The sequence below is a fragment of the Balaenoptera acutorostrata genome, chromosome 9 (genome assembly GCF_949987535.1).
Source record: "Balaenoptera acutorostrata chromosome 9, mBalAcu1.1, whole genome shotgun sequence".
NCBI lineage: Eukaryota > Metazoa > Chordata > Mammalia > Artiodactyla > Balaenopteridae > Balaenoptera > Balaenoptera acutorostrata.
Genome location: NC_080072.1, coordinates 109151645 through 109223733, shown reverse-complemented (window position 1 = coordinate 109223733; position 72089 = coordinate 109151645).

Below are 72089 nucleotides of genomic sequence, written 5' to 3'. Positions count from 1 at the left end.
TCTCTCTCTGTCTCTCTCTCTCTCTCTGCCGCGTGAGGACACAGAGAGAAGGCAGCCATCTGCAAATTAGGAAGAGAGCTCTCACCAGACCCGACCATGTTGATCATGCTGATATCCAGATTTTGGACTTCCAGACTCCAGAACTGTGAGAAATAAATGTCTGTTAACTTAAACCACCCAGTCTAAGATATTTTGCTATGGCAGCCTGAGCTGACATATACATATGAAATATATATATATATATATATATATAGGGTATATACAAACATACACATATATAACTAAATAATAAAGATAATTTGGATCTGGTGTGAATTAATTTGCAAGCATGCCCACTTTAGTCTACAAAATCCTGAGGAACAAAAGATTATACCAACATCGGTCATATGAACTAGCTATGCCATTTAGGCTCTTCCTGTATATTTTTAGCAGTGTTTTGAGGAAAATAATCGCTTTAGTGTAAAACCAATCATGGTAGAACTAGCTATGTTGCAATTAAAATCAATTAGAAATATAATCCTAGACGTTTAGACGGGACCTTCAAGTTCATTCAGGTAAACCTACCAATCAGAGCCTGTTTTATAACATTCCCCAAATTTGGAGAGCTAATATCCAGCCTGGATCCTCATGAACCGCCCACATTTTCAGTATCCAATATATTATGGTCACTCAGTGTTGGTAAGAGTGCAGTGAAATGGGCTCTCTGATACATTTTATACAGGTTTGTAAATTGATACAAACTTTTTGGAAGAGGATTTTATTGTGTTGCTCAAGGGTGTTAAAAAGGATTAGGCCCCTCAGTCTATGTTTAAGTAATAACTCAACACACAGAGAAAGCTTTCTATATTATGATATTTATTGTGACAATATTTGTCACATGGAAAAATTAGAAACACCAAAATGTGCAATAGTAGGAAAACGGTTAAATGAACTCATGAACTATTATCCTCCAAAGCATAACTATGTACGTATGTAAAAAGAGACTAGAAAAACGGTATCTTTGTTGAGTTAACTGAATAACAACAACAATCTCCTGAATGTTCTATTATCTCCAGATATCATATTTTTACTTGGCAAAAAAGTGACCCAAATTCAGTTTGGGAAATATGGCCACTGGAGAGTCATGTGGTCATGAAATCTGGACGCTTCTACCAATAACTCATGCAATTGTTACCCAGCTCTAATGGTTAAAGACACCTGCCTTCTTATAACTTCCATCCATTCTTAGCAGGTCTGGCAAGTGAGGTAACCAGAACAAAACCTATATAAACCGTGACACATGTGTAAGATATTATGATCTTAACAGTTCTCAGTAATAAAAGGCAGCCGTCATATCCTGGTCACTGTCATTGTTAATATGTGAAGTTATTTTTGAAAATAATAATAATTCTTGGCACTTTAGGCAAGAGATTTCTGTTGCTCTTCTCCAAACCTGCCTTCCTCATCTGGAACATGGATTTGTGGTTTAGAACTTGAGACGCTGTCCATATTTCGCACTACTTGAGTCTAACATATCCTTCCTCATAGCTGAAGGCAAATGACTGTTTTCTCCCTTTTCTTGCTGAGTGTTTTCCTGAATTGTGAATTCAATTCGCTATTGACTGATATTTTTCCTTGAGATATGACAGGTGAAAGCCAAATGCACACATTGCCAAGTGAAGTGTGGTCAAGCTCAGCCAGGGGGGGAGGTAGGAAAGGCTTGTTCCTTGGGAGGACAATGATATCGTGGGACTATTACGAATTATTCACATACACTTAGTGTGGGAGCTGGAGCTGAAGGGAATCTGAAGGGATGGGGTGTGAGGCTGCTTGTCCAACCTGGGGGTCTGGGGACTTGATCTGTGTTTGACTTCTGCAATGCTTTTTTGGCATGACTCACTGAGGGTGTACATTATTGGTACCGAAGCTCTCAGGCTCTTAAGAGGCATCTACTTTCAAAGTTATATGTTTGCAAATTTCTGATTATTCCTCCTGGTGAGTGTCAAATGGAACCAATACAAAGACATACATTTAGGATGAAATGATCAAGTATGATGAAGAATTCATGGGTGAGTGACAGTTCATGTCTAGAAAAGCTAAAAGCTTTAGTTGGCCAAACTTTGAGGGAAATTTCTGGGATAAATGTACTCTTTTATATCTTGATAGTGTCTGGATTACACAAGGGTAAGACTTTGTCAAAACTCAACCAATGTACAATTAAGACTGAGAGTTCCTTTTTCATCAGAAGAAATACTGTGAACAAATATTAAACCCTGGTTAATATGCATGCTGAAGTATTTAGAGGGAATTCTATCTGATATTCACAGACAATAAGATGGATTGATGGTGGAAACGGGGCCGGATACACATGTGAAAAAACAAGGGTACTAAAATGTTAGCGTTAGAATCTAGGTGATGGTTCTACACAGTGGTGTCCTTGCACTCGCTCACGAGAGCAGATTTTGCCCAAATCTTCCCCAAGTTACATTGGTAGCTTGAAATTGGCCATGGTGGGAATGTCTACACCATAGAAATCAGCAAACCATACAAATCAGAGCTTTTTAAATTTTTCATCCAGAGAGCCAGATTACCAACAAACCACTAGGTATGTGGGTTGTTCACTGTAAACTTCTTTCAGCTTTGCTGTATGTTTGAAAATGTTCGTAATAAAATATTGGCAAAACAATGTGACTCACTGTGTTCTCACTGACAAAAAAAATAGATATAAAAAATAGTCAATTTTTAGACTTTTGCATCCGAGTAGGATTCAGTAGGTAGAGGCAAGGCATTCCTCCCACTGTAACAGCTCGGGGAAATAAAGACACATCACAGAATCATGTTTTTAAAAACAGTGTGGAGAACCACAGAGGCAAAGAGGACTATAAGAATGACACTCCCAGACGGAAAGAGCACATGCAAAGTGAGTTGAGGTTGCTGACAGTTTTCTTCCCCAGGCGGGGTGGGGCATTTACCACGGCCCAGTCTGAGGACCGGGCTTACCATGTGCAGAGAAAAGAGAGATCGGGGGGCTTGTCCAAGCTCTGCAGCCTGGTGCGAGGGCATGGATCCAGAGGAGTCCCAGACGCATGGCTGGCTTCCCCACAGGACAGTTACTGCACTGGGGGTGGGCAGGAGACTGGGGGCTGAGCCAGCAAGGAGAAGTGAAATCACCCAAAGCCTCAAAGCTCCTGGGAGATGGTCACACTAGTGGGAGGGGCTTGCCTCCATACCCAACAGGGCTCCCCATCAGAACTTTGGCAGATTTTGAACCTGCAGGATGTGGAGGCTAAATTTTTATGACAGAGGTGACAGAGACACAGCAAGATCTTAATCCAAAGCCCAGGGGAACTTCGCCCAGATAGGGGTTGGACCAAGAGTCGGACCTCCCTCAGCCTCACATTTCTTAGGAGACAAAGTCCCACTAGAGGAAGGGGCCTGGGACAAATACGCACCAGGTCTCACCCCGAGACATTTGAAGCCAGAGAGAACTGAGTCCAACTGCAACCCAGGCATGACCCAGTCTACGTTCTCATGGCGTCGAGGTGATGAGCCCCTTACACTGCCTGTCCCTCTGGGGAAAGGGCAAAGCCTTCCTGGGGGGAAGTAACCTTAACTTCACTCTCAATTTTTTTATACAAAACATCTGGCAAACAACCATAAATAATGAGATATGACAGGAAGTAGGAAAATGTGACCAATATTCACGAGAAAAAAAATAGACAATAAAGCAGATCCACAAAATATCCAAAGGTTAGACTTAGCAGAGAAGGACCTTGAAGATAACTACTATAAATATTTAAAAGAAAATAGAGAAAACGGTGTGCAAAAAAGATGGCCGAAAAGATGAAGAATTTCAACAGAGAACTGGAATCTATCAAAAAAAGAAGCAAGTGGACATTCTAGGATGGCAATACCTGAAAGTAAGAATTCATTGGATGTTTCTAACAGCAGAAGTCAAGCTGGTGAACCTGAAGACATGTGAATAGAAAAAAAAAAATACTGAAGGGCAGACCAAAGTGTGAGATATGCAGAATACAAAGACCCTAACATACATGAAATTGGCATCCCCGAAGGCAAGGAGGTAAAGAAAGGAGGAATAGTTTAAAGTCAAAGCCCTTATAGATACCAGTGGAAGATGTATCACACTTGGATGTTCATGTCCTGGTACTGACACTTGCTGATTACGTGCTACATCGGGCAAATCCCATACCTCCTCTGATCTTGCTTTCTCCTCATCTGTAAAATTGAATCAATAATACTAATTCCTCAGGACTTTCATAGTATCATCTATAAATGACAACTATATAAGGTAAGGTGAAAATTTCTTAAATTGTGATTGTCCTCATCATTATTGTTTCTTTGCTCAGCTATTCTAGTGGGCCAGTATGTAATCTCTAGCCCTAGCATACACCAGGAAAAAATTAGCAATTGGCTAATTGTATCTCCTCTCCATTCTAAAATAATTCCATCTTGGTTGCATGTATCGTCGCATTTTTCCCACTTATTTAACAAGCAGTATCTAGGGCCTCCCTGGTGGCGCAGTGGTTGGGAATCTGCCTGCCGATGCAGGGGACACGGGTTCGAGCCCTGGTCTGGGAGGATCCCACATGCCGCGGAGCAACTACGTCCGTGAGCCACAATTACTGAGCCTGCGCGTCTGGAGCCTGTGCTCCACAACAAGAGAGGCCGCTACAGTGAGAGGCCCGCACACCGTGATGAAGAGTGGCCCCCACTTGCCACAACTAGAGAAAGCCCTCGCACAGAAACGAAGACCCAACACAGCCATAAATGAATGAATAAATAAATAAATGAATAAACAAGCAGTATCTATTCCAGAGATCACTGAAATAGTCATGTTAAAGGCGCTGCAAAGGATTTCCCTTCTTAGACTATTTTCTGGGACTTGAAGATCTTGGGTGGAGGGAGGATACAGGAGATAGAATTAGGAAATATGCCCCTCACTTAAGTTGGGGCATAAATTAAATTCTTTAATCATTTAGTCTCCAGTCACATTAGAACTGAGTGAAAGCCCAGAATCATTATCAGGAATGGTGGACCCACAATACTCATCAAAGTGACATGTAATTGTGAGCAGATATATATATATTTATCGGCGTTTGCATACATATATATTAAAGCTCTAATGGCACACATGATTTCAGATGAAAGATTTGTTACCAGGGAAACCAAAACTTCCAGTCTGCTGATTCTGAGCTACCCAATAAAATTCGAAACCACAGTCTCTGAATTAGTTTATGCTCTTTTGTCAGGTTTGTTGTTGTTTTTATGAAGAAATAAAGAAAATAAAATAATGAAAGATAGAGATTGAGTAGGTGGGAATATAAGAGTCAGGAAAAGAAAAGGATGGAGAAAAAAAAATGAAAGCAGCAGTGTACTAGTCAGCTAGGGCTGCCATAACAAAATATCACAGACTGGACTGCTTAAACAATAAACATCTATTTCTCACAGTTCTGGAGGCTGGAAGCCCAAGATCCAGGTGTTGGCAGGGTTGGTTTCTCCTGTGGCCTCTCTCCTTGGCTTGCAGATGGCCATCTTCTTGCTCTGTCCTCTCATCTGTTTGTCCTTCTCTCTGGGGGGCATCCCTGGTGTCTCTTCCTCTTCTAATAAGGACACAGTCCTATGGGGATTAGGGCCACACCCTTATGATCTCATTTAACCTTAATTACCTTTTTAAAAGCCCCATCTCCAAATACAGTCACATTGGAGGTTAGGGTTTCAACATACGGATTTTTTAGGAGACACAATTCAGCTCATTACAAGCAAAGGGGGAAAATAAAGATCAAATGTTACTTAATGGCCTCATAATTAAAAGTGCTTTGCCATGTCCATACCAGGAACAATTGGCTGACCTGGTAGATCAAAAAGCTACAGCCCTTTGTTTCTTTACTGAAGGGCGGGGGTATGACAGTCTCCACTTGTTTTGTTAGCTTAGGTATGTGGGCTTGGCATCCTGAGTCGTTCCTATCACCATCCTTCTGACCATCTGATGATCTGCCCTCTGTTCTGTTCACTCCAGATATCCTACCTTTGAGAAAGAGGCTTCCAGCCATTGCAGGTATGTCTCCAAAATCAAGCTACCCAACGCTGGGTGACCCAGTTGCATGGGAGGAGCCACAGAGCAGCTAACTTGGGACATCAGGTTCCTGGAGGGATGGGATGCTATTGGTCTCTGGCCTGGTTCTCTACCCAAGACAAACCTCACCCTTTCCTGACAATGCACATGAAATAGGACATTGACCGAAGTCAACTCAGAAAATGCTTATTACATGGGAGGCCGTGGCTACTGGGACAACAACATCACCAACACCGGTCTCTGGGAGCTCACGGTCCAGTGGGGAAGACAAACAATTAACAAGGCAGAAGCAAACGCTTCTCAAGACTTCAGGGGCACAGTCAGCGAAAATTCAAAGGTGAGAGCCATTTATTCTGACTGAGAATCAGGGAACACTTCACGGAGGAGTAACATTCAGGCAGGACCTGGAATCACGAACAGGAACTTGACAGGTGGAAGAAGCATAGAGTGTGGGATGGTGTGAAGAAGGCAAATCCTTCCACTCGGATGAAAAAGTACAAGCAAGGGCACGGAGGCCCAAAAAGGATGGTAATTCTCAGAGATAAATGACAAACCAGACACAGCTAGAGCAGAGGTCCTCAAACTCCAGCGAGCATTAGGATCGCCCGGAGGACTGAGGAAAACACGGCGTGCTCCCCCGGCCCCCCTTCAGGAGTTTCTGGTTCGGTGGGTCTGGGGTGGTGCCCAAGGATCTGCATTTCTCTCAGGCTCCCAGATGATGTGACGCTGCGGATCCAGGGACCACACTCTGAGAATGCCCGGGCTGAAGACAGTGAAGGACGCAATGGTGGACCACACTCTGAGAATACCCGGGCTGAAGACAGTGAAGGACGCGATGGTGGACCACACTCTGAGAATACCCGGGCTGAAGACAGTGAAGGACGCGATGGTGGACCACACTCTGAGAATACCCGGGCTGAAGACAGTGAAGGACGTGATGGTGGACCACACTCTGAGAATACCCGGGCTGAAGACAGTGAAGGACGCGATGGTGGACCACACTCTGAGAACACCCGGGCTGAAGACAGTGAAGGACGCGATGGTGGATAAAGCCAGAGTGTGGGCTTTACTCTTTAGACAATGGAGGGCCATCACGGCACCCTGATGGCTGTTTCAACAAGAACTGTCAGGTTGGGGGAAAGTGTGACAGCCGCCTAGGGGTGGGAGCAGGTTCTGAGGCTGTTCCAATCGTCCGAATGAAAAATAACGAGGGCTGGGACTTCCCTGGTGGTCCAGTGGTTAAGAATCCGCCTTCCAATGTGGGGGATGCAGGTTCGATCCCTGGTCGGGGAACTAAGATCCCACATGCCTCGGGGCAACTAAGCCCGCACGCCACAACTACTGAGCCTGTACGCTCTGGAGCTCGCAAGCCACAGCTAGAGAAAAGCCTGCGCACCACAGTGAAAGATCCCGTGTGCCACAACTAAGACCTGACGCAGCCAAAAAGTAAATAAATAAATACATTTTTTTTTAAAAAAAAAAGAAAGAAAAATAGTGAGGGATGACCCTGGAATTTTCTCATCAGAATAGATAGGGAATTCAAGATGCCAGTGACATTCCATGAGCAGAGTTAAGTTCTCTTGGTGCCAAGTTGAACATGGAAGAAGAGAAGGAGAAGGTGAAGACCACTTTACAGGTTCTTTTCAGGAGACTGGACAGAATTTAGAACATTCCAGAGAAAAAGCACAGGAAGAGGAGCAAGAGGGAAAAAAGATCGCTCTAGTCCTCGAGATGGGTTCCTGGTGCCCAGAGAGCAGGTGTGTAGAAATGAGCATGGGACCCTTGGAAACTTTGGGTGGAGCTCTCTCCAGAGAGGGGGGCAGAAGATGAAATTTAGCCTGAAAAGAAAAGACAGGTAAAAACAGCCTGAGGAGTGTCTTTCAAGAAGCACGAAGAGGAAGGAGCCCCGTGGCTGTGGATGGAGGGGGGGGGCCCTTCAGAGGCGGGCAGAGCAGCAGCTTGGTAACTTAGGGTGACTTGGAGGCTCCTGTTTATTTATTCTTTGGTTGAACGTCAAAAATATGCTTCGTGCTGAATGCCGAGGGCACAGCGGTGAGCCAAACAAAAGAGTGCCTGCCACCGTGGGGCTCGCGGGTGCTGTCACAGCCGAGGTGCTTTACAAGTAAAAACGCACTGGAGCTGGTCGTCACAATCGCAAAGAAAAAGGGTGCCATGGAGGGAATGACAGGTGAGGTCACGCCGTGGAAATGACACTGAAGCTCAGGCTGGACACACAAGCCCGGAAAAAAGAGTCCTAGATGACCATGTGGGCGAAGGTCTCGGGCAGGTGACACGTGTCGGCCCCAAGGAACCGAAAGGAAGCCAGGTGACGGGGACAGAGGGTGAGCAGGAGGCAGTTTCAGATGACGCTGGCGAGCAGGCCAGGACCCAACATACAGGCGTCTGCTCAAACCTCGTTAAAATTCCTCTCGCGTAGATGCGTCTTCAGAGCCCATCAGAAGAGCTGCTTTATCCCAACACCAGCTTGTTTGGAAACAAAACTGAAGATTTGACATTGGCCCTTCACCTCCTTCACCAAATCTGGCTCAGAACAGGCTTTGGATTTCTAGAACATTTAAAGCTAGCCTCCAAGGACTCAGGCTTGCCATGATTGAGGATATATATAAAAATATATTTATGTGCCTGAGGCTCAGAAAGCAATTTCCAAAGAGAATTTCTAAAGCTGTTTTGAGCATTATATAGTCTCTTGAGAGGATGGATTTTTTCCAAACCCGTAACAGAACTCTATCCCTCCTAATGAAAGTTCACAGCAGTAATATCGCTTTTGTCCTCTCCGTGCACGCCTAGCACTTCTGGAGTCTGAGGGCACATAAAGCAGTGTAAGGCCTGAGCTTTTGCTCTCATTAAGCTCACGGACGCACCGAAAATTCAATCCTGTCAGAGGGAAGAACTTGGCAGTTACTGCATCCCCTTATAAATCTTTTTTCACAACCCAGTTCGCAATCTAACCTGAAGGGGCGAGTATAACATAGTAATAAGGTGCTGGGGAGCCAAACAGACCAGGGTTCGAGTCCTATCTCTGCCCCTTGCCTGCTGTGTGACTGTAGGCAAATTGCTCAACCTCTCTGAGCTCAGTGATCTCTTCTGTGATAATAATACTTATTCCATAAGGCAGCTGTGAAGATTGAGTGACGTACGTGAAGCACTTCATACTTCACCTGGAACAAAGAATGAGCTGTCATTGCCATCCTGACAGAGTACATGGAAGCGGAGGCAAAATGCACCAGATGGGACACAGATGAGGGTGACGGGGTTATGCCCTGCCTGCTCTCTTCCCCCTCCCCACCCCCATCTCCACCCATGGCTCCTGCACCCTCCACTCTGCGCTGCTTGTGGCTTTGCCAGATGTGGGAGGACTCCTGGCCCCCAGCCATCTGCCACTTCCACAGACACGGCTTCTCCACGCCGTTTTACAAGGCAATTATGCAGTCATAGGCTGCCCAAGGTCAGTCAGTGCTAACATGGAATTACTCTCTTGCTCCTTTCCTGACAAGCCGCAGACTGTTCCTGCTTCACCTCAACCTGCCCCTCAGCCCTTTGCACACCCTAGGAGCGTCAGGATTTAAGGCCAGCTCCTGGGGCTTCAAGAGCCACCTTTGTTTTCCCTCCACCCCACCTGGCAACTTTGCGAGGTCTGATGAGGAAACCCCTGTGGAGGTAAAGTCCAGGTTCCCATGGGCACACGAAAAGGGGGGAGACAGTGCCAGGTAGGTGGGGTGACGGCAGCCCTGTCGGGGGTAGGATGGAGCCTGACTTTGCTGTACAGGGTTTCCATTCAGAATGAGTCACTGGTTCCCGAGCTGGCAACCCCGGACCCTGGAACAACTTGGCAAATGGAAACCTAAACAGATTGGTCACCATGTGTGTTTGTATCCTCAGTGCCGTGTTTAAACACCACCTCCCTCCACACACGGTGAACAGACAGGCACGCTGCCGCACCCACCAGCTTGCCTAGGAGGGGGCAGGGAGCGGAGGGGGTACCGGGTGAGGGCAGGAGACGATACAGCTTCAGAAGAAGAGATGACACAAAGGCCATTTTCAAAGAGGTGACAAGACGGCTCTCGGGCAATATAAAATGAAGACGTGGCACAGAGTTTATACAATCCATTAAGCAATGAGGGGAGCAGTAAGACTTTCAAACTGCTGCAGATGACAATTTGAAAAGTTTGATTTTTTTTTATAGGCAGTGGAATAAAGAAAAGTTAGGATAAGATCACTAGGTTAAAACCTAAACTGGCTAATGTCTCACATGGTCACAAACCGTAATAACCTTTGTGGTTGTCTTTGCCTCCAACAGCAATTATTTGCATCTCTACCAAACAACAATCTATCAGCTAACCCCTGCCCCATCAGAGCTGAGAAACAGCCAAGGCGGTGGCGCACCAGTCAAGGGAGTGCGCTGAGCGCAGCCCTGGGGGGACGGCCAGCATCTCTTTTCCCCACCGCCTAGTTTCGAGTCATTTTTCTCCAGGATGCACCAACCTTCCCTTGGTTCAAGTCCTCTCCTGCCCCTTTCTCCAGCCCAGATCTCTGCTCTATCCAGACAGCTGGAGACCCACTTGAGCCCTTTGCTCTTCCTAGAAACCTTCAGTCCCAACTGGATTAATAGCTAACTCAGCAACTCCTTCCCGTCTTCATTCATGGGATGCCCTCGGCCGGAGCGTGGAGATGCTGGGACACCAGCTGTGGTCACGATGCCCTCTTCATGATCAGTGACCGGAGGGGCTCCAACGGCTCCACACCAGAAGCCCCATCCACCAAGACTCTAGAGGTCACATTTTAGTCTGGTCATGGGCAGAGAAGAGAAGCAGCTTGAAACACGAGCCAGAACTTGGTAACACGGCCACAGAAGACCAGAGTGAAACTCATCAAGGAGAACACGTTAAGATACAAGTACTTCATTTTATGCTAATTTTTCTGGGTTAATTTAATCTCACTTTTAAAAAGGAAACGTCCATATTGATCACCATTCCTCTCACTTCCTCATTCAGGAAGTGTTTGCCATGCATCTACTTGTGAGCCTGTCCTGGACACAGTGGTGCACACAATAGACACGGTACCCGCCCTTCTGAAGCTCACAAAGTGACTCTAGAAAATTCTAATCTTCCCTTACATATTTCGTGCTTTTCAAAGGGTTCTCACGCAAGAAGCCCTCAAGCCTCAAATCTTTCCAGCTGTTCCCCCAAAACACATCCTGCCTGATGCCAGCTCTCCACCTCCACTCCTGCCTCTGTCATCTCCTGCCCGCGCGACTGCAGTGCCTCCCAACAGACTTCCCTCCTTCCTCCTCACCTCACCACCTCCTTTCTCTTCAGTACAACTAGAGGACCGCTTAACAATGTGAATCAGATCACGTCCCTGTAGCTTAAACCCCAACCTCCACCAGCAAGGCCCCCTGAGGTCCGTGTGGTCCAGCCCCTGCCTCTCCCCTTCTCTCTGCTCCGGCCTTTGCATGTGCTGTTCTCTGTCCTACTTCTGCACGGGCTCCTTTTCTCATTCAAATCTCCGTTCCGATGCAACCCCTTTTGTCACCCCCTCCTCCCAGTCACTCCCTGTCCTATCACCCAAGCACTCACCACCATAATTATCCTGCTCTTTATCTACTGATTTCCCATCTCTCTACACCTGACTGCAAGCTCCTTGCGAGAAGGAGAGAGGGACCGTGTCTGCCTTGTACACACTCGAATCCCCAGCACCTGAAACAGCACTTGGCCCACTGGGAGCACTGAAGGCCTGACACTGCAGTCCTGCCTGTGAAAATCCCCAGAATGAGAAAATGAGTGAATTATTCCTTCTCAAAAATCCAAGCATCAAAACGTTCTCCCAAGGCAGGCACTGGACAGTTAAAAATACAGAAACTGAACTAAGGAAGTTTAGAATTAGCGTGTAAGCTCGGTGAAAGTAGCTCCCATCTTTCCTGTTCATGGCATATCCCAGGGCCTAGAGTAGAGCTCAGCACGTAACTGGCACTTACTGTTTACGGAATAAACCGTACCGCATGCAGGTTAGGGGCTGGAGCGTGTCTGGGTGAAGAGTCTCCTCCGGCAGGCTGGAGCCCGGCGAGTCGTCCTCTCTGAGCCGACAGGAAAGCCTGGGAAGCACAGGTTTCCGAATCCCTGCCTGGCAGCCATCTCCCCTTTAAAAGGCTTCTCAGGAAACTAGAGGTCATCTCTCCCCAGGCAACGGCTGGATTTGGGGCGAACGATTTTGTTCCTAGTTGATTGCTCTCCTCCTAAGTCCCTCTCTCCATGAAACTCCTTGAATGGGGATTCAGGGATATATCATCATAGCATTTTCTGTCTGTTTCCAACCTATAATTTCTCATTTATAATAATGGGGGCTCTGGAAGAGATCTCTAAATTCCCTTCAGAGCCAACATTTGATGGTTTTAAGTGAAAATGCATTCCACCTGGAACCAGGGGACATTCAGGTCAAGCCTTTAAAGAAAGCAATTGGTGCCTAACGGGAAGGACATGTAGAGCTGGTTACAGACGCTCCCTCGCAGCAGGCGTCCCAGGTAACGAGGCCCTGGATGCCGGACCTGAGGCTGCATGGGATGCTTAGGGAGCCCACAGCCTGTCCCCTCTGGGGCTTGGCACTAGGTTCCTGGAACCTCTCCGCTCTAAGCAGAGACACTACGAAAGACTGTTTTAAGTGGAGGAATGAGAAACACTCTCCGTGTGAGTTTGTGAAGTCCACGTGTGAGTCTGGTGGTTCTGAAGCTCAGAGTCACTGGGGCGCTTGTTAGCAGTGCCATCCCGGCCCCTTCCAGGCTCTGACTCAGTGGATCTGCATTTGCAGAGCTCCAGATGCTGCTGCTGCAGATCTGTGGTGGGAAAGGACGCAGCCTCGGGTGACCTGCTGCGAAGGAACCTGGCCTCTGTGGGGAACAGACTCAGGCAGGTGGGGCCGTGAGAGATGCAGGGGGGCCGAGCAGCCTCTTTCTGGGTCAGCCTCGGGCCACCGGGTTCAAATCCCATCAGCCCCCGGGAGGCCTGTCTGCACGAGCCCGGACAGCCGGACACTTGGGGAGGACAAGGCCGCTCGTGCCCAGACGTGCAGGGGATGTACCCCGGCCTCTGCTCCAGGCGAGCTGTCTTTACATCACTGAACATGAGCAGATTCTCTAAAGGCGCTCCATACTCTAGAAAATAAATGGGATTTTTCTGGCTCTCCTGGTAAGTTGGTTGAAGGGACCTGACTAGCAAGCTTGATTCTGCACAAACGAGTAGTTTCCTCGGCTCTTGTGAAAATGCTCTGTTGCTCTGTGCCCACTTTCTAGAGCTGATGGCAACAACATCGAAGCTCGTTTACCAAGTCCCTAGTCCACCGCCACTCACAAACCTACAAACTAACATTCATGGAGCATGTGTCCCCAGAGTTGGAGAATTTGGTAAACAGAGTCCTCAGTCACCTTTCCAAAGGGTAGCCGCACCTCCTTCTCACTGTTCACAGAGCCAATAGCTACGGCCCTCCTGAAACCCCCTACCCCGAGGGCGGAAGCTGTGGGGAAGAGGCCAGAACTCAGGCAGGGTTATTCACGAAGGATCAGAGAAGCCCATCCACCCACAGAAACAGCCAACTGGTCCCTCCCAGACCTCAGGCCCTGGGAGGTCCTCGCACCCGGGCCAGCGCCTCCCCAGGACTCACGCACTTTATGGGAGTTGCATAGGCCTCAGCGCTCACGGAATTTCCATGAACTTGTGGGTCCACAGAAGAGGCCATGAAGAAAAGAATCAAAGGCTCAGGGCTTTTATCTTCATTCCGTGCCTCCTCTCTGCCATGTAGCTCCACCTCCGGCCCGTAAAACATTAAAAGCTGGGAGATTAAGAGAAAGAGCAAACCAGAAGCCTCCTTCCCATCATGGCCCTTCCCACACGGGCACCAGGAGTACTTCCGGGCCACGGCCAGGAGCAGAGTCTAGCGCTGCCATTAACTCCAGGAGCAAAGTTCACAGGCACTGGGTCCAGGCAGCTCTGGAGACGCTAAAAAAAAGCAAGAGTCCAACGAGAGCATAGGATGCTCATATATCACCCAGATGTCAGCACCAGGGCAAGAGACGCACGTACCCAAACTGCAAGGCCGAGGTCAGAGCACTTTAGACTCTGGGGAGAGACAAGGAAGACAGGCTACTGGGATGACCAGTGGTCAGTGATGGATGAGGGAGGCTTTCTAGAGCCAGACGGTTCTGGCCCCGAGGTACTCCTGACAGCAATAAAGGCGGCCGCTCTGTTGGATGGCAAAGAAGAGGCCCCCAGAGTTCTTTCATTTAAGCAGTAGGTGTGTCATTGGCAAGGTACCCCTTAACTTGCTGAGTTCCAGAAGCCCCTATTACACATCAGTGAGCCAAAGTAACTAGAATTCTAGAGTCAGAAGGGACCCTACAGGGGTGGGGACCCAAGGGCACGTGCCCACAGGGAGGAGATAATGCAAACGAGAGGACGGGGCTGACGGCGGTGAGATGGAGGCGTTGACCCCATGGAAAGTTGCCAGCCCCCGCTCAGTCCCGCCACTAGGCGACTGTTCCCATGCAGGAAATTGGTGCCAGGTTTGTCAGAGCTAATGATTTTTCAACATAAGCCCCAAATTCCGATTGTTAGGTGAAATTTCCCAATTTTAAGATGTTGGCAACTACGTCAATGTTATTTAAAATACTGCACGGGCCAAACAAAACCCATCTGGGTCTGGGGAAAGGGTAGATATAGCCTGTGGGCCTCCAGCTCGTAACTTCTGACATGTATCAATAACTGAGTAACCAGTCATGGTAATCGCTAGTATAAATTGGGTGCTTCACACGCATTATTACATTTAGTCCTCACGGTTGAGGAAATTAAGTGTATAGAGAACAGGTAGCTTCTCCAAGTTTGCATAGCTATGGAAGTGACGGAGCCAGGATTCAAATCCTGGTCTGTCTGACGTCAAGGGCTGAACCCTTAGCCATGAAGTGATATTGCAATTCCACAGTTGCCCCTAAACTCATTCATTCCAAGGAGTGGCACACTGACACTGACAACTGGTGTTTGAATTGTGGGTTTTTGCTTAGTGTTTGTGGGAGGACAAGACCAGGAAAGGTGGGCTCACAAAAGAAAAACTACCACCCTGCCAGCGGACAATGGCAGGAAAGTCATATTGAGAATATCCTTCCATTCTTCACCGTGCAAAACTCCCTTCCTGTCCCCACGGGATGAGTATTGTAGCCTTTGCTACCCAAAGGGCAGCCAACGGACCAGCCGCATGGGCATCACCTTGGAGCTTGTCAGAAAGGCCGAACCTCAGCACGCCCACAGTGACTGAATGGGTCCCTTAACAAGAGGACCAGCTGCTTCTTAGGCACCTTGAAGCTTGAGAAGCCTGTGCCTTGCCCATCTCTGACTTGTCCTCCAGTCTGGTGTGGCCCTCCAGGTCCTCCCATACTCCCCATCAGACCACCATCTCCCTAAAGACAGACGCTTCCTCTTCCATTTCTCTTTTGCCTCTTCCTGGACATGGCATACAGTCATTTGAGCCCCATCAACCCAGCTGCAGATAAAGGGGAGGGGGTCTCCAAGCACACAACAGAAGAAGGGATCCCTCCCTAAAACCATAAGCATGCAAATTAGCTCAGCCTCCCAGACTGGTGGCAGGCCCTTGAGAATGTGAGAAAAATCAGCACAGCGCTGCAAGCCCCCCAATCTTACCCTGTGTTGTAGGGATATAAGTGGCGCCTGCATCCAAAAGGCACATATATTCCATAGGCAGAAAAAAGACGGAGTAGGCTCATTGATTCTAAAACATGTCTGCCAGCCCATAAGGGAAAACTGAGATTCTGGGTGGGGTAGGGACCTCCGTGCTCCCGTGCAGCTGCTCTCGATAGAAGCCCTCACAAAATGCTGCGGGCACAGGCAGGAACCCAGAACCGGGGCACAAGTGTCCATCTGCCTGCGGCTGGAGAAGCACGCAGCCCGGATCGCTAACCTCCTGTGCTTAACGCTCACTGCAGACCCTCTTTGCGCCAAGGCACTGGGGTCCTTTCCAGGAAACAGGGCAAACTCCTGTCCTGACTCTTCTGCCATTGCTGATAAATTTTCAACCATCCGCAGGGGCTGGGATACCCCGGGAGGAGAAACATCCTGGGGGTGCAGAGGCCGGCAGGCCAGCTGCTCACACCCTGCTCACGCCAGCACGCCTTTCTCTGTTTGCTCCAGACGCAGGGTCTCCCCAGAGGTCATGCCTTGCAGGAAAATTCTCACTGTCCCCAAGGCAACCCAAATTCTTTAAGCACATATGTCACCTCCAGCCCTTCCACAGCCCTCACCTGCCTCAGAGACCATAATCACTCGAGGAAAAATAAAGTAAAAGTTCCCAACACCCCACTCCTCCCCGCGGACCTGCCTGGTGTACACGTGCAGCTGGAGAGCCGCTCCTGGCTCTAAAGCACGAGGCTTTCCATTCCAGTTAAACTGTGATGTTGCCATGGAAACACCCAGTGAGGTGTTCCTCTGGCCGGCCGGCCCAGGCTGGGGACCTGAGGCCCACGTTGCAGACGTCTCCTCGCTGGCCTCCAGGGCCTTGTGCCACCCACCAACCCAGAGCGGCCCCCATGCCTCCACATACACCCGTGGGTGTGTGGGCCTCGGGGCGCACGTTTGTTTTGTTTTCTCTTCAGCCCAGCCCCTCCAGCACACAAAAAGCACATTCTTGAAAAAAAAAAAAAAAAAAAAGAAAAGAAAAGAAAAAGAAAAATGTATTTTTTTTTTTCCTGCATTCCAGATGCCTGAGCTAAGCGGAGGAATGAATGGTTTGGGAAAAATCTCACACAGGAATAAATTTACAAGGGACAGCTGAGCGGATAAATTCAGTCCCCGAAGAGGGGCATTACGAGGCCTTCTGGCAGGAGACTTGCCCCTTGTGCAAAGCTGTCTAAAAAGAAAAACAGAGCAAGAGGGGGGAGCTTTCAAACCCACCCCAAAATAAACCCAAAAGAAATCTTTTTAACTCCCTCTAGCTGTCAGCTATATGAAGACGGGGAGGCCTGTTCACAAAGCCCCATCAGTCCTTTCCAGGTGGACCTCGCGGGTGTCCCAGAGCCGGGCTGGGATGACGCCCTTGCAGATGCTTCAAGGTTACCCAAGCTTTCTGGCTTGACCTGCTGTCCACATACTGGACAAGAATGGAGTTTGCCCTAGTGGGGAGCTAATCATGGCTCCTGAGGGGTCCCCTCAGCTGAAGAGCGGACCAAACACAATACAGGCTGGTGGACCGGATGGCTGGGGGGTGGACCTGGACCCGAGCTTCCTGGGATGAGGGAGGCACCACAGGGAGAGGATGGCAAGTGTGACTGGGGGAGAGCTGCTGACCAGGCTGGAAAATGCTGGTCCGAACATGCAATGTTCCTTTGAGTGCCCCTAGCTTTTCCTACAAAGATTGAGAGTAAATTAGGCCAGAATGATTTTTGGACACTTCCCCCCCAAAAGGGTGTTCAACACTGGCCTCTCCCCTGCTTCCTGACCGCACACTTGACTCACCAGTTAGTGGCTGGTTACAAGAACTAGGAAAGTCCCCTTGGATGCACTGAGATCTGAAAACTCAGTTAGCCCATTTTCTCTCCCTGTTCTTTGGAAACCAAATCCTAGAACTTTTACAGCTGGCAATGACCTTATTGTTCCTTCTCGTGGCTGTTCCCAGGCTCTCTCACCCCCAGGAGAGCCTGAGACTCTAACCCAGCAGTCTGGGCTCCTCTGGGAAAGGCGAGCGTCCACTGTCACCAAACATGTCCACATTGCATGCCTTGAGCTAGCACTGAACTCAAGTGACATTGTTCCTTCTCCGCTGATGGTCCTACTTCTGAAGCCACTGTCGGTCAGCGACCGTGAAGCATTTACGGGCTGGTCCTGCATTGTACACTTGGAGACGAAAAAATACATATATATGCAATGGTCCATCCCTGCCCCCGGTGAGCTCAAAACTCTGTTGCTTAGACAATAATTACCAGTAACTGCGTACTTGCTATGTTCCAGGCCCTCAGCTCTTTACTAAGTATTTCACTGTGATAAGTACTTTATTTGCATTTAATATAGTAGTTACATGCTCATTGGAATCTAACTAGAGGCAAATCCTGGGTCTATCGCTAATCAGCTGTGCATCCTCGGGCATTAACCTCAAAGCCTCATTTTCCTCATTTGTAAAACAGATCATAACGTTGACTTCACAAGGATGTTGTGAGAATTTAATGAGACAGCGTTTGTAAAGCTCTTACCCCAGTGATGCGCACCTAGTGCTCCAAACGGCATTGACCAAACAGTGATCACATGGCATCACTGAGTTTCCAGAAACACCCCCTCTACCCTCGGTGCTGGAAATCAGCTAACCTTCACGCGGGAACCCTGCACAGTTCTCCGCCAAAGCAGCAACATTCCATGTTCGTTGCTGAATCTTTGCCCGTTAAACATGAAGCAGAACACATCCTCCTGCAAGAGAAAAGGCACTGGAGAGCAATGGATGGTCCGGCACCTCTTCCAAGGAAGACTGCTTGGCTGGAATGTGGCTCTTGCCTATGCTTTGTATCATATATAAATTGGAACCGGGAAAGACCTAGATCCACGTTAAGTCTGATTTAACAATTAAACATTCTGTGCTATCTTAATGAGGAAAAAAATAAGAATATCTTCTTTTCAATAGATAAGTATCTGCGAAAAACACACTTATATACATACACACACATATTTGCAAAAATAATTGGAAGAAGAGTCCAGACACGAGTGAAAGTGGTTCCCGGAAGAAAACTGACTGCAGAAGTTATGCATGAGAGTGAAATCTTCTGAGCGTATGTTTTTCAATATTTTGTACTTCAAATAAGTAAATGTTGGATATATGTATATGCATAACTGAATCACTTAGCTGTACCCCTGAAACTAACACAACATTGTAAATCAACTATACTGCAATATAAAACAAAAATGAAATTTAAAAAATAAGTAAGCGCTTTAGATATAAAAACAATACCATTAAAACAAACAGGAAAAGAAAACAAGCCATAAAATTGAACATCAAAAACACAAAATAGCCCAACTGCACAGCACATCTAAATGATAACAGAAATATTAAATGCTACTCAGTAGTTTTTATGTTACTAGTAATATTGATAATGCATTTTGAAACTGTTTTATAAAAATTATAGGAAAAAGCATATGTATCGATGTTTAAGAAGTATGAATCTCACCATAAGAGAAACAACTGGAGAATGAAAGAGGCCAAGGAAACTGTAACATGAAACAGGGAAAAAAAATGGCATTGTTAATAATAATCAGGTGTCCTGCCAGCTCCTCCTGATGTGACCACCTGCCAGTGGTGCTGATCTTCAGCTGTCCTGTCTGAAGACAGCATCTCTCTCTCTCCAGCCTTCCTAGCCAGTAACCGTCAGAGACAGCTGCCCTCCTCCTCACCCCAGCTCGAAAGGAGCCTGGGAGACAGCAAAAGAATGAGTGGCTCCTGGGCTGTTTAGAACATGCAGAATCTTTCTGCAGGGACTCTTCAGCTGTGGTTCTAAAATCTTTCCTTCCAGGTAGAGCTTGTATGGCCCCAGTCTGTCCTTTTCTTCTTTCTTCTACTTTGCTCCCTTAAGAGGTAAGAAAGTATCGTGGAATCAGGAAAATCATTTGAGCCCCAAGTTTGCCTCTTTTGAGAATTGCCTCCTTTGAGCTTGCATCCTTGTTAAGCCATCTCTACTCTCTGAGCCTCAGTTTACTAATCTGTGAAACTGGTATAAAATAATGCCCATCATGCTGGATGGTAAAATTTAGAGATAATGTATATGAAATACTTAGAATACATATTCAATAAATGGTTGGTATTGTCCTTGTTATTTATACTGACATAGGAAAATGTTCTATGAATTGCAAAACTCTGCCTAAATGTCAAGTATCATTCAATTATCCTTCAGTTTGATCAGAACTCACACCTGACACTGCCGGTCCTGTGCAAAGGAAACATACAGAGCCCAGCCCTGCCTCAGTCCAGCTGCAGGCACAGCACCTGGGCCAGGTGCACAGCCCGCAAGAGAGAGCCATCCAGCAGATATCCAAGTTCACCATACGCCTTGTATTTTCGGGGCACGGGCTGGGGTATGCTCATCAAGGGGACAGAGGTGGAAGGAGTAGCCTTTGGCGTGTTCTTTTCCTGCAATGAATAGCAATGAACAAAAGTCTTTTTGGAGGCGTACAAACATTGACCACTGGGTAGTGGGGGGAGGAGAAGATGGAAACTGAGGCACACCACAAGCCACAGATACATTTTAATAAGCACTTATTAAATACTTGCTTTATTAAGCCTAAATTAAATGCATGTCTGAGGGAATGAAGCACTCTTCAAGAGGGAATTCACTCATGTTTTCTTCTTGTAAGCTATGCCTTTTGAAACGTCAGGGCTCCATTCTGTCCAGGAGATCTTGGCTTCCAGAGGAGCTCAAAATCCAAGCAAGAGATGGATCTATCTGAAGAGAAAATGATGGTCTTTCTGAAGGGTGTGGGTCACGGTCACAGGAAGGATGACAGCCAGCTACAAATCTCATTTCCAGTTGGGCCAAAGGAAAAGGACATCCCTGGGGAGTATCCCCATCCAAAACACACAGGGTCATCATTAACATTTATCGTAAGCTCCAACTGCTTGCCAGGAAGGATACCAGGCAATTAACAAACATCACCGCGATTAATTCCGGTGATAATTCTCGGAAGTGGTTGTTATTAGTGTGACTTACAGAAGAGACGACTGATGTTCAGTGAGATGCAGAAATGCGCCAGCGTTGCGCGGCTAGCATCTGTAGAATGAAGATTCCAGGCAGGTCTGGCTGCCCGGCTCCAGAGCCGACGCCCGAGGCTGACCGTGACTGTTCTTATGACATCACTCTACCGGGGCCGTTCTTGTTTTCAGGCTGTTCTCACCTTCTTCCTCGGTAATAGAACCCCACAAAAGTTAGGCCAGCATGTGGCCATTCAGAATAAAGCCACATCTCCCAGCCTTTCTGCAGCTGCATGAGGCCATGTGACTAAGTACTGGCCGGCGGGATATAAGTCGAAGCAACGTGTTCAATGTCTGCGAGGTGCCGTTAAAGAGAAGGCACGTGCCCTCCCCCCTCTCTTCTTCCCTCTTTCCTTTCCCAGCTGCCTAGAATGCATGTGTGCAAGCAGCCTGGACCACAGGTGGGAAAGTGCGTGCTGAAGGTGGCAGGAGAGGGACATAGAAGGAGTCTGGTCCTGAGCATTGTGGAGCTACAACACACTACAATCTGCCTCCTAACATTCATACGTGGGACAAATAGACCTTCACCCTGCTTAAATCACTGTTAACTTGGGGTTTTCTGTCACTCCACAGGATAGAATCCTATCTGTTACACTGGGATACCTCCATTCTTCACCCCCCATCTCTTCCCACTTAAAGTCTGTCCTTTTCTGCATTCCTTTCTTTTCCTCCCACATATTTCATCCAAATGGATTCAGAGTCCACATGTACCAGATTATTGGCAGATCACCAAAGGGGCAGAAGGACAGCCGGGACCTCTGAAGAAGGCAAGTGTGAGTTGGAGCCAAGGTCCACGGTCTTAGAGATGATGCTCTCGGGCTTGGCCAGCAGCAAGGGAGTGGTTCAAACCCCACGCCTCCTGCTCCGTTAGCCTGTCTGCCCATGTATGAGGCAAAGCAGGAGTTCTGCCAACAAAATCTTCTTTCCAAGAAAATAAATTCAGGTCATCCTGCTTCTCTGGTTCCTCTCCTGCCATCATTCCCAGTAAGATGTTCATGGTGCGGCTGCCATGACACATCTGTCTCTAGTCCCACCCACAAGTACCAGGTTCCAGGCAGGACCAAGCCAGAGCGGCCGGGACTTTCCCCTCCCCTGTGTGTCATTCCTGCATATCTTCCAGGACAATCCAACTAACTGAGCATGGCTGCAAAGAGAAATGATCCTTACCCCTCCCATGGAAGTGTTTCAAAGAGTTCCAGAACGCATGAGTCCTCAAAGCTCCCTGAATCACTGAATCTTAAAGCTGGAGAGACTACAGAGGTCATCTGGTCCAAGAAAAGATGATACTCTTACAGTTCGAGGAAACACCCCAGCCAAGGTCAAATCGTTATTATTAATCGTTATCTAATAATTGTTTGTTGTTAGAGAATTGGGACCACTGATAATAAAGCACAACAACAGCAACATTTAACCAGTTCTATGTGCCAAACCCTGAGCTGAGCACTTAGCATGGATTATATCATTTAATTCTCACAACAACCCAATGACATAGGTACCCAACCTGGAGGCTTGGAGAAGTTAAATAACTTGTCTGATTTTACAAGATAATAGGCTGGTGGACTGGGATTCAGACCCAAGTTTATTTGTTGCTTGAGCCTGAACTCTGCTCTTTTCACAGCATCATGCTACCAATTCATTACTTGTCAAAGTGAAGCAATGACACAATCTCCCTCCTCATAATGGAACCAAGCTGGACACCCTGTAGGCTCACGGGGTTGCCACCAAGCTTATGCACATACAATGCTGTCCTCGGGGATGCCCAAAGACCTTAATACAGACAGTCCCCCCTGTGAAGTCTACAATCCACATCTGGAGGAAAGACAGGCTTCAGTTCTATCCAGAGGCACCAACCCGAACAACCACTTTGAGGTTCAGGCAAAAGCCGGGTGCCAGGGTCTTCCCATCCCCTCATCCCCTCACTGGTTTATTCAGTGCTTCAAGAAGTATTTACTGAGTAAAAAAACTCTGCTCAGCATTAGGGATGAACAGTTGAACAAAAGAGACACGTGTCTGGCTTTAAGGGGCATTTCGGTGGGAGGAACAGACAACAAACAAATAATTTCACAGATATTTAGTGCCAATTGTGATAAGAGCCACGAAGGAAAAGTCCATGTCACCACACAAGCATATAAAAGGGGCACAACTGACGAGGGAGTGGATGTGAGAAGGCTCTGAGATGGATAGAAACATGGTAAATTCAAGAACCCAAAAGAAAGCCAGAGGGCCGAAGACATGACCAGGAGTGGGATCATTCAAGACCTAAGAGGTCATGTTAAGAATACTGGAATATTTGGGAATTCTCTGGCGGTGCAGTGGTTAGGACTCTGCGCTTTCACTGCCGAGGGCTCGGGTTTGATCCCTGGTTGGGGAACTAAGATCCCGCAAGCCATGCAGCACAGACAAAAATTTTTTTAAATTAAAAAATTTTTAAAAAGAATATTGGAATATTCTAGGAATAATGATGAGCCACTGAAGAGTGTCCCACAGGCAAACGATAGAGTCTGGTTTGCATTTATAAATAATCACTTTAGCGGCTGAGTGCAAAGGACATGGGAGTGGAGGCGGAGAGTCCTCTCAGAGCTGTCACAGTCATCCACCTGAGGACAGTGAGTGTGGACACAGGATGGGGTGGAGGAGAGGGAGATGTGCATGGACTTGGGTAGCAGGTAGAATGGACCCGAGCTGCCTGTGTGAGCGCAGAGCTCAGCAGAGCGGTCTTACCTACAGACATAAGTTTGGGAGTAGTCTCCCTATGGATGGTATTTGAATCCATGGATGTGGGTGAGATCTCCCAGAGGGAAGTAAATGAGAAGACAAGGTGGTCTCAGATCAAGACCTGAGAAATTCTAAGATTAAAGGCTGGGCAGAAGGAGAAGATCCATCAAAGGAGACAGAGACTAAATGGCCAGAGAAGCAGGAAGCCAACCAGCGCGTGTGGTGTCACAGAAGGCAACAGGGTGTCCCAGGAGGGAGCGGTCAGTGGTGTGAAAGCCCCATGTGGACAAGGAAGGGGAAATGAGTGGTGTGGAGCCTCCAGGCTGGGGAATGTGGACATGCTGGGGGGGGGGGGGTGGAAACTCCTCCCCACCTTGCCCTATGCATCTCTTCCATTTCATTCGGCTGTTCCCACGTTGTATCCTTTATAATAAACTGGTAAACCCAGCACTGATCTAGATGCTTCTACTCAAAGTGGAAGCTCAGCATCATCGAGAGATATGTCTCTAGCAGACGCCTTTAAGGCTAGAACACAGCTGCCTTCCTGGAATGTTACTCGGAGGTGACCGAGGAGGAGGACCACATGTGGAAGAAGACATTTTTCCTACAAAGGTGGTCGAGCTCATCATCCAGGTAACTCTTGCCCCAGAACCAAACAGCTAAAGGGGTCGATTCTGAATCAGATGACAACATTGATAATGATCCTTCTGAGAACATTAGTTCTTTTTAAGAAGCAGCAGAAGGTAATATATTTAATGGCACTTAGGAATGTTCAAGATTCAGGAAAAAATCAAAACATTGCAAGCTAAGAGTTTACAGTGAAAGAGTTTTAAGTATTGCTGTCAACTGAAGAATTTGAAAAGAGGCTTACTTAGAGAAATTTTGTATAAGAATTTATATTTTTGAGGATTATTTCCTGAATGTGACCCCATTACTTGAGAAATTTCCCAGCAAAAGGACATATATAATAGCATTGGTTCTGCTTATTTTTCAGTCTGGTTAACATTACCTGGGAATGTGAAAATTCAGAATGCTATCTTCCTAACATATATGATTGTATATCTCACAGAGAGCTTTGCATAAATATCATTCTTGAGTAAGGTTTAAAGCAAGTCTATACACTATACAGTTCTCCTTCAGGATCAAAGACAATGTCAGTATTTTAATGTGGGTACATTTAGCCGAAATTGAGGGGAAACACTTATAAAAATCAACCTCTTCATAATGTTAATAATTTCTAGAGATTCTGGATTTCCTGAAGGTAAAATAGTCTATGTAAAACTGTGCCTAAGCTCACATTTGTTACAAAGTATGCATTCTCTTTCTAATGCTTGTGATAATCTCAGCCACTGGAACTTTGAATAATTAGACATACCTTATATTCTGAATAGATATAAGTTTGTATTAAAATATACAACAGGCCAAAAAACTTAACGATGCCCATTAGGTAGAGCACATATTCCTGACTTTAGCAAAAGCCATTTCAATATAGTGGTGAGGGTAAAGCCAAACTGGAGTGAAATTCAGAGTGAATTGGAAGTATGAATGGGGAGATGATCACTTCTACAGACCCCTTTTCATTTCAGATTCATCCTGGATTAGCTCTGGCTCACAATCCACTCAGGGTCACCCTAATTCCTACCTCAGGTCTGCAGGAGGAAAATGTTACAAGATCAGAACCAGAAACCCTGGCTCTAGCCCAGTCCCAAGACTCAAATTATGACTGAAGAAGTAAAAGCACTGAGTCTAAGCATATATGAATTGGGTTAATAATTTTTAAAACCTTGCCAATATTAAGTTATCTTATAAATGTTATATGTCGGCTTGGGGCTTGAGAATTTTCTAACAAGCTAGGAGTTGGTCACAGGGTCAGAACAATGACGGGTGGGTGGGGGGCAGGGATGGTGACGTAAAGGACCTGCCAAAAGACAGGAAGTGATCAAGTGAGAGTCAAACAGTCAAGGCCAGAGACTGAGGGACAGGAGAGCTGATGACATTCTACCAGATAAAGGCACCGAGGTGAGCGGCTGTGGATCTGGAAGTAGGAAAGCTCACACAAATGCTAGGTCTTCAGAGTGGGAAAAGTTACCAGGGCTCCGGGGTCTGGGCTTTGAACCACGCTCACATCCTCAATATCTCCCACACCCACCCTACGAGGCTTCACGAGTCTCACTGTCCTTAGGAGGACTTGGGCCAAATAGCCAGTAAGGGGCAGACCCAGGACTCATTACCCGCCAAACTGCCCCAGGGCCCACTACACTAACCTGCAGTATGAAAGCCCAGCCAACCTCACTCTCCTCCTGGTGGGACGAGTGATCACCTACAGGTGGAGACTTCATCTCTCCAGGCCTTGTTTTCTAGGCTTTTAACCATGCCACCTTCCACGGATGGGGGGTAGGGGGGCAAAGCAATCCTTACGGGGTCACTGCATCACTCACTCTGCCCTACTCCTGCCTCTGACCTAGCAATCTGGCAGAAAATTCTTCAGCATAGCTATCCTGCTGATAAATCTCTCATTACCCTAAAATCATCCCTCTACAGGAACGGAGTCCCTGAAGCACCTCCACAAGCAAACCAGGACTACCCGTGGCTGCAGACATGAATTAGTTCCTGAGCACCCGCCACCTCCCCACGTGGTATGGCTGACAGCAGGCTTCTGTCTTTCAGACAGAAGTGTGTGTGTTGGAGAAAGACAAGGAAGGGAAGCAGGCATCCATCACACAGGGTTGCATAACATCTCTGACCTGAGTGACTTGTGTCCTCATTCACTGATCCAAACACGCAGGATGCTTGATGGCCTCTGACATGCAACCAGCTCCCCTGACTCAGTGCTGACGGACGGAACAGGAAGTCAGCGCCAAGTGCGTGAGCGTGTGCATTTCTACATCGCTGTGTGTGTGTATGTGTGAATCTCTGTGCGCAGGGTTTACAGATTTTCCAGCCCTGATTGCTCATCCCTCCTATCTGACCCTTGCAGGGACGTGTTGGAGCTTGAAAAGGTGGTAAAGCAGGATGCAAATATCATCATTCCCCTGAGACACAGGCGCCTGAAGCGTGATGTCTGGGGACCAGTTTGGTTTGTTTGTATCTTTATTTCAACTGAAGCTCTTCCATTCCCACGTGCCCCGGGGATGAGGTTCTGGAGCCCCCGTGGGGCCCACGGGAGCTATTTTCCCAGTTGCTAGGCAACGCCAATCCCACTTCACGCCCGGTGAGCTCATGCATGTGGTTGATCCAGGATTAGCTTTACAGCCCCCAGAAAGAGCAGGGGAGAGAGATGTGTGTGCAAAGAGCACACACGAGCAGTGACAAAGTGATGAAGGATGACTTGATGGGACACCTAGAACCATGAGAAGCAGTGAAAACAACAGGTGTCATTTTAAGCCTCTACTCTACACCAGGTATTAAGCCAGGCACTGGCACAGTTGAGCTCACTGAAACAGGGATGACACAAACCAAGGGCAGGAAGCCACGTGAGAGCAGGTGCCTGTCATCCTGGTCACTGTTGTGTGTGCCTTCCAGAGTGCCTGGCTATGGTGTGAATTGAGAAATTAATACTCAAGCCCTAGTTATCGTCTAACCCGACTCCCATCTACTAGACCATAATCTGGAGAAACTCCCCCAGATAAGCCCTCTCTCTATCCCTCAGACACATCTGACTCACATTTTCAAAGGTCTGACCCTCCGCTCTTCGCTGCGGAGGGCCCAGACGACCACTGGAGACCAAGAGGAGAAGGTGGGGATCATGCCCGGCTGCAAAGGTTCACCAGGGCCTCTCATTCCCACGCCTACCAATCCCCTAGCCCGAACCCTGACGCCTTGGGCTTGGTGGCTTCAGCAGGGTCCTGGCCGTTCTCCCTGTCTCCTTCTTCCTGCTCTTTCTCTGCCACGCCACTCTGATAACACAGCGGCAATGCTTCCTCTTCCTGGCACGTGCCGGCCTGGTCTCTCCCAGCCACCACCAGGCAGCCCTCCTGCTGACTCACCCCCCGCCCCCCGCCCCACGTTTATCCAGCCTCATCGCCCAGCGAGCCACGACCTGCCTCCTGCTCCTGCCAGACCAGGCCGCTCTGCACCCTCCACACGTATCTTAACCAGATCCTACTGGGGTTCTTCCAGTTTTATTGAGATATCATTGACATACAGCACTGTATAAGTTTAGAATAATGATTTGACTCACAAATATCATGCAATGATGACCACAATAAGTTTACTTGACATCCATCATCTCATACAGATACAAAAAAATTTCTTTTCCTGGGATGAGAACTCTTAGCATCTACCCTCTTAACAACTTTCCTGCACACCATACAGCGGTGTTAACTATACTCTTCATGTTGTACATTACATCCCTAGTGCTTAGTTCTCTGATAACTGGAAGCTTGTTCCTCTTGACCACTTTCATTCAACTCCCCCTCCTCCCACTCCCTTCTCCAGTCAACCACAAATGGGATCTCTTCTTTTATGAGTTTGGTTGCTTTTGTTGTTTTAGATTGCACATATAAGTGAGAGCATAAGTATATGTCTTTCTCTCTCTGACTTATTTCACTTAGCATAATGCTCTCAAGGTCCATCCATGTTGTCACAAATATATATATATATATCTTACAACTTCTTTATGCACTGGTCTGTTGATGTCTTGGCTATTGTAAATAATGCTGCTATGAACATGGGGATGCAGGTAGCTCTTTGACATAGTGTTTTAGTTTTCTTCAGATACATTCCCAGAAGTGGAATTGCTGGATCATACGGCAGCTCTTTTTTCAATTTTTTGAGGAACCTCCATACTGTTTTCTATAGTGGCTGCACCAATTTACATTCCCACCAACAGTGAAAGAGGGTTCCCTTTTCTCCGCATCAGCTTTTGTTAGCTTTGTCTTTTGGATGATAGCCATTCTGACAAGAATGAGACGATATCTCATTGTGGTTTTGACTTGAATTTCCCTAATTATTACTGGTGTTGAGCATCTTTTCATGTACAGTACCTGTTGGCCACTCATACATCTTCTCTGGAAAAGTAATCAGATCCTTTGCCCATTTTTTAATTGGGTTATTTGGGTTTTTTGCTGTTGAGTTGTATGACTTCCCTGTTTATTTTGGATATTAACTCCTATCAGACATATGGTTTGCAAACATTTTTTTCCCATAACCAGACCCAACTCTGAGCCTTTGACAAGTGCTCTTCAGTCTTCCCCTGTCAATCTGCAGTCACTACTTCTGTGAAGACCCTGCTCCTCCAAGAAGCCATCCTTCTCCATTCTCTCCCAGGCTGCTCTTTTTTTTCATCTGGATTCCCTGGGAATTTTTTAAAATTGTGGTAAAATATAATATAAAATCATTTTAACCATTTTAAGTGTACAGTTCAATGGGATTAAATACATTCACATTGTTGTGCAAACATCACCACCATCCATCTCCAGAACCCTTTCATCTTCCTGACACTGAAACTCCATACCCGTTAAACAATAACTTCCCATCCTCCACCCATCTAGCCCCTGGCAACCACCATTTCTGTCTCTATCAATTTGACTACTCTGGGTACTTCATATAAGTGGAATCATACAATATTTGTCCTTTCGTGTCTGGCTTATTTCACTTAGCTTAATATCTTTAAGGTTCATTCATGCTGTATCATGTTTCATAATTATCATTCCTTTGAAAGGCTAAATAATATTCCATTGTATTTTGTTTGTTTACTAATCTGTCAAAGGACATTTGGGTTGTTTCCACCTTTTGCTATTGTGAATAATGCTGCTGTGAACATTAGTGTACATGTATCTGTTTGAATTCCTGATTTCAATTATTTTGGGTATATACCCAGGAGTGGAATTGCTGGTAATTCAATGTTTAGTTTTTTGAGGAACTGCCATACTGTTTTCCACAGTGGCTGTACCCTTTTATATTCTCACCAGCAATGCACAAGGGTTCCAATTTCTCCACTACCTTACTAGGCTTGTTATTTTCTGTTTTCATTTTGTTTTTATAACAGTTGTTCTAATGGGTAAGAAGTGGCGTGTCATTGTGGTTTTAATTTGGATTTCCCTAATGGCTACTGATGTTGAGCATGTTTTGTGTTTATTGGCCATCTGTATATCTTCTTCGGAGAAATGTCTATTCAAGTCCTTTCACCATTTTTTAATTGCGTTGTTTTTGTTGTTGTTGTTGAGTTGTAGGAATTCTTTATATATTCTAGATGTTAATCCCTTATCAGATATATGATTTGCAAATATTTACCCCATTCTGTGGCTTGCCTTTTCACTCTTTTGACCGTGTCCTTTGATGCATACAGTTTTAAATTTTGATGAAGTCCAATTTATCTATTTTTTTTCTTTTGTTACTTGTGCTTTTGGAGTCATATCCACAAAAATCATTGCCAAATCCAGTATCATGAGCTTTCTCTCTGTGTTTTCTTCTAAGAGTTTTATAGTTTTAGCCCTTACATTTAGATTTTGTTACCCACTTCGAGTTAATCTGTGTGTATGGCATAAGGTAAGTGTCTAATTTTATTTTTTTGTGGTGAATATCCAGTTTTCCCAGCACCATTTGTTGAAAAACAAACAAACAAACAAACTGTCCTTTCCTCTTTGAATGGTCTTGGAACTTCTGTTTAAAATCATCTGACTATATATGCAGGGGTTTATTTCCGGGCTCTCTATTCTATTGGTCTATATGTCTGTCTTTATGCCCGTACCATGTTATGTTGATTACTACAGCTTTGTAGTAAGTTTTGAAATGAGGAAGGGTGAGACTTTTAACTTTGTTCTTTGTCAAGATTTTGTTGGCTATTTGTGGTCCCTTGAGACTTCATTTGAATGTGGGGATAAATTTTTCTATTTCTGCAAGGTACTGGGCTGGCCAAAAAGTTTGTTTGGGTTTTTCCATAAGATGTTACAGAAAACCTGAATGAACTTTTTGGCCAATCCAATATTTTGATAAGAATTGCATTGAATCTATAGATTGCATTGGGTAGTACCTGGAAAGTTCTGAAAATCTTTTCCTGAGGTTCTTTATTTATTGTTTTCAGGTATGAATATCTTCTTTAGCTAACTAAATGATAGATTTCTGATCATAGGAATCATGTCTTCTGTCTTCTCCGGATCTCATTGTGTCCAGAACAATACTGAAGCCACAGACAAAAAGGTGAATGATTATTTCTCTAACTTGAAAAAATTTAATGGGTAAAACTAGGAACAATCAACTATTACCCTCAAATGTCTTCTAACTCTGGAGTTTTCTACTGAACGACTTAGAGCTGAGAAAGAAAACAAGAAGGACCACCAATCCCTGTCACATCTGGAAAGCACACACCTCCTTCCTGATCACCAATTAAAGCTGATACCCTGACTGCTGACCACACCAGAGAAGCCAACACCTCTTCCTTCCCTGATAATTGCCATCAGCGTTACCATTTGGATATGACTGTTCATAAGAAACCCAAAATACAAGGTGATTTCTAGACTTGGGAAGCCTCTGTTTTGGGAGTGATTGTAAGTATTGTTTTTAATCCACCATTTATTCAGAGGTTGCAATATGTCAAGTACCAAACAAGTGTGTTTTACATGTGTTATCTCATGTTGGGGGATAATCAGAGCCAAGGGTCACTACAGGCAGGAAATAGGTTTGGTATCCAATTCTCAAGTGAGTAGGGGACCTTAGGAAAAGAAACCCAGGTGCAGAGAACCCAGTGCAGTTTTTTACATACCGTGAGTCTCATGCCAGTTATACATAAAATCTAAGTATTTACACATTAGAAGGGTCTGGTCAGCTTACATGTGCTTTGAGTTTGGGTTCTCTCTGTAATAGGAACATAGTACTGCAGAACTCTGCAGAACTGAAAGTACACAGACAAGCAGCAAACTCTCCCAACAGAAGTGCCAGGCTTGGTTCCAAGAGCCAGGGCAAGAAAACCTTCCCACACCATGGCTCACACCCTGAACTAAGCCATCCAGAACCGGTGGAAATTTCTGGCCACCAGTGGAGGGTGATGACAAGTTAATTACCGAACCTACACAGCCCGTGGTGACTGCGGAATTGCCCACAAGAATTGCTTGGTGCCAGATGTTGCTGTTGCGCTGAGTGACGGGTCAGATGTGTCAGACACTAGGGCAGTGCTGGTTTGCTGCCATGGCAACTGACAACTGAGATTAAACAGTAGTTTCCCTTGAAATCAGCTGGCATCCTATAGACCAAACGATTGATGGACTGAGTACATTTTTCACTTTTCCATGAGGTTTTGGTTCTTGGATGACCTAGGTGTTGAGATTCTAATGGAGCGAGGATGAACAGCCTAGGCAGTGAGCCGCGGCAGCCTGTGACACCTGAGCTTCTTAAAACTGCTCTTTGTGTTTTCTGCCATCTCTCCATTCAGTGAGTCAACTGTCCCTTCCTTGGAGCTCCCCCTTCCTCACCAGTATTTCCCTATTAACACAGTCTGCCAGATCTCCATTGTGTATCCTCCCTTCAGCCCTGAGAACACTACGTATTCTATTCATCTGGTCCGACTGCCATATAAACCAGGTCACTTGGCCCACAGACAAGCTCTCATCTGGTTACAGACCATAATCCTAAGTCCAACAGCCAAGGGGCCGCATATATGCAAAGAGCTCCAGAGTGGACACCGGAGGAGTTCACACAATCCAATCCACTACTGCAAAGTAACTCTTAGTGAATGCACTACTAATAGGGGTCTCTAGTGTCATTTTCAATAACTGGGGCAAATATTTACATTTTTCAGGCCTTCTTAGGACTGCTGATTTGTCTCTGTGGTATGCGTCATAAGCTTTCAAAGGCTTCTTCCTGCCAAGAGTATGAAGTGCAAACTCCTTACTTCAGCAGTCAAGGGCCTCCAAAGCACTCCCTGGCCCATACTCTCCCATCCAGCCAATCACACCTCCACATTTCTGCCTTTACATCTTTGCTCACCACATTTTCCCCCAGTATCATGCCCCCCATGCCTCACCACCACCAAGTCCCTGCCAACTGCCAAGTCCTGGGTCAAGTCCCACGTGATCTAAGAAGGTTTCACTGATCACCCTGGATACCAGTGATCTATCTCCATCTCCTCTGCCTTCTCTAGATTATTTTTTCCTTTACCACTGTTATGGGTTAGATTGCACACAGCCACTCCCACCACCAAATTCATATGCTGAAGTCCTACATAACTCAGAATGTGATCTCATTTGGAAAAAGGGTTGTTACAGATGTGATTAGTTAAGATGAGGCCATACTTGGAGTAGGGTGGGCCCCTAATCCAATATGATTGGTGTCCTTGTAAAAAGTACACGCAGACATGCAGACAGGAAGAACACCATGTGAACATGAGGGTAGAGATTTGGGTGATGTGTCTACCAGCCAAGGAACACCGAAGATGGCTAGAAAACCACAAGAGGCTGAGAGAAAAACATGGAGCATGTCTTCCTCACAGCCCTCAGAAGAAACCAACACTGCCAACACCTTGACCTTGGACTTCTGGCCTCCAGAGCAGTGAGAGGATACATTTCTATTGTTTAAGCCACCCAGTCTGTACACCTTGTTACAGCAGCCCTAGCAAACTAGTACAACCACTTATTACATTTAGATCCAACAACCATTAAGGTCTGAATACATGCCTAAGGCCAACCTAGGTGTTTTACATGTTTTTCCTCATTTAATACTTAGTAGCTGTATGAGGTAATGGCAGTATTCCCACTTTAAAAGTAAGGAAAATGTGGCTCAGGTAGTTAGCTAAAACCACAGGATGAATAAAAGATTTGAAACCAAGCATGACTATATTAGGATAAATATTTCATGTTGCCTCTCCCATATGCTGTCATATAGGACTAGCTTTTTATGTGTACATCTTCTTTCTCCAGTTAGGCTCATGTTTCTAGGAGCCAGAGATAATATCTGAAAAATCTTTGAGCCTACAAAATGGTTGGAATCATATCTTTTCTACAGTAAATACTTGATAACTATTTCTGTGATTATTTTAAGGTGTATTACACTGTTTTCTTCATCATAAATGTCCATTTTTATATCTATCTTATCTTCACATATTCCTAGTAGAGCATCGATGTAGGTAACTAGACAGCTAACAAATCACTGGAGCCCATCTCCACCCTAGTGGCTTCCTTACATTCCCTTACCAGCTTGACGTTCTATGGCATACACTGCCTAAACTGTTGTGGCTTTTTCTAATATTTATTCCCTGGGCTTTGAGGAGTTTAGAAATCCATGAACACTGCTTACCGACGTTTGCAAAGACCAGCAGCACCCAGAGGACCTAGGCTTTCTGTTCTTGGAAATGCCTTGGAGTGACTTGAGCCCCTGAGACATCACAGCTGCTTCCGTAGGCTGCTTCTTTCCCTGGCCATGTCTGCTGTTAAAAAGCACCATATTGCAGAACCACCTGCCCTTGTCAGCACTCTTAGAGTTGGGCAATTTCTGGAGCTGATAACAATTGTGGTGCCCTGCACATGTAGTGTGGCCTTCTGCCCTTCCTCAGAAATGGGCTACTAAAGTCAGAGAGGGACTTTCCACCAGTGGTGGTCCCTTCACCTCAGTTCTGAGGCTGAGAAAATAGCTGGGAACAGATTTTGTCCTGGAAAGAGATCTCTGTAAGGGAAGAAAGACAAGATTCCTGGGCAATTAGCTCCCACTGAGTAGAGTCTAATTTGGTCAAAGAGGCATGTCAGATCTCATTATCCTTCCACACACCCACCCCCCAAGGCCAAAAGCACAAGAGTTCCTTCAGGTCAACTCCCTCATCCGAACTGATCTTTCCAGTCTAACATGGTGGAAAGCACTTGGTATTTAGAAATGGAAGGTACACACTTGGGTCTGTTTCTCACAATTCTAGCTGAGTGACTTTAGAGAAGCAACATCAACCAGTGAGTATATGCATGGGTCTCTGGACCCAGTCAGTCTGACTCCACCACTTACCAGCTGTGTGACCTTGGCCACATTACTTAGATTCTCTATGCCTGCTTCTCAGCTTGTTGTGTAGACCAAATCTACATGGATAAATCAGAGTTTCTGTCTATATCCATGTAATTTCCTGTTATTGCATCACACAGAATGGAGTAATTCAGTTGTCACCAAATGAAGAGGTAATGTTTGATAATACGCTTTCTGGTAGACAAGAAATCGATTTGGAAAGAAGAGAGGAGGGTCTTGGGGGAACTTCAAAGGAATAGGCAATTCCTCTCCCAAGTGGTTGAAATGGAGACCCCAAAAACAGTAGAAAACAACAAAAGAGAGCATCCCAGGAGCTGTGAGATAATAGCAAATGGTCTAACATATGTGCAATTGGAGTTCCAGAAGTAAAAGGGAGAGAACAGGACAGAAGAAATATTTGAAGAACTAATGGCTAAGAATTTTCCAAAATTAATGAAAGATAACAAACCACAGATCCAAGAAGCTCAAAGAATCACAAACAGGATTAAAACACATACATACACACACTCACAAACAGACATATCATAGTTTACCTGCTTTAAACCAAAGATAAAAAGAAAATTTTGAAGGCAGCCAGAGAAAAAGGATACATTACCTGTTAAGAAATAAAGATAAGAATTATCACAGACTTCTAGTCAGAAACCGTGCAGGCTACAAGACAATAGAAAGACATCTTTAAAGCACTAAAAGAAAAACCATCAGTCCAGATTTCTATACTCAGTGAAAATACCTTTCAAAAATGAATTTTAAAAAATATGTTTTCAGACACACAAAAAAAGCTGAGGGAGTTCATTGCCACCAGTCCTACACTAAAAGAAATGTGACAGGAATTTCTTCAGGTAGAAAGAATATGACACCAAATGGAAATTTGGATCTACACAAACAAATGAAGAGTGCTGGAAATAGTAAAAATGAGGATAAATATAAGAATTCTTCCTTATCTTTAATCTTTTTAAGATGCTAAGAAGTTGGACTCTCTGAGTTTAAAACCTACCTCTAACATTACCACCTGTATTTGTGAGCAATTTATATAAATTTTCTGTGCTTCAGTTTTCTTATCTGTAAAATCAGGATAATAACACCTACATTCCTGTGTTGCTGAGAGAATTAACTAAAACAATACATGTAATACACTAAGGATACAGTAACCTTTCTATTCTTTTTATACCACTCCCAAATCAGTAATCATACAAGGGTCATATTCTGGGCCAAAAGCAAACAGAATGAATTAACTCCAACTTCCTTCAAAATCTCCAGAGCACTCCTCATTGGTTTCAAATAAAATCCCTATTTCTCTTCTTTATCCACCATAAAAAGTTGCTCTTCCACACCTTCCCTCATCTGAAGATAAGAGCACATCTACAATTAAATTCCCTGCTGTGTCGGGAGTCCCTTTCTCTAGGGAATGGGTGATTTTAGAATCTCTGATTGTTATTATCCAATTTATTCATTAAATCACCCATCATGTGTCAGGCCCTGGGCAAGGAACAACAGGTATAGCAAGAAACAAGACACACCAGGTCCCTGCCCTCATGGAACTTAAGATCTAGCAGAGAAAGCAGGCATTGAACATCCAAGTGCACAAATAAATATATCAGTGAACGGGGGTTGGGGAGCATGATTCACTGAAATTCTTCCTAGAGAAAGAACTTACTCTATTTTTAGGAATGTCTTCTTATTTGAGAAAAGGCAGGTTCTTTCGCCTGGAAGTCAGCTGGCACCAAAGCTTCAGGGAACGGGGAGAGTATCTCAGAGACAGTGGGAAAAAAATATTTTCCCCTAAATTAAGAAGATTCTTTGAGAATACATAGAGAAAACTTAATAAAAATGTAAGGACTTCATTGGAACGTGGACCCTTTTATGGGTGTTTGCCTTCATGCACAATTCCTTGACAACAACTGCTCTTCCTTAGGTGAGTGCTCAGTCTCAGGGACTTAGTAATAAAGAACAAGAACACTCTTCTTCTGGGGGAAACTGAGTCCCAGAGAGGAGAACTAATCCGCCCAAGGTTGCACAGCTATCTAGTGGGAGAATTAAAATTGGAAGAACTCAAGTCTCCTGACCACCATCCAGTGTCGTGCTTCAAGAGATCATACTGCCTCCTTTGGGGATTGAAAATTCTTACTCCCTTGGACTTATTTCAGACACCAAAACCTATTGGCAACTTTCCTTTACTCACAATTTTTTTTTTTTGGCTGCGTTGGGTCTTCGTTGCTGCACGTGGGCTTTCTCTAGTTGCAGTGAGCAGGGGCTATTCTTTGTTGCTGGGCATGGGCTTCTCATTGCAGTGGTTCCTCTTGTTGCAGAGCACAGGTTTTAGGCGCACAGGCTTCAGTAGTTGTGGCACATGGGCTCAGTAGTTGTGTCTCACGGGCTGTAGAGTGCAGGCTCGGTAGTCGTGGCACACGGGCTTAGTTGCTCCGCAGCATGTGGGATCTTCCCGGACCAGGGCTCGAACCCATGTCCCTTGCATTGGCAGGCGGATTCTTAACCAATGCGCCACCAGGGAAGTCCCAACACAAGCTTTTTAGTACCAACATATTCAAATTGCATTCTCTACTATTGTAAATAATTTTAAAAAGAGGGATTAAAGATCAGGAAAGGAAAAGGAAGGTAAAATACTACTTTGATATGGCAACGTGAACACAATCACTAACCTATATTCTCTTCTAAAATGCTAATAAAATGAAGGTAAAATTATGAAATCATAAGGAGACACAGAGAATGAGAGAGACAACAGCAGCAGACAGACATCAACAAAACGCTGGAAGATAGGAAGTGGATGGATGAACAGGAACTGACCTACCAGAGGGGCAAAAAAAAAAAAAAAGTGAGTGACCGCAGAGGGAGAGATAGCAAGGAGCCCAGTTGGAACACAGAACCTCAGAAAGGCTCAGAAGTTGGTGGATGAGGTTATTTGGAGGTTGAGAAAAGAGAAAGTCTATATTAGGAGGAGTTAGACCCACCCCCGGCCCCTTTCCAACCCTGTAGATACCATATGACTCTCTCCCCAACACCAGAAGCAAGGATTGCAACAGGGAGGTTCTGGACTTGGGGACACCACACGTGGCAGAGGGCAGAGCCAGCGAGCTCTGTGGAAACAGAGGGATGATGTGAAGGTCTGCAAACTGAACAGGGAGGCCCCCCACTCTTGTGTCCCCTCACACACCAGAACCCTGCAAGACAGGCCTGTGCCTTTCTAGTCAGGAGACTGGAAGAGTCCTCTCTGAATAAAAGAAAAAACCTACAATACTGAAGACTGTGGGTCCCTCCTCCTTCCCAGCAAAAGAATGTTACAATGAAACTCCCCCCTCATCAAGCTGAGGCCCCACCCTAGAACTTCCAAAAGGTTTGTAGTGTCTCACTCTTAAATAAGCACAGACAGCTGAGTTCACTAAACATTTTATGAAAGCCTCTAACATGAGGACAGGAATTAAGCAGAAAAGTTGTATTCACAGAGAGACAGACAGACAGACAATGGAGGGAGCAGGCAACACTTTTTTTTTTTTGAATGGGAGAGGCTATATCCCAATGAAACATTTTTTTAAATTTAATTTAATTTATTTATTTTTTTATACTGCAGGTTCTTATTAGTTATCTATTTTATACATATCAGTGTATACATGTCAATCCCAATCTCCCAGTTCATCCCACCACCACCACCCCAACCCCACTTCTCCCCTTGGTGTCCATACGTTTGTTCTCTACATCTGTGTCTCTATTTCCACGCAACACTTTTTTAACAAAACAAGCTATTAACATCCTCAGACAGATGAGAAGATACCACATTCAAGAACAGGATGCTATTGGAAGAAAGTCACATTCAGAGAAGCAGAAAGAGCTCTTGGGGATTCAAAGTGTTAGTGAAAATTAAAAATACAAAAAAGCAATTGGATGGAGAGGAAGTTAAAGTTCAGGAAACTTCCCAGAACCAAAAGTAAAGAATGGAAGCTAGGAGAGGAAAAGTGAGAAATTAGAGGACAAATCCAGAGAGTCCTATATTCAATTTCCAATTGAGGGGAACATATAAGATCTAAGGGAGGAAGTAATTAAAGAAATAATACAAGAAAATTTCCCAAAACCAAAGTGAGTTTCTAGACTGAAGGAGTCCACCAAGTATGAAAAAAAATCCATGTAAGACATATCATTGTGAAATTTCAGAAAGGGCCAGATAATGAGAAGACCCTAAAAACCTCTAGAAAGAGAAAAAAAAAGTAACACATATACTGGAGAGAAAAAATTAGTATATAAAGAATCAGGAATCAGAATTGCATTGGACTTTCCAAGAGCAACAATAGAAGCTAAAATACAATGGAACAATGCCTTCCAAAGTATGTGCAGAAATCGTTCCCAACCCAGAATTCTAAAGCCAGTCAAACTCAGTCAAGTGTGAGAGTAGAATAAAGATGTTTTCAAAATTTTACCTCCCATGTACTCTTTATCGTCCATGTACCCTTCTCAAGAAGCCACTGCTTCACCAACAATAGTGGAGGAAGGAGAAAATAAAGCAAGAAAGAAGATGCAATATTCAGGGAATAGGGGGTCTAAGTCAGAAGAGAGCAGGACGGTGGGGACGGAGGAAGGAGGACCCAGGGACTGCCAGGCAGCAGGCCTGGAGAGGAGTCAGTGCAGATCCCAGCAGGAGGAGGTGGGGCAGGCACAGGAAGGGGCCTGAGAGGGGCGGGGAGACCAATGATCTGCCTGGTGCTTCTGACCCTGTGGAGAGGGCTTTTACAATGCTCTAAGAGTTGGAGGCCTAAGTTTGATAGATTCATAGAAATTTTAATGAAAAAAAATGACTCCATAAAAAAAGTTTTATAAAAGAAAGTAATGTAATTATTACCGTTTGTGGCTCAATTATTAATATTTATATAACCATAATCCTGTAAAAGTGTAGTACTGGTTTAACCAAAATTGTGAATTATGGAATATAGGAAGGAAAACTATGTATGTGTTGCAGGGGCAGATTGTGATAAAACTAAAATTCTCATCTACTATGGTAAGAGGCCAACATGTGATGTCTTAAATGAAAAAACAACAATAAATAATAGCACATTACCCGGAAACATGACTATCAATACCTAATGAAAAAGCTGAGAGTTGCAAACGACACAACTTATATATAAATGAGAGAAGGTGGGGCTTGAAACACTTTATCATCCCTGTCACACTGTTTGACTCTATGCAGGCATCACTTTGGATACATTTTTTAAAATTAATTAATTAATTTTAATTTTTGGCTGCATCGGGTCTTCATTGCTGCGTGTGGGCTTTCTCTAGTAGCAGCAAGTGGAGGCTACTCTTCGTTGCCGTGCACGGGCTTCTCATTGCAGTGTCTTTTCTTGTTGCAGAGCACAGGTTCTAGGTGCACGGGCTTCAGTAGTTGTGGCACGCAGGCTCAGTAGTTGTGGTGCACAGGCTTAGTTGCCCCGCGGCATGTGGGATCTTCCCGGACCAGGGATCGAACCCGTGTCCCCTGCGTTGGTAGGCGGATTCTTAACCACTGAGCTACGAGGGAAGTCCCTGGATACATTTTTAAATAGTTCAAGAACAGAAGGGAAACGATGTGTAATGAGAGTAGATTTCATACACTGAAGCCCAGGGGATAAGGAAGTGGAGGGGACCTTAGAATTCCCTAGCCAGTGGAGCTTGGAGTGAAACTGGAGCAGAGGTGGGTGTGATGGGCAAGCAACAGGGTGGGCTTTGGCACCAAGCGAATAGTGAGCAGAGTGAAGACAAAAAAAAGTCCCAGACACTTGGGAGGAAGTGTAAGAAAACCTGCCCCCAAATGATGTGCAGCTCAGTACAGGTGCCTCAAAGCTCTTTCCCCCAAAGCACCCCAGCCTCCCCGCACCCCTGGGACCTGGCTGGAGGAACCAGGTGCCGTCAGGATAATTTAAGTTGTGTGGAAGCTCTACCCTTATTTTAGAGAATGGGAAATTTTTTGTAAAGTGCTTTCATAGGTTTACCCTGACTTAGGTCTCCAACTGAATCTTCCCTTAAGATTTAAAGTTTCTCCACTGCAAATTCACTCACAAAGGGGTTTTCCAAAACATGTTGTTCCTCACACTTTCGTTCTGTGCTCGTGTTCCTACCGCTGGCATTCCTTCTTCTCCTCTGCCTCCACCTCCATCTGGCCAACTGGGCCTCGCTGTTACGACTTCTCAGACATCATCTTCCTCCAGGAAGCCTTCCTGGACTTCTTCATGGTGTTCTGCTCCCCAACCAAGGTGGATAAGACGGTCTTCCTCTGCGTTCCCAGAGTGTGTTGTGTATAGTCCTACCTTTACACTTAGCCCATGGGAGTGGAATTATCCACTGGCCATCTGCCATCACTGTACCATCTCCCCAACAGAACTGTGCATTTCTGAGCTTAGGAGCCTTATTTGATTATCTCTGTATCCCTACCAGCACCAGCAGCAAATGGACTAGCCCAGAAGGCAGCAATCACAGGAGGTAGTTGGTTAAGACCTGAAGGATGAAACTTGCCCCCTAAATACAGAGTGAATCAGAAAAGGGGCTTCTTGAGGCAAAGGGCTTGGCAAGCAGAGGCCTGGCGAGGTTGACCAGCCACCTGGCGCCCCTGCACAGGTGTGAGCTGCACAACTTTGCACAATGTCAGTGCTCGCCAGCTGTGTGACCTTGGGTACAGACTCTCAAGCTTCTCATCAGTGAAGTGAGAACAGTAAGCCCCACTTGGTTAGGTGGTTTGGAAGATATCGGGAGTCCTGCGCGAAAAACGCTTGGCTAGGTGCCTGGCACAGAGTAAGAGCCCACAACTGGTAGAAGTTATTGTGATTATTGTTTATAAGAAAATATCAGGGGGGCGCTGGAGGCTTTTAAGCTATATAATGACATTTTTTGCGATTGACAAAGGTTGCTGGGCAGCCAGCAGGGTGGATGAATTGAATGAGAAGAAAAGTAGAGGCAGAGAAAGGAATTGGGAGGCTTTCACCAATGGCTCGAAGACAAGTTAGAGGGCCCGAGTCAAAGCAGAGCAGAAACAAGGGCTACGGCCACACAAAAACATGTTTGCTGAACATCCTCTGGCCTCTCTCCTGCTCTGCAAACCTGCCTACCTGCAGAGCCTCACAAAGAAATCGTCAGGAACCTGTGCAGAAAGGTCCGTTCCGAGGACGGTGCGAAAGCAATTCAGCATGTAACAGTGCATTAAAATAGCAGAGCTGGTGGGAGGAGAGGAAAAACACTGTAACCTTCCCCAGGGGACCCAGAAGGCCCTAACACGCATCCATAATCCCCCGGAAACTTCTGCAATCCAAACGTCCAAACGAGAAGGTTTAAATGAGAATGAAACCCCATACGATGCACACGTGCTCACACACATGCGTATGTGTTTTTGAGGCGGGTGCCAGACTCGGAGAGCCCGGGCCAGCTGAGGAATGTCTTCCAGACCCAGAGAACCAGAGCTCCCATCCGCTGGAGCGCAGGCGGGGAGCAGGGAGTGGAGCGGTAGAGGAGGGGCCCTGGGCCTGATGATGGCCTCTCTCTAGATATTAAGCTCAGGAGCTCATTCCAGATTGGAAACACATGCGCTGCGAGGCAAGGCAGGAACCAGAAATCAACAACACGTAAAAATATTTCCTTCCAAGACACTTTCCCTCCACGATCTCGCCCCTCCTCCCCAGGCTTTACTTCCCATCTTTATGGGCAATGGGGCTTGCTGGAGAGGTACAGGCTCTTGTGCCCCATAAATAATAATATGAGGAGAGGCTTTACATATGGTTTGCGTCTCTATTTCTGAGTCATCCAGAATGCACCTGAAGTTGTCACAGCCAAGGGAGAGATTTCCAATGGCACATAAAGCCTGCTTTGAGAAACGTGTCAAAAGGGCTTCTCTGTTTCACCTCAGTGTTTTGTTTCACTTTTTCCTATTAGGGCCATATGGTGGCGGCACCATCGCCACACCTGTAGTTAGAACTTGGAGGGAAATTCACCTCCAAGAGCATGTCCCAGAGCAAAAGTGTCTTTTGATCAAGGACTTTCTACCCAGGGCCTACAGATGGTGCCAAGGGACTCCTGAGCAGCCCCACTCTCCAACATGTTGTGTTGTGACGGTTTGCCTCTGTGTGCACACACGGATTTTTCTAAGGAGAAAGCCCACAGACTGTTGTCAAATTCTCAACAGGATCCATTACCAAAAGTGCTTAGAAATTAGTGACTTAGCTGTTACCCAGCCCAGTGACCCCCATTCTCATCTGAAGTTTGAATCCTCTCCTTATAGCTTCATTCATGCAATAATCCAATTTATGCTTGAACACCTCCAGTGATGAACACCTGACCAAGCAGCCTAATAATTGAGAACAGAGGCTTTGGAGCTGGGGCTCCAAAGCAGGTGTTCAGAGCCTGGTGCTGTCCCTTTCTAACTTCGTGACTTTGGGTCAGTAGTTCAGCCTAGCTCATCTTCACTTTTATCATCTATATATGTATATGGATCGTAACACGTCTTGGGTATTTTTGAGATTAAATGAAACAATGTATGCAAAATTTGTAGCGCAGCACATGGGAACGTAGTACGTGGACAGAAAGTGTCATTGCTGTAGCTATTGTCCTCATCTCTTTTTTTTAATATGATTTTTTTATTTGCTGTTTTTTAAAATTGAAGTATAGTTGATTTACAATGTTGTGTTAATTTCTGCTGTACAGCAAAGTGACTCAGTTATACATATATATATTCTTTTTCATTATGGTTTATCCCAGGATATTGAATATAGTTCGCTGTGTTATACATTAGGACCTTGTTGTTTATCCATTCTCTATATAACAGTTTGCATCTGCTAATCCCAAACTATCATCCTTATCTTTATCATCATTGCTATTAGTATAGAGACAACTCATTACCATTCTGAAAGAAATGGTAATCCTTTCTGTTTTTCTTCCTTAACAAAATTCTTCTTCCTTATGTTGAACCAAAATCTGCTTCCCTGCAGCTTCTGGTCATTGGCATTCCTTGACACTTGGCCACACAGAGCAAGAGATAGACCTCAAATGCAGACTGTCCCGTCGTTCAAAGTAGAATCCCAGGAAAACTTGCCTTCTATAATAAGGCATTATAGTAGGACTCACTCAATAAAAAAAGGGAAATTAAAGTGAGAGAGCTTTAGACTCAAGATAACAAAGTGGTTTTTTTTTTCAATTTGTTTCATGAAGACATTTCGACAATAAAGCTTTAAGTGGATAGTTTTAAAACTTAAAACACCACTGAGCAAATCCAGTGTCTGGTTACACTTTCCTTTTACCCAAAAGATTTTGTCTGCTCTTCCTATGACTACTGAATGACCACCAGCACTGGCATTAACAGTGTTTCTTACAAATTCTTCTAACCCCTTATCTCCCTCTGTTACGATAAACGAAGGCACTCAAGCGAAGTCAGCATGTTACACACTACAGCTGATGGCCCCCCAGAGCAGAGCTAATTCCTGATCCTGACGCAATGATATTCCCGATTCTCTCATCTCCAGACAGATAATGGCTGTCCTGTTCTCCTTTGAGCTTTCAGCACTTACCACAGTGTCTGGCTCCTGTTAGGAACTTAAAAGATATTTGTAAAATGAACGAAGAATGAATGAATGAATGAGTGAATGAATAAACTTATAAGCAGTAGTGGCTTGTGCAAAGTAAATCACGTTCCTTTATTAACCCATTATGTCATATCCAATTTGAGTTATAAAAATTTGTGTTTTCATAGCTTTTATACTTAAAGTGCAATTGAGGACAGATTTTATATTTTCTCACTCCTGAAATCATTTCTTTTATTGGATAAACACACATATCTTCAAATCACTCCATATATTGTGTGCTTTTATATCCTTTCCGCCATCCTCATCCTTGCCTCGCAGACACTGAAGACTGATTATTCATAGGCCCTAGAGATGTCAGAATCTTAGCTTGGAACCTCGCCCAGCTATCCAGTGTTTCCCCACTGCCCTTCTCCTTGGCTTCATTATGACCTCTTGGGAGCTGGAGGTTTAAAGGAGAAGATAATATTGAAGAGACATGTTAGACCACTGAGCTCAGTTCTTCCTTATATTTAAGGGATCTTTAAGATTAGGTACATGGGGCTGTGTAGTAGCAGAAGTGAATCTTGTATGTGTCACCAAATCATGTGATTCAGAGGGAAGATCTTGTTCTCTAATCAGGGTGACTATCTAAGAGAGCAGATAAAATCTACTGCCTTGTCTGCTGCCACCCTCACTCGGGCCAGGTAGTTGGCGAAGCCCCAGAAACCAGTCACTTAAAAACAGCCTCCTATCAGTACCGACTATGTGTGAGGGAACAGATTGGGCCAAAAGTGCCTCTGCCTTCAACGAGCTAAAGAGAAAAAAAATACTGAGACAATTTGAAAACAATACAGTGACACAAATAGACAACTGGCAGAAGAAATTTGCACACACAGAAATCTATTTAAAAGTTCAGCCTCGATGGCAGGCAAAGACATAAAGACGTTAAAAAAAATTAAAACTTCAGTGAGATGCCATTTTTTTTAATAATTAAAATCTGTCAAGATTGAAAAGAGAGAAAAGTGCCAGAGCTTGTGGACACGCAGAGCCGGCATCCCCACACGGCTGGTGGAAGGGAAGTAGATCAGGAGAGCCTTTCCAGAATGCAATTTGGCAGTCAATTGCAGAAACTTTAATAAGTACACCCTGGGACACAGCACTCCCAGTTGTAGAAATAATATCCTTAGGAAATTATCAGAGACACACACAGAGATATATGTGCAAAAATATTCCTTGCAGCATAATTCATAATAAAAAGTAGGATACTTAAATACTGATGTTAGGAAATTTATTAAACTGCAATATATCCATATGATTGAATACTATGCCTAAAGTACTTCAGTGTCATAAATGAATTTTAACCACAAAAATGCTTGCAGTTTATTAAGTGCAAAAATGAAAGAAAAAGAAGCATTCACAGCAGACGGCTCGACAATACACAACCCTTCCGAGACGGTTAACTCCTAGCTTCTCTTAGATCTTAACTCATTTGTTTTCATCTCCTGAGTAGTCAGTGTCTCTATCTTATGCCCTCAAGGTTCCATGTGCCTCTCCTTCATCCTCTTCAACTATATAAACAGAACCAGACTTTGTGTTCATTTGTGTGACTCTTTGATTAATGTCTGACTCTCCAACTAGACTGTAGCTGAATGAGGGTAGGGCCTGTGCTCAGAGCATGTTCAAGTGCTCAATATATTTTGAAAGAAAGATGCATGATACCACTATTCTATAAAAATCCATACGCCCCTACACACACAGAAAGGGGACTGGAGTAGTATCTGCACTATCACTATATTTTTTTTTGGCAGAGACTTAGAATCTCTGCTTATTTTGTATATATTTTTTTATTTTTTGGCTGCACCCCACGGCTTGCAGGATCTTAGTTCCCCGACCAGGGATCAAACCTGCACCCTCGGCAGTGAAAGCACAGAGTCCTAACCACCGTCCACTATCACTATTTTTTTCAAATAAATTTATTTATTTATTTTTGGCTGCATTGGGTCTTCGTTGCTGCGCGTGGGCTTTCTCTAGTTGCGGCGAGTGGGGGCTACTCTTCGTTGTGGTGCACGGGCTTCTCATTGTGGTGGCTTCTCTTGTTGCAGAGCATGGGCTCTAGGCACGCAGGCTTCAGTAGTTGTGGCACGTAGGTTCAGTAGTTGTGGCACATGGCCTTAGTTGCTCTGCGGCACGTGGGATCTTCCTGGACCAGGGCTCCAACCCGGGTCCCCTGCATTGGCAGGCAGATTCTTAACCTCTGCGCCACCCGGGAAGCCCCCAACTATCACTGTTTTGATAATGGAGTTTCTAGGACTAGAGGGACTTTGAATGATGTTTTCCTCTAAGCTTTGTGAATTGCGTACATCATGTTACTTTGGTCGTTTTTAAAATAATTATTGTTATAGAAACAAAGTTTGCAAATCAGTGTGGTGAGTGACATCTGTCTACAGACAAAATTTCTTGAGCCCTTGGGAATATCTGCTTCATTGGACACAGGAGGGGTGAGCAGGAGGGGCTGGGAATTGTATTGGGAGTAGCTAGTAGGGAAGAGATTGGGAGGAGAAAGGACCAAACTTTTGATCGGAGCCGAGAAAGGCAGGGAAGACCAGGGTGGAGGGATCTGAGCTTCATAGGAAGGACACATGTACTGCTGTGCTCACTGCTGGGGGGCGGAAGGAGTCAGGTCCGAAGTGGTGGGAGATGAGATGGGGAGGGAGATGATGGAGAGACTCTAAGTCAGGTTGGAGCCTGTGGTCCAAGAAGTCGCTGGGTTTGGTGATATGCCTGGTTTAGGTTTAAAGAGATCAATCTCATGGCTCTGTGGAGCGTGAACTGGCGAGGGAGAGGTCTGGAAACAGCAGGATCAGTGTTGAGGCTGTTTCTGCCATCTGGACAGAAGAGATGAGGGTCTGAAATAAAGCTATGGCTGTTGGGATGAACCAGAAAAAAATCGTTCAAGAACTACTGAGAAAAGAAAAACAGTGAGAATTGATAACTGAATCGGAGGGGGTAAGAGCCAAAGATAACATCAGATTTCTATCTTGAGTGGCTTTATGATTGTTGCCCCCAAGTGAGATAGAAAATTCCAGGTGTATTTCAGAGGAGGAAGAAGGGATCCACTTCGGACATGTTGAAGTAGAAGCTTAGAAGAGAAGTCTGGGCTGGAAATTTAGACTTGAGAGTCATCCACACATAAGCGATGATGAAAAGCTTGTGGGTGGATAAGATCACCCGGGGAGAGCATTAGCCTAGGAAGAGGAGCTGATCAAGAGTGAGCACCCAGTTACAGGGTAGGCAGAAGGAAGGAAGATTTGTGAGGGAAAGAGAAGGTGTGTTCGGACACGTGGCGCAAAAAAGCCAAGGGAAGAGGGATCTTGAAGAGGAAAGAGTGATGGGATGAGCAGATGCTGCAGAGTTCCAGTAAATTAGGACTGAAAGAGCCCAGAAAAAGAGTTGCAAGTGAGAAGGTGAGCAGTGACCAAGGAAGAGCAATTGCAGTCGAACGTACACAGAAGCCAGACTGCCAGAGGTTTGAGAAAACGAATGGATTATGCAGAATGAGCCTGTGAACATAGATCACTTTCCCCAAAAGTTAGTAAAAAGAGAGGGTCGCTGGGAGGACAGAGTGAAGAAGGGGGAGAGATTTGAAGTCAAAATGCGGGGGCGTTGAAAATAAAGGAGAAAGAAATGACAGAGGACAACGTCCCAAAGGAGTCAGGAGGGAACAAGGCAAGGACACAGCCCATGGGTTAGCCTGCGCGGAAGAAGGGATGCCTCACCTCCGTGCCCTACACAGCTGTGATCAGCGTGGGAGATTTATTTGTATCGCAATCGCTTATCCGCACTGTAATCGCCAATATCTGCCCGGCATAATGCTGAGTGAGAAGGTCTGGAAGGGTGGCCGAGAGCTGCTTACAGCTTCCTGTAAATAAGAAGTGAGAGACGGAGCACAGTGACAAGCCGGTGCAAAAGAAGGGTGGCGTGTTTCCTGGAACATGCTAGAGCTTTTCAAGACCAGGTAAGAGAGCTCAGTAGGGGCAGTAAACATTCCAACAGCAACCTGGTGCTGAAGAAAGACAATGAAAAGCATGATAACTGGGGATTCCTTTGTACACACCGAAGCTTTGTTTGCCTCATGGAGTCACTTCCCTTAGTTGTTTGCTGGCATTATACTTTTTTTTTTTTTTGAGTCTCTTAATTTAAAGGTGTGCCAAGAACACAGAAAGGCTGAAAAAGCACTGCCTTGTCCTCCAAGGCTGAAGGAAAGGAAAGGAAGACAGGTAAGGGTACAGGTGAGTTTATAGACTATTGAGGACTTTTTCTAAACTCTGATGGGGAGAGCTGAATAATTCAGCTCCGTGACAAACCTAACGTTTCCATGTAAATCCCCTAAATATAAAGGTTATTTCAATGATAACAAGGACAGGGACCTCTTAACCATTCATGCATGAACCCTCACCATTATGCCTCAACCCAAGTTCATAATGACTTGCCCAGATGAAACATAGTTTTTTACCTTCTTTTAATTCCTAGTATGCATATATTCTATGCAAAACAGCTCAGTTCTTAAAATATGTTCTGTTTTCAACAGACATTTATCAAGTACTTCCTGTTTTCCAGCATTTGACTTTGGTTGGGGGTAGGTGTAAGAAACAGAGAAATGAAAGGCGTTTCTGCATTTTTAAGGAAAACTTCTACGAGGTTATTGTGCCACTGCAATCATTTATACAATGATCCTCGCAACAAAAGCATTGATTCTAGAAAAAGTTTATTTCTTATTCATTAAATCGTCAGTTCTTTATTTAAAATGCTAAGATGTAGGCTCAACTCCAACACTGTAGTCTAAACCCTAGTATCTTCCAGCTCCATGACCACTCTCTTTCCCTACCACACGTTACCTGCCTCCTTTATTATTTAGGAATAATATCTAAACAAATGTATTTTTTTATTTCCATTAAATTATGGCGCTCTTAAGCTGTCCACTTATAGAATCAATCATATCTACTGGAACAAAGAAGCTGTTACTCAGCAATGAGTATAAAAGATGACTTTCTTGGGTTCTCACAGCTGGACAATAGACTTTGCTGAAAGAGAAAGGAAACTCTTCAATTCTGAAAGCTCCCTTTAAGTATCCAGAGCTACCTGTGGTCGGCTCAGATCATAGAGGTTCACAGAGAGTCTTCGCGTGGAGAGTCAGAGACATCTAAACAGTCTACCCCTCGGGCTAATTCCCTTAGGAATCCAGTGCCTCCTGACATCTGGACCTCAGGGCGGGGCCATCAAATGGACACCGCAGGATGGGCCCCACTTCCCACTGTAATTCTAGGATGTGACTGCCTCACCGCGTGCCCCAAGACAACACGGGACGCTCACAACAGAGTTGAAATGCAGCATGACGTGTTTGTTTAGAAGAAGACGAGATGTTCTCTATCCCTTCCTTACCCCAGGATTCTCCATACCTATGCTTGCTGGTGCAGGAGAGCCTCAGAATTTCTAGTGAGCTCCCAGTGAAGAATGTGTAACTTAGCTGCTCTCAAAGGCTTCTCTTATCGAGGCTCTTCTCTGCCTCAAGTATCCTGAATTATTTCTCATTGGTCATGGTTTTCTCAACACTTAACCATCCCACTCCCTTTGACTGCAGTCCTCTGTTTGTCAGGGTCCCTCTTCATGCAGAATTAATCTGATTTTTTAGGTGGACCTAAACCACGTGACCAGCACCACGGACAATGGTGTACCATCTCCCCTGCTCTGGATATGAATCCTGCTTTTAATGCCACCTAAGAATCCACCCTCTCTGATTCATTATTTCACAATGTGATCTTATCTTAAGAGCAGTCAACCAAGCTTTTTCAAACCAGTTCTGTACCACCTTGTATTTATATAATTTATTTTTAACCTTAAGTGAGGCCTGAACATTTTACCCAGTTGAATTTCATCTTACTGATTTTGGCCCATAATGTCAGTCTTTTGAGATTATTCTGAAATGCCGCCCAGTTCTGGTCATCTCTTATTCAACATTTTTATCAGCCAATTATATGAAGACATAAAAGATATACATATCAAGCTTGTGGGTAACACAGGAAGTCCTGTATCCCTGGAGACCTCCCTTTGGAATGGCTCTGAAGCATTAATCAGCACATAAAAGAACAAGACTTCGCCTCCCTTACAAAAACATAACACAAAGCTTGCCAAGCTTTTTAGAGAAAAGCTCCAGAAATGTGTCTGGCTGAGGATGCAGGCTTCCCTAACTCTTTAGTTCAGAGCTCAGGGGATCAAGTCAGACAGGCCTGTATTGGGGTCCCAGCTGTGGGAGAGTTACTCTGTTTTTCTAAGGCTCAATTTTCTTATTTGAAAATGGAGGTCATGAAAGCAAGCACCTAATCATTTAGCTATGACTACCTAGTAACCACTGCCTATCCAAGCCATTCTCATATCCCCACACTCAAAACACACTGTGACTCACTCCACCTGGAGAGACCCTTTCCCACACACAGGGAGGTATCTTCACCCACTACAGGTCTAAGTCCAACCGTGCTTCCACCATACAGAAATCAAAATACACCCTCAAGAATCAGCCTACTCACCGGTTACAGGAAGGTCCTTTCTCACGTACTCCTTGGCCAACAGTCAACCATATAATGGTGTTCAACCATTACAAATTCGCTTGCTAATAGTTCTAAATGTTCAGTAAATACTTATTTCCTTTTTCAAGGATTCCTCTCTCACCAGGAGCAAGAGCAGGCAGAGCTAGCGGTGGTGAGAGGGTTCAAATCATAGCTGCGTCAATTACTAGCACTGTGATCTTGCAGGGATTACTTATTCTGTGCCTGAATTTCTTCATCTGTAAAGTGTGGTTAATAGTAAAATCCACCTCTTAGGCTTGTCATGAGGTTTATGGGTGAACATACATATATAAAGGTCTTAGAATGGAGACTGACATATTTATTTCTTGATACCTCTCTACTCGTCTGTTCTCTTAAAATGTAAACCTTCCTTCCTTCTTTATTTTGTGTTGCCACTTTCCAGCCAGCCCCAGAAGTTAGCACCAAGAAGTCTCCCCCACTTAAGTTCTTTCACTTAATTCCCTCTTGACTGATTACTTCCTTATGATTTTCACACACCATTTAAAGTTTAGGGTTACCACCATATTTCTCCTATTTACATACGCCATTGATTATAAAATAAATCATCAATTTTAAGTAGCTTTTCAGAGAGGAAAATTTTAAAATCACGACCACAATAAATATATGCGCTTTGTCTACATCTAATTTCCAAAACCTAAATAAACACATATGTTTTTAAATGACTGTAGTTAATAATAATGTATTGTACATTTCAAAGTTGCTAAGAGAGCAGATCTTAAAAGTTCTCACCACAAGAAAAAAATACTGTAACTGTATGTGGTGATGGCTGTTAACTAGATTTATGGTGGTGATCATTTCACAATATATTCATATATTGAATCAGTATGTTGTGCATCTGAAACTAATATCATGTTATAGGTCAATTACATCTCAATTTTTTAAGTGAATATTAATATGTTGGATTTGTATATATGACAAGTGAGGGGTGGAGGGGATAAGAGAATCCTCTCACATATGGACCACAAAGCTCAGCTGGCCATCTCGCAAAGACCTGGGATATCATTGGTTATAAAGAAGAACCAAGCAAAAGAATATGGATGATTTAGTATGAACAATTGTTTCTGGGAAAATACAAGTTAAAATATATCTACTCATCATATAACATTATTGCTGTCTTTTAAGTGGTGGCAAATGGTTTCTTTTGTGATTTTTGGTGGTAAAATAAACATAACATAAAATTTACCATTTTAATCATTTTTAATGTACAATTCAGGGGATTAAGAATATTCATGATGTCGTGCAACCATCACCACTATTCATTTCCAGAGCTTTTTCATCATCCCAAACAGAAACTACTACTACTCTACTTTCTGTCTCTATGAATTTGCCTATTCTAAATACTCATGTAAGTGGAATCATACAATACTTTTCCTCTGTGTCTAGCTTATTTCACTTAGCACATTTTCTAGGTTCAACCATGTTGTACCATGTATCAAAATTTCATTCCATTTTAAGGCTGAAAATTCCACTGTGCGTATGTATGACACATTCACTGGTAATAAACATTTGTGTTGTTGCTGCCTCTTGACTACTGTGATAAAGTTTTATTGAAAATTAGTGAACAAGTATCTGTTTGGGTCACTGCTTTCAATAACTTTGGGTACATAGAAGTGGAATTTCTGAATCACGTGGTAATTCTATGTTTAACTTTTTGAGAAACCACAGAAAGTTTTCCACAGCAGCTGCAACATTTTACATTCCCATCAGCAATGCAAAAGGGTTCAAATTTTTCCACATCCTCGACAACACTTATTTTCCTTTTTTGCCTTTTTTACAATAGTCATCCTAAGAAATATGAAGTAGAATTTAATTATTGGTTTTGGTTTGCATTTTCTTAATGGTTAGTGGTGTGGAGCATCTTTTCAGGTGCTCATTGACCTTTTGTATGTCTTCCTTGGAGAAATATCTATTCAAGCCCTTTGTCCATATTTGAATTGGGTGTTTTGCTGTCATTATTGAGTTGTAGGAGCTCTTTATATATTCTAGATATTATCTCTTATCAAATATACAATTTCCAAATATTTTCTTCCATTCTGTGGTCTGCTTTTGCACTCTCTTGACAGTGTCCCTTGATGCCCCAAAGTTAATTTTTATGAATTCGAATTTATCTCTTTTCCTTTTGTTATCTGTGCTTTTGCTGTCACACCCAAAAAATCATTGTCAAATTCAATGTCCTGAAGTTTTCCCCTGTATTTCATAGCTTCATAGTTTCAGTTCTTATGTTTAGGTCTTTATTCCATTTTGAGTTAATGTTTGTATGTGGTATTAGGGATGGATCCAACTTCATCTTTTGCCTGTAGATACCTAATTCTCTCAGTACCAGTTGTACTGAGAACTGTCCTTTCCCCATTAAATGTTCCTCCAAATTTGTTCTTTTTTTTCAAGATTGTTTTGGCTACCTGGGGTCTCTTGAGAGTCCATATGAATTTTGAGATGAATTTTTCTATCTCTGCAGAACATATTGTTGGGATTTTGATAGGGATTGCCATAAATTTGAAGGTCACTTTGGGTACTATTGTCATCTGAACAATATTACATCTTCCAATTCATGAATACAAGCTGCCTCTTTACCTATTTATATCTTCTTTCATTGTTTTCAGTAATGTTTTTTAATTTTCAAGTTTACAAGTCTTTTGCTTCCTCAATTAAATTTATTCCTATGTATTTTATGTACTTTAGATGCGATTGTAAATGGAATTGTTTTCCTGATTTCCTTTTCAAATTGCTCATTGCTAGTGTATAAAGAGGCAACTGATTTCTGTATCTTGATTTTGTATCCCACTGTTTGTTGAATGTGTTTATTAGCTCTAACAGTTTTGTGTGTGGGGGGGGGAATCTTAGGGTTTTCTATATATAAAAATCATATCACCTGCAAACAGAAATACTTCTATGTCTTCCTTTCTAATTTAGATGCCTTTTGTTTCTTTTTCTTGCCTAATTGCTCTAACTTCCAATACTGTGTTGAGTAGAAGTGATGAAAGCAGGTATTCATGTCTTGTTCCTGATTTTTTAAAAAAATTATCACTTTCACCATTGAGTGTATTAACTGTTGGTTTTTCATAGGTGGCCTTAACACCTTGAGGAAGTTTCCTTCTATTCTTAGTTTATGGAGTATTTTTTTACCATGAAAGGGTATTGAATATTGTCAAATGGTCTTCTGCATCAATTGAGGTGATTATGTGTTTTATTTCTTTATTACTGTGATATATTACATTGATTAATTACCTTATGTTGAAACAGCCTTGCATTCCAGAAATAAAACTTACTTGGTCATATTGTATAATCCTTTTAATATGCTGCTGAATCTGGTTTGCTAGTATTTTCTTGAGGATTTTTCCAGCAATATTCATGAGGTATATTGGTCTGTAGTTTTCTTTTACTGTATTGTCTCTGTCTGGCTCTGGTATCAAGTTAATACTGGCCTCATAGAAAGAGCTAAAACGTGTGCCCTCCTCTTCAGTTTTTTGGAAGAGTTTGAGGATTGGTGGTCATTCTTCTCTACATGTTTGGTAGAATTTACCAGTGAAGCCATTCTTCGGGCTTTTCTTTGTTCAGAGGTTTTTAATTACTAATTCAATCACCTTACTAGTCGTATTTTATATTTCTTCAAGAATCATTGTTAGTAGATTGTGTTTCTTGGAATTTGTCCATTTCATCTAGATTACCCAACTTGTTGGTGTACAAATGTTCATAGCATTCTCTTAAAATCTTTTTTATTTCTGTAAAGTTAGTAGTAGTAGCCCCACTTCCATTCCTGATTTTAGCTATTTGAGTATCCTCTCTTCTGTTCTTAGTCAGTCTAACTAAAGGTTTGTCAATTTTGTTGACCTTTTCAAAGAAACAACTCTTGGTTTCATTAAATTTCTCTATGGTTTTTCTTGGCTCTATTTTATTTATCTCTGTTCCAATTTTTATCAATTGCTTCCTTCTGTTCGCTTTAGGTTTAGATTGCTCTTTTTCTAGTTTTTTAAGTCATAAAGTTAAGTTATTGATTCGAGATCTTATTTTTTTTAATGGATGCATTTATAGATATAATTTCCCTCTTAGCACTCTCTTTAAAGTATTCCAGAAGTTTTGTATGTTGTGTTTTCATTTCATTTGTTTCAAGGTGTTTTCTAATTTCCCTGTGATTTCTTCTTTGACCCATTGATGGTTTAAGGCTATGTTGTTTAATTTCTACATGTTTGTGAATTTTCCAATTTTCCTCCTGTTACTCATTTTTAGCTTCAGCCCATTGTGATCAGAAAAGATACTTTGTATGATTTAAGTTTTTCACTTTATTAAGACTTGTTCTGTGACCTAACATACGATCTATCATGGAGAATGTTCCATGTACACTTGAGAAAATATGTATTCTGCTATTATTGGGTGATGTGTTCTATACGTGTCTGCTAGGTCTAATTGGCTTACAGTGTTCTTCACATGCTCTATTTCCTTATTGATCTTCTATCTGGTTGTTTTATCCATTATTGAAAGTGGGGGTATTGAAGTCTCTATTATTGTAGAGCTGTCCATTTCTCTCTTCAATTCTGTCAATGTTTGCTTAATATATTTGGGGGATCTGATGTTTGGTGCATGTATGCTTATAATTGTTAGATTTTCCTGATAAATTGATGCTTTTATTAACATACATTGTCTTTCTTTGTCTCTTGTAACAGTTTTTGATTTAAAGTATATTCTTTCTGATATTAATGTAGGCACTCCAGCTCTCTGCTGGTGATTCTTCACATGGAATATTTTTTTTTCCATTCTTTCACTTTCAATCTATTTGTGTCTTTAGATGTAAAGTGAGTCTCTTATAGACAGCCTATAGTTAGATCATATGTTTTAATCCATTCTTTCAATCTGTGCCTTTTTGGTTGGGGAGTATAATCCATCTATATTTAAGGTAATTACTGATAAGGAATGACTTACTTCTGACATTTTGCCATTTGTTTTCTGTCCCTCATTTGCTTCATTATTGTTTTCTGTTCTGTTTAGTTGATTTTTTGTAGTGACACATTTTGATCCCTTTCTCGTGTCTTTTTGTGTATATTCTATAGATATTTTCATTGTGGTTACTATTGGGATTATTTATAATATCCTAAAATTGTAATAATCTCATTTGAATTGGTACCAGCTTAACTTCAATGGCATATTAAAACTCTAATCCTATACAGCTCTGCCCCCTACTTCATGTTAGTAACACCACAGATTACATCTGTATACACTGCCCAATAACATAAGTTTATAATTCTTTTTTATACATTTGCTTTACAAATGTTGTAGAAAATTTAAAGTGGAGTTAAAAACCAAAATTGCAATAATACTGGCTTTTATGTTCATCCATGTATTTAACTTTACAGGAGATTGTTATTTCTTTCTATAGCTTCAAATTGTTGTCTAGTGTCCTTTCATTTCAACCTGAAGAACTCTCTTTAGCAGATCTAGTTATGATAAAACCCCTTAGCTTTTGCTTATCTGGAAACATCGTAATTTATATCTCATTTTTGGAGGACATTTTTGTCAGATACAGAATTCGTAACTGCAATATGTTTTCTTTCAGCAATTGAAATATATCATCCCACTATATCCTGCCTCCAAAGTTTCTGATGAGAAATTGGGTAATAAACCTACAATATTAAGGATCCCTTTTACATGACAAGTTGTTTACCTCTTTCTGCTTTCAAGTTTCTCTCTTCTGAAATTTCAACAATTTTATTAGAATGTGTCTCAGAGTGGGTCGCTGAGTTTACCCTACTTGGAGTTAGTTGAGCTTCTTGCATTCGTAGATTTACGTCTTTCATCAAATTTGACACTTTTCAGCCATTATTTCTTCAAATAATCTTTCTGTTCCTTTCTCTTCTCCTACTGGGACCCCATAATGTTATGTTGATTTGCTTGATAGTTCCCAATCCTTTATGCTTTGTTCACTTTTCTTTGTCCCTATTTCTTTCTGATCCTCAGATTGGATCATTTTAATCATCCTATCTTCTGCATTGGTTCTTCTGCATGCTCAAACCTGCCGTTGAACCCCCTCATGAATTTTTCACTTTTTTTTCCCTTTATTCTTTTAATTTATTAAAGTATAGTTGACTTACAATACTTATATTAGTTTCAGGTGTACAACATAGTGATTCAGTTTTCTTATAGGTTACACATCATACAAAGTTCATATAAGATATTGACTATATTCCCTGTGCTATACATCACATCCCTGTGACTTATTTACTTTATAACTGGCAGTTTGTACCTCTTAATCCTCTTCACCTATTTTGCCGCTCCCCAAACCTCTCTCCCCTGTGGTAACCACTAGTTTGTTCTTCGTATCTGTGAGTCTGTTTCTGTTTTACTATATTTGTTCATTTGTTTTGTTTTTCAGATTCCACATGTAAGTGAAATCATATAGTATTTGTCTTTCTCTGTCTGACTTATTTCACTTAACATAATACCCTCTAGGTCTACCCATGTTTTCACAAACAACAAGATTTCATTCTTTTTTATGGCTCATCTATCTTTCCTTTTTATAGCTGATCACACCTTCTTTATCCATTTACCTGTCAATGGGCACTTCGGTTTCTTCAATGTCTTGGCTATTGTAAATACTGCTGCTATGAACGTTCTGGTGCGTATATCTTTTTGAATTAGTGTTTTTGTTTTCTTCAGATAATTACCCAGGAATGGAATTGCTGGGTCATGTAGTAGTTCTATTTTTAATTTTTTGAGGAACCTCCATACTGTTTTCCATAGTGGCTGCATCAATTTACGTTCCTACCAACAGTGCAAGAGGGTTCCCTTTTCTCCACATCCTCAACAACACTTGTTACTTTTTGTCTTTTTAACAATAGCCATTCTGACAAGTGTGAAATGATATCTCATTTTGGTTTTGATTTGCATTTCCCTGGGAGTGAGCAAGTCTGTGTGTGAGCCTTTAAGAGTGAAGTCTTGATTCCTACAGCCCTCCAGTAAGCCCCACTGTTTTTCAAAACCAGCCAAGGGGGCTTGTCTTCCTAGTGCCAGATCCTGGGGCTGGGGTGCCCAATGTGGGGCTCGAACCCCTACTCCTTAGGGAGGATCCCCGAGCTTGTGATAGCCACCTCCTCTTCTGGTTGCCCACCAGGGGTGTGGGTCCCAACGAGATCACTTCTCTTCCCTTCCTACCAGTCACAGTGTGGGTTTTTCTTTATACCCTTGGTTGTAGAAAAGCTGTTCTGCTAGTCTTAAGGTTGTTCTCAGAGAGAGTTTTTCTATATGTGTTTGTAGTTTTGGTGTATTTGTAGGACGAGATGAGCTCGGGGTCTTCCTAGTCCACCATCTCCCATATGCTTTTTCTTTATCCCCCCCAGTGTATTTTTTATTTAAGCTATGATAGTTTTCAGCTGCAGAACTTCTGTTTAGTTCCTTTATATAATTTCTATCTCTGACTTCCCTGGCGGTGCAGTGGTTAAGAATCTGCCTGCCCATGCAGGGGACCCGGGTTCGAGCCCTGGTGCAGGAAGATCCCACATGCCGCGGAGCAACTAAGCCCGTGTGCCACAACTACTGAGCCTGTGCTCTAGAGCCCACGAGCCACAACTACTGAAGCCCACGTGCCTAGAGCCCATGCTCCATAACAAGAGAAGCCACCACAATGAGAAGCCCGCACACAACAACGAAGAGTAGCCCCCACTCACCACAACTAGAGAAAGCCCACACGCAGCAACGAAGACCCAACGCAGCCAAAAATAAATAAATAAATAAATTTATTTTTAAAAATTTCTCTATTTTTTTGTATTCTCATTTTGTTTTCCTGATTTCCTTTAGTTTTTGTTCATGTTTTAGCTCTTTAGCTCTTTGAGCATATTTGACAATTAATCTTTTTATCATGGGCGTGTATTTGTCTTCAGTTCAACTTTAAGCTCCTTAAAAAACAGTGACTATGTCATTTTTCCATACTTAATGGAATCCTGTGTCCTTAGATCATACAATGGAAAAAAAAGATGTGCTCTGTTGAATCCTGAGCTCAAATCTCATCTCATGCTCTATGATTCTGTACAATTCCCTTAACCTCAACCTCTCTGCTTCCCAGCTTCCTCAATAAGTTGGTCAGGATAATGACTGAAAGAGTGGATATGGAAATGCCTGTACATAATGGGCACTCAGGAAATGACATTTATTGCATGCAATCTGTAGTAGTGAACAAATTCTTGTCCAAATGGTACATATCTGTTCATCTTTCTAGTTAACTGTTTCCTGTATGCCAAGGTTTGAGATCACCAAACCCAGGCTAACCAAAACTCATATATCTGTTTCTGAGTCCAGCCCAGTATTGTTTTGGCATTACCACTTATGTTTTCGAGTTGCCTCTGCTCTGAGCCTACTTCTGCATTCCATCCTGTCTACTTGAAAGTCAGATTGGGGAAACCTCAGCTCCATGGACAACAGATAATTTACTTTAGGACACTCAGACCTTCTCTACCTCCTAAGAGTCCAGCTCCCAAGCATAGTGGATTCAGCCTAGGGGAAGAAAGTAAAACCACCACATGCATCCTTTTTTGAAACACTTGTGATTCTTGATTCACAGCTCTTTATCTATGTATATTTGTGTATATGTACCTATGTATATTTTTAACCATACCTCAAGATTGATTTGGCCAACTCTAGTGATAGGAAAGGAAATGGTTAGCTCCCCCTTTCCCTGTGTATGTTTGGAACCAAATTAAAAGGCAAGATAACAATACCAATTTTCCTACCAAAGTAACTTTTGGGAAACATGGCTTAGATGTGCAGCAACAATGGGCTCCCCCACACTGAACTCTGAAATTCACCAGACTTAACCACCCAGCCACGGCAGCCCTAGACCAGGTATGCCTCACCTGCAGGAGCAGAACCCACCCTCTCAAGTCTCTGCTGTAGAAAGCGAGGATAAGGCGAGTGCATCGGCAGATGCAGGAAGCACGCGGAGAAAGGGGGCTGCATTATCCATGCCCAGCTCCTGACCCCCAGTTTGCCAATCAGAATAATCACTTCTCATTCAAGTACACCTTGATTTACAAATCTTCTGGGATTTTTTTAATGAGTTTTTTTTTTAACAGAAACAGTCTGGACAAGGAGGGAGCCTTCCCGGGTGGAAGGATCAGAGGCTGCCACTACAGAGAGATGGAAGGCTATGACCCAGCTTTCCAAGGGAAGAAAGGATGGAGATGCCCTTCTTGCCCTGAAGCAACAGGAAGCAAAACCACAGCCTGGCATGTGCGCCTGCTCCTCCCCTTCCATGGCTGCCCCAGTAACAGCTTCTGACAACAGAATGTGGTTGGAATGCACACTTGTGTGAAATTACTGCTCCTGCCTGGCATAAGATAAAAAGCATTTCTCTTGTGTGAGTTACTGAGTAATAAATGGATCATAGGTGGTGGTGCAGGATGGCTCAGGAGCTAAACTGCCAGGGGTTGGACCTCAGCTGCATATCCTTGGACCAATTACTTAACCTCCTGATGCCTCAGTTTCTTCACCTATAATACAGTGACTTACAGTACTGCCTACCTCATAGGGTTGTTTTGAGGCTTAAATAAGTTAATATAGCTCAAGGACTTAGAACAGTATCTCTGAGTGCTCCATAATTGTTAGCTATTATCATTACCTAATTCTCAATTGTCTTCACTAAAGACAAGATGAAGAGACATGAACTGTTCAGAAACTGGCTTGCCATCCAGAAACACACTCTCTTAAATTTATATTGCTCTTTTTATAACCCTAACCTTCTCTAGTTTGGGTTGAACTGTTATAATAGACTCTGATATATCAGGGAGCATTCACAAGAACATCATGGAGATTTGACAGTGGAAGGAGAGACATGATTTCAGCATCCCCCTGCTAAGTGTTGATGGGTCATTCTAATTCTCATTTTCTCTCCTTTCTGAATGGCTGTCTCTGCACCCACCAACCAAAGTCGCAGCTCACCCTGCCCCACATGTGAGGGTTGGTGGATGTACAGTTTACAAGCTTCTAAAGCCAAGGGCTTTTCTCCCCACCCATAGGTCCCATTACTGCAGAAGAGACTGTGGGCTTGGAGATGGGATGAGATGGAAGCCGGGAGTGTACTTGGTGCTCTAAGGGCTGGTGCTGGACTGTTGGCAGGAATCGCATTACCTGCACCTTACGAGAGGCCTGGGAGGACAACAGCGCCGGGCAGGAGAGAGCAAACCTGTCCCACGTGAGGGATCAGGGAGCCAGATGGCAGGTCAGGCCAGCACCAAAGCAGGGCCAGAGGAGTGCAAAGGAGCTGAGCGGGCCACAGGGGAAATGCCAGCTGCAGGGCACAGGCGGCTGGAGGAGGGTCACCAGCCCCTGCAGACTTCCAGGAGAGGTCCCCACTGAGAAACTGAGGGTGGCATCTGGATTAATCACTAGGCTGTTAAGAGAAGTGAGGACGATACTTGAGAATCTGAAGGTAGGTGAAGGCAGTACTCTAGTCCCTGAACAGACTGTTAGAGGCCGCCTGGGGAGCCTAGACACTGATCCTGGACAGGAAACTGAGACAGGGCCCTGCCACCCCAGCAGTCTGCCCTCTTTTGGGAGACTGTGAATACATACATACGTATATTTGGAATATATACTAACAATTATAGCTACCATTAAATGTCTACTTGGCCAAGAACTGTGTTAAGAGACTCACATTTACCACCTCATTTATTTTTTTTATAAGTGAATTTTTATTTTTGTTTTTATTTATTTAATTAATTTTTATTGGAGCATAGTTGCTTTACAGAGTTGTGTTAGTTTCTGCTGTACAGCAAAGCGAATCTGCTATACGTATACATATATCCCCTCTTTTCTGGATTTCCTTCCCATTTAGGTCACCACAGAGCACTGAGTAGAGTTCCCTGTGCTATACAGTAGGTTCTCATTAGTTATCTATTGTATGCATAGTAGTGTATATATGTCAGTCCCAATCTCCCAATTCACCCCACCCTCCCTTCCTCATTTAATGCTGACAATAACCTTCTCAAGAGAGGCCCTGTTCCACCCTTCACACCCTCTAGGGTACAAGGGCCATGTCTCGGGCCAAGGGGCTTGGCCTGTCTCCCTCCCTGTGTACCCAGGACCAAAAGCAGCAAGTGCTGGTCCAGGAAAGGTGCTTAATCAATATTTGCTGAATATTAATCTCTGTTTTCCAATGAGGACACTGCAAACTAGAAAGGTTAAGTGACTTTTCAAAGTTACACAGGTTACAAGGAAAAAGTCAGAACCCAAACCCAGCTCCGGCTGACTCCGTGGCCTGTTTGCTTTTCCATTTTTCTCCTCCGTGTAGAGTGGAAAGCAGGCTGGCGTGGCCGTCAGGACACCAGCTTCTACTTCCAGTTCTGCCTCTACAGCTGTGAACTTGGGCAAGTGACTTCACTTCCCTGGGCGCCGATGTTCTTCACCGTAAATTAAAGGGCCAGAGCAGCCAACATCCAAGATTCCTCCCAGCGCTCGGGGCTGCGGCTGTCGTGGATCAGGGGGCCCCAGCATCGTGGTCTGAGTCACAGTGGACGCTCCCCAGGAAACAGAGACCTGGAAAGGTCAGCTGATGGGTGGTCTGACCAAAATCTCGGAAAATGCGGGGCAAGAAGCGGCCCCGGGGAATGAAAGGCTGATGAGTGTCCAGCTCTCTTTCCCGTCAGGAATGTGTGTCCCATCCTCACCCTCGGGGGAGTGGCCACTGCTGCTCAGACCCAGGGCAGCGGGTGTCCTGCGGCTCCGGGGGTTCAGCATCCGCTGTTTTCAGAGCCTCACGACCATTCCTGTCGGCGAGCGATGCTCTCCGGTGATGAGAGCTGGTTGATGTTTGGGGATTACAAGACTCTGAATTCTGAATATTAATTCCGGCCACTTTCACAAAATCCCCTTAGTTACAGTTTCATTTTAAACACTCTTGCTCAGTGAGGTTCTTCCATTTAACACACAGTGGTCCAGAAGAAACAAACACACAGCCGCTGTGAATTATGTGTTATGTTAAAGATGCCTAGTACCAGACTTTACAAGGTTTTACTGCCTCTGCTCTCATACTATTATTAAGAGCAATCTGTGTATGTTTGTACAGGCTTTCTCCCAACGGATCTTATTGTTTTCTTCCCAGGAAGTCCAAAGGGGCTCGCACGCACCGTTTGACGTCCCTTTCTTCTAGTCTGTGGCTGCCCTTGTTCAGTGAGGTGAAGAAGGCTGGGTTACGTGACCGTGGGGACCTGCACCCTTTCGGGGGTCAGGGGTCCCTTCCAGAACCTGATGAAAGCCCCGTTTCCACCCTCCCATTCCTAAGTTATATGTGCACATACTCACAACACGTCACAAGCAAGTTCAAGCGGTTCTAGGAGCCCCGTGAAGCCCAGCCGCAGAGGCCCCTAATGCTAGATTAAAACCTGGGTCATTTTAACACATGGCACTCAGAACAATGGGGCATCCTTATGAAAAGAGAAAAAACTTAACCTTGACCCTCACCTTACACCTTATATAAATATTAACTCAAATGGACCAGAGGCTTAAAAGTTAAGTGCTAAAACTAGAACTATACTAGAAGAAAATACAGGAGAAAGTCTTTGTGGTCACGGGTAAGACAGACTTCTTAGCTATGACACCAAAAGCGTGAAGCATAAAAGAAAAAAGTGACCACCAGGACTTCACCAAAACTGAAAGCTTTTTCTCTTCGGAAAACGTTGTTAAGAAAATAAAAGCTGCAAACTGGGAAAAGAAATATTTGCAGAACACTTAACTCTGTCCTCCTCTTAAGAAACTTGCCTGGAAGTCCTGCCCCAGAATGTTTGCTTCCCTTTTGTTTTAACCCTTAGCTGGGTAGTAGCCTGGGAAAGGTTGCCTTTCAGCTGGGCATAAGACTACTGGAGTAACACCGGGTCTTGTGACCAAGGCAGAAGAAGGAAATGCAGATTGGGTAGGTAACCAAGAACGCGCCACAGGGGCAATGCAAACTTCTGAAGAAGACGGAATCTCAGCATGTGGTAACAAAGCACTCCCCACAAGGCTGGCCCTGTCCCTGGGGCTTGGTAAGCAGAACAGTCTCTAGCTTGGAGCTCCGTCTACCACACGACAGGCCTTACACACAGGAGGCCGTGTGGGAAGACGCGTGTGCGGACTATAGGGGCCAGGGCTGCAGGGGGCAGGAGAGAGCCCCCCCAGGATGCACCTGTCCTCACACTGGTGAAGGCAGTGGTCCTGAGCTCGGCCTTTACAGCAAGTGATTTCAGGAAGCAGGCGAAGGACTCAAGACACGGAAGCAGGCAGTAGGATGCTGCCTTCAAGAACTAAAAAGGCAACGTGCCTGGCGCAGCAGGAGGGGCGTGCTGAGAAGGTGGAGTTAAAGTTGGTCTGAGCCAGGTCGAGGCAAATCCTGAAAGCCAGACAGAGAACCTGGGGCTTGATGACAAAGTAGGTGGACTCTCCTTCTAGAACCGAGGGCTGACTTGATGAAAACTGACCTATTCTGATCTGCTGTTCCTTCTCCAAAGAGATACCTGGTCATCGACTTTCTTCCTCCCCACCGTTAGGGAAGATACACTCATTTATTTCAGGGGAAGAAAGCCTCGCCTGCCGTACCAACCACAGGCGTCGGCCAGTGACCACCGTCAATCACCCTCTAGTGCAGAAGCAAAGGGCAGCATCCCTCCCCAGCACAGCACCCAAAACGTATTAGCAAGTGATCAGAGTTGGCCCTCTGGACACACCCCGTGTGGTGGGGCTGACAGATAAGCCCTGCCCTTTGCTCCCCGCACCCGCCGACCCCTCTTCTGCCCCCAGCGCCCCCCACTGAGCCACCCCCGCCCATTTTCACCCCCATTTCGCTGCTGCTGTGTATTCTTCAGGCTGCAGCTGTTCTCCCTGTCATTGCTTTGTATTCACTTAAGCCTGATTTCACCTGGAAAAAAAGGTCAGACGTGAACCAGAACCCAGTGTGACATGGTCATAACCAGGTCCCTCAGGAATGGCCCTGGAAAGACTGTCCCACAGGATGGGACACAGGATGGCAGGGGGCCGGGGGGAAAGCGGACAGAAGCAAGGGGAGCAATGACCCCGATGTGAGGAGGTGGGCATGGTGGGAATAGGGACGGGAGGGTCAACGTCAGACGCTCACAGAGGTGAGAGGTCTTGGTCGGAGAACAGGGAGCTTACAGTCCAGTGTGGAGGCCACAGCCCCATCCAACGGCGGGCAAACCACATAAGGTGGGTCTAGGGGTCCGAGGCTCTGTTCATCCTGGAGTGACATCTCCCTGAGCTTGAGGTCACTTCCGCGAGCGAAGCAAAATACAAGGGAAAGGATATTATGCTGACGAGTGAGGTAGCTGCTCTTGTGTGAAAATCAGGGGGCAACAGGGTGGCTCTGAGAGCTTTTAAAGGCTTTCTCCTCTCCTAACAATGCATCAGCGGAGAGATTTGCCTCATGCGCTCTTCACATGCGTGTATCTGTCCCGGAGTCGCCATGGTGACGCTGTGTATGTTTGCACGGCTGGAAGCATCAGAGATGGAAAATGAAGCCAGGGTGGACCAGAGCAGGGAGCCCTGCAGGAATTTCCCTCTGATCCTCTGCAGGCAGTCAGCTAACAGAAAGCTAGTGTGCCCGTCGGAGCTTTGTCATCAAACTCGGTATTTCCAACAGCTCAAGGAGGGAAAACGTCACAAAGCACAACAGTTATTCCTGGGAGTGTGCAGGTAAACCTATCTTCCCCAAGCAGAGTTCAGCAGGTAGGGATTTCCTAGTGAGAGTTCCACGGGCCGGTCCTGCAGGCCCAGGTGCAGCACAAACACAGCAGGGCGGAAGGGAGGGTCTCAAGGACAGTGGGCGGGACCGCTGTCACCAGTGGGGCCGACAGCACACAGGCCAGGACGGCATCCGTGGTGTCCGTGCTGCCTGGACCCATGCGTCTGTGAGGGACCCCATTTCTAGATGAGACCTGTCACCTCGTTGCTGATGTCCCACAGGCGAGAACCTCAGCGTTCACGGCAATTCCTCAAGCAGGACAGTCAGCCTTTTAACCATTTCTTTGTCTTCTTAATCACCTCCCAACATTCCCTTAAATCGAGGGAGGCATAAACTAGACAACACGGAGGATTCTGACCAGCATTGAGTCCAATGGTGGACTAGTGTCTCTATCACCTAAACTTATTTTTAGGTAAATCACATAACATATGTATGATGGTCAGCATTTAATCCAGCGTCTAGCTCAAAATATTAGGTGCTCAAAAATATTTGTCAAACAAATGAGTAAAGTTCCCATAGATAGGTGGGACAGTGTCCAGGAAATATGGAAATGATTCCCACCTAGAGGTCTAGTGAGCTGGTTTGCAAGGGGTACGGTACAGAGAGACTGTTGAACAGGATGGGGTGCTAAGCTAACCGTGCATCTAACCCACCCCTCCCTTCTTACATAGAGTCATTCCTACACAAACTTCAGGAGCACGGAGATCAAAATGTACCTGGAAATGTACTGTAGATCTCAGCTGACCGGTAGAATGTCTTTCCCACTATGAAGGCCTAAGATTTGGGCAGATGGAAAAGCAGGCTAAAAATAACATAAAATATACAAAACATCATCGCATTTTCCTGCAGGCAGTAAAAACAACTTCCTAGGCCGGCAGCAAAGCTCCAAATAAAAAGTGCACTGAAATGTATTTTGCAGGATGGAGATACTGTCTGAAAGAGCACCTGAGTACTTTCCTGAATTTATAGGCTGCTTTGTTGCTGTTCGATTTTGTATCAGGCCAAGTAATAAAGTCATTCAGTCGTTCAAAAAACACTTATAATCTAGAGCAGTGGTTCTCTACCAGGGCAATTCTGTCCCCCAGGGCACATGGGTAACATCTGAAGACATCTTTGATTGTCACAGCTTGGGGGAGGGTGCTACTGGCATCTAGGGGAGGCAAAGGATGACACTAAACATCTTACAGTGCACGGAACAGACCCCAACACAAAAGAATAATCTGACCCCAAATGTTGAGGAACCTCAGAGAGGGAGATAGAAACCCATGGTAGCACACAGAGAGGTTTCTATCCAAGTCCTAGGGAGTCGGAGAAAGCTTATCAGATGAGCGATAAGTACACTGACGCTTGAAGAAGAATTAGGAGTGAACTTAAATGGAAAACAGGATCCCAAGCAGAAGAAACGACTCAGGCAAAAGCCTGGAGATGAGCATTTAAAGAACTGCAAATAGAGTAGACCTTCTCTAAAGCAGCCTTCCCTTACATCAACTCTTTTGTAAAACAAACTGACTGCTGCCCACAGCACACTGAGCATGCATGGTTGTAAGTCTGTGCACTTCTGCACCCCCAGATGAGTTAAATGCTTATCAAGGGTCAGTTGTGTTTGTTCCCAAAGCTGTTTATGTCATTTTTAATGCAATTTGATTAAATACCATGTAAACTCATGAAATATGATTGTGAAAAGAAATATGATTATTCTAAGTAGAATGCTTTGAAAAGATTTCAGGAAGGTGAATCCTAAAAAGAAAATATTATCAAATTAGGTATGGGTAAAACAACTTCAATAGCTTGAGGAGGAAAAAAAAGCCTTTAAAAGATAGAAGAATTACGCACTCACATTGCTTCTCACGTGTCACGTCTATGATACACTTTTTGGAAGACTGCAACTGGAAATCATAAATAATCCATTATTGGTGTGGTTCATGCAAGAAAGATGACTCTCAACACCCATCAACTTACTGACACTCCAAGAAAAGGTCTTGGCCCTATTTCAAAACATTGCTGAATAAATGTACATTTACGTGTTTTGAAATAAAATATGCATCCCATGTATACATCATTTTTATGGTTCTCTGTTTTACCCAACAATTTTTATTAATTTTATCAGATAACACGGTTTCTACCATATCTGGGTACAACTGAGCACAGGGCAAGCAGAGGATTTGGCCACAGATGAGGAGCAAGAGGTGAAGTGGGGCCTGACAAGGAGTCTCTTGTGCTTGGACCTTCGTAAGAAATAGAAGCCATGAAAACTGTTTAACCAGGGAGTTACCTGACCACATCGTGTGCTTTGGAAAGGTATCACCTGGCTGCACTGCAGAGCGTGGATTGGAGGGAAGCAAGATGACAGGCCAGCAGGCCAGTTAGGAGGGCTCTGCAAGGGTTAGGGTTTCCTGTGATCATTGAATAAAGAAGTAGCATTCAGGTTTCAGAGACAAAAATGGATTCAAGGGATATTTATGAATTAGTATCCTAACTGATGGACTGAACATAGCATATGAGGGAGGCTTGCATCAAAAACCACACTTAAGTTTGGGGCTTGGACACCTGAGTCGTTGGTGGTGATATTCCTGAGATAGAAAACAAAATTGAAGAATTCGGCCAGGGTGGGAAGATGATGAGCTCAATTTTGGACACGTTGAACCTCGGAATCCTACGGGACATCCAAGTAAAGATGTTGAGTACACGGTTGGGCTCATGGGTGTGGTGCTCAAAAGGAAGTCTCAGGCTGAATACTTAAACTTGTGAGTAATCAGCATATAGAAGAAAAATTGAAGTCAGAAACAAAATCGCCTGGCTAGGAAATGAAAAGTTGGCCGAAGACAAGATAAATAAAATATTCATATGAATCAGTAAGAAAAAGACCCAATAAAAGAATATGCAAAATACATAAGAAAAAGATACTTCTCAGAAGAGGAAAAACATGAAACAAATCAATACGTGAAATTCAACTGTCTTACCAGTCAAGGAAATGCAATTAGTGTCACATGAGATCATTTTCATACCACTATACTGACAACAATTAATAAGTCTAACAATGTCAAATATTGGAAAGGATAAGGATTTGAGGAAGGTCGTACTCTACTGGCAGGATTGTACCTTGGTACAACAGCTTTGGAAAACACTTTGGCATTATCTTACAAAGCCTACCTAATAATTCTATTCACACATATGACCCTAGACACAGTCTGGAATACATGCACCAGGAGACATCTGCCAAAAAGATTCAGCACAAATGTTCATAATAGCACAATACGAGAAGCTACCGATAGGGTCAACAACAGGGAATGGATAAAGCATGGAATATTCACAAAAAGCATGGTTACAAAGCAGTAAAAAAGCATGAACCGCACATACATGCAACAACATGAGGGAATCTTAGAAACGACGTTGAATGGAAAAGAAAGAATCCCAGAAGACTTCAATTGGTATATTATTTTAACAAAACTTAAAAAGAGCAAAACTAAACAAAATATCATTTCTGTATTTATGCATTGTGGATAAAACAAAATGAAATATCCAAAGAATGGTAAAGACAATTTCAGATAGTGATTCTCTCTGGCGGGAGAGAAGAAGCAGGACAAAGGGAGGAAGAGGGAGCACGTGGGTAGATACAAGTTAGGGAATGTATCCTTCAGGTTCATGGATACTTATTATATTACTGTAATGTATAACTTACATATAGGTTATGAATATCCTTTTGTATAAATCAAATGGCATATTAAAACTAACAAAGAAAAATGAAAAAGTTGCTCTTAGATATACAACTTGTGTCCTGTTCTGGACTCAGACACTGCATGGTTTATTCCTTGGTTAAAATTTTCAGTGAATTGTGTTTTAGGACTTTAACCTCCTTCACCATACGTACAAACTTGTGACCCAACCCTAGGATACATACAGGACCACAGCGTGTGCATTTTTGGGTGATAAAATTATTTATGGCTTCACTTTATTAATATTTTCCCATCACCCTGACTCATTCGATTATTTATTTTCATTCCTTTAGATGCATTTGTGTAAGCCACCTCATATGCCTTGTGGAATGAAGCAGGGTGAAAATAACCAAACGTAAAATACTCTATCCCACAGGGGAGAAAAGCAATTCAAATTCTGTCATATTTTTTCCCATTTATGGCAGAGAATGCAGAAATGTGGGCAGTTCCTTTCTTCTGAATGGCAAGCTGTTGCAAAAAGTCTACCAGAGCTCCTGGCAGCCAGGAAGAAGGTAGCCAGCAAAGCTACTCACCGGTTGTGTCAGAGAATGGACACATCTGGGGCTCACTAAGCCCCAGAGCTCTGGATTCTCAGCCAGGGTCTCGGGTAAAAATCAGATACAGTTCTGAGAAGGCTGCCAGAGGCCCTGCACCATGAGGTGGCCCAAACCCCTGGACCACACTGCTCCATCAGTCGCCTGCTCACCAGCTGCAGGGCCCCCAGCCCTCCAGGCCAGGGAGAAAAGGGACCCCCTACGGAGGCACCCTCACCCACTACCCACTGGTGCCTGGAGAAGCAAAGGCTTCTAGGCTGGGTATTGGTGCCTATTCCACAGCGAGGCAAGGCCACTCTTCGAAAGATGTTACATCCAACTGCCAGGAAACTGCTGGGTCCTGTCTGTGTTCTAAGAATTTTCTGCATCCCAGAGGGGGTCAGGATCATTGGTCTCTGACTCTATATTAACGTAATAAAACTTACAGAAGCCACAGACCAAGGCCTGGGTCAGCAGTCCTGACTCCCCACCCAGCCCCAGGGGGCTCCAGAAAATAAACTAGGCATTGGAATCCCAGTGTGGGGGCAACGGTCTGCTTCAAGCTGTAAGGGAAGGGCTGGGAGCCCCCTGGGACTGGGTAGGGAGTCAGGACTGCTTCCACCTATGCTTCCCCTTGGTCCACAGATGGCTGTGACCTCACAACCCCATGGTAACCCTCGTCCACTGCTCCTCCCTGCAGAAGCCCTAGCGCTCTCTGTAATGAAGAAAGTGGGAGAGAAGTTGGCCTCCTCCAAGCTTATTCAGATCTCAGTATAGTCCTCCTTCTTTACCACCTCCTCTTCCTGTGGTCCCTTAGTTCTGGAACCAGTTCTGTGCAGGATGAATCTTTAGGAAGTCTCTGCTCAGAGGCACCTACAACTTTGTCTCTAGAAAGACGGCAAGTAGAGAACAGCTTTCTAAAGATGCCCAACTCATTCTGAACACAAAGAAAGCCATTTGGTCTGTGTAACACCTCAACTATCTTCCAGTCCCCATTCTGAAACCACCACGCGATACCAGAGAAAAAATTCTGTTTTGAGAAGGACTCACCAGCAGCAGCATACCCTCTGGACCAAATCTGCCTGCTCAGAGGCCACGACGTAGAGTTCTTGGGCCCCGGCACAGCTGTCCGACAGCCTAGACATTACGGGATGGGGTGTTAGAGTCTGTAGTGAAAGAAACGTCAGATCCCTGCAATATCCAATCACTCCATAGCGCCTGGTCTCCCGAGAGGGTAGAAGCCAAAGAAGTGGTCCTGAGACTGCTTCCCGCTTGAGAAATGAGACAATCAGGGCCTTAGGTCTGAGTCAACCCAGGAGCACACACAGTCTCTTAAATGGGTTCAAGATGAGCAGGGGACGTGTTCATACGTGGCCACCTTTAATGGCTCTGTCCCTGCCTAGGCTCCTGGCTCTCATCCCTATAGAGAGATGTGACCCCTGCACTCACTGACCAAGGGATTTCCTCCAGGCTCTTCCTCCCACCTTTGTTCTTACTGATGTAGGACAGTTGCAATTTTGAAGTCGAACAGTAGAAAGGTGATAGCATCTGTGAAAAATGTTATTGAAAAATGTAGCTTCCTCCCGCTGGTGCACACCCAGTTTCTTCCTCTCTGCCCGGGGCCTTCTCCTGGGCAGCCCACCATGCTTTCTCAGTTGGCTTCTCCCCAAGACACCCCCTCTCACATCAGAGGGAGGGGTTCCCAGGCCTGACCCTGGCTGCTGGTACACCACAGCCCAGACCCCTGCTCTTGGAGCTGTTTAATAAAGTTAAGAAATAATATACAAAGGTATGCATTTTTACCATTATTATCCTGAGCAGAGAACCCTGCTTAACTGCTCCCTGACAGCCGACTGATTTCCAATCTCGGTTTTATATTACATTTGCAGAGCATAAGCTTTTCCCTAGGTCAGCATCACCAAAGTGTATTCCTCAAAAGAGAGGGATGTCATGGCTTGAATATACCTATTCGTTTGCATAGTAGATGCTCCTACAAGAGTTTCACATGATTACTCATATTCTAACTTCTCATAAAGCCAGTTTTACTGGCTTTCACCTACTTCCCATAACATCTATAAGCATCTCTGAGAACAAGAGTTCTGGAGAATACACTTTGGACAATGCTGTCCTAAGCTTATCTTTGAACTGAGATTGCAAGTTGGAAGATTCAAGTCCTCTCTATTTTAGAAAATGATTATGATGCATAAACATGCTGACGTGCATACATTTTCAAGATCTTTAAAAGCAGGTTTTACTCCTTAAGCTCCCTGTATACATTGCAAGTGTATTGTTAAACCCAACCTGGCAGGCAGCATTCTTTATTCTGTACCCCATAGAACATTCTTTCAATCTATCCCTGGAGGGCTTTGTGAGGTCCTTCCTCAACTTGGGTGAACAGAGTGACCCAAAGATTTCTTATTGAACACCTGTTATTCCTCTCTTTTTTTCCTTTCTGTAATTA